This window comes from Aristolochia californica, unplaced genomic scaffold, assembly GCF_029961685.1.
Source record: "Aristolochia californica isolate CCGP_79_NKW_82.1479 unplaced genomic scaffold, dmAriCali1.0.hap1 SCAF_14, whole genome shotgun sequence".
In the NCBI taxonomy this organism is placed as follows: Eukaryota; Viridiplantae; Streptophyta; class Magnoliopsida; order Piperales; family Aristolochiaceae; genus Aristolochia; species Aristolochia californica.
This window is the reverse complement of record NW_027181815.1, coordinates 26,038,723-26,110,811: the sequence shown is the minus strand read 5'-3', so window position 1 is coordinate 26,110,811 and position 72,089 is coordinate 26,038,723. Positions and strand designations below refer to the sequence as shown.

At 36.6% G+C, this 72,089-nt stretch overlaps 4 protein-coding genes and 1 long non-coding RNA gene across 8 annotated transcripts in view; 3 read left to right on the top strand and 2 right to left on the bottom strand.

Moving 5' to 3' along the window:
• LOC137949894 (protein BLISTER-like) overlaps positions 1–4,620 on the top strand; it is a 16,286-nt gene extending 11,666 nt beyond the window's left edge. Inside the window, exons 8-14 of one of the 2 annotated variants that reach the window (XR_011111906.1) lie at positions 1–65; positions 254–367; positions 1,376–1,629; positions 1,815–1,883; positions 3,576–3,731; positions 4,095–4,440; positions 4,560–4,620. The exon at positions 1–65 is cut by the window's left edge and continues 3 nt beyond it. Coding sequence is in view for 1 of the 2 variants with exons in the window: in XM_068796137.1 (XP_068652238.1) it covers positions 1–65; positions 254–367; positions 1,376–1,629; positions 1,815–1,883; positions 3,576–3,731; positions 4,095–4,175 (739 nt within the window). In the remaining variant the exon portion in view is untranslated. Of the gene's footprint in view, positions 66–253; positions 368–1,375; positions 1,630–1,814; positions 1,884–3,575; positions 3,732–4,094; positions 4,507–4,559 lie in introns of those variants that run through there. The other variant, XM_068796137.1, reaches the window with a different exon arrangement.
• A 12,417-nt stretch (positions 4,621–17,037) lies between these two features.
• LOC137949753 (uncharacterized) lies at positions 17,038–21,717 on the top strand. Of its 3 annotated transcripts, XR_011111889.1 has the most exons (5): positions 17,038–17,298; positions 17,419–17,522; positions 18,600–18,731; positions 18,821–19,011; positions 19,730–19,819. It is a non-coding gene; the product is annotated as an uncharacterized lncRNA (long non-coding RNA). The 3 variants fall into 3 exon arrangements; XR_011111888.1 differs by lacking the exons at positions 18,600–18,731; positions 19,730–19,819 and adding an exon at positions 21,450–21,717; XR_011111887.1 differs by lacking the exon at positions 18,600–18,731.
• LOC137949752 (PHD finger protein At1g33420-like) lies at positions 19,512–23,526 on the bottom strand. The gene is made up of 5 exons (XM_068795929.1): positions 22,762–23,526; positions 21,957–22,083; positions 21,617–21,832; positions 20,613–21,218; positions 19,512–20,516 (listed from the first exon to the last, which is right to left on the bottom strand). Exons 1-5 carry the CDS (start codon positions 23,117–23,119, stop codon positions 19,676–19,678), a joined length of 2,148 nt encoding a protein of 715 aa, XP_068652030.1. The 5' UTR covers positions 23,120–23,526; the 3' UTR covers positions 19,512–19,675.
• A 21,458-nt stretch (positions 23,527–44,984) lies between these two features.
• LOC137949466 (probable beta-1,3-galactosyltransferase 8) lies at positions 44,985–47,306 on the bottom strand. The gene is made up of 8 exons (XM_068795513.1): positions 47,013–47,306; positions 46,853–46,914; positions 46,574–46,776; positions 46,237–46,494; positions 45,772–45,859; positions 45,414–45,539; positions 45,220–45,329; positions 44,985–45,133 (listed from the first exon to the last, which is right to left on the bottom strand). Exons 1-8 carry the CDS (start codon positions 47,304–47,306, stop codon positions 44,985–44,987), a joined length of 1,290 nt encoding a protein of 429 aa, XP_068651614.1.
• A 22,780-nt stretch (positions 47,307–70,086) lies between these two features.
• Positions 70,087–70,647, top strand: LOC137949465 (ethylene-responsive transcription factor ERF036-like). The gene has a single exon (XM_068795512.1). The coding sequence runs from the start codon at positions 70,087–70,089 to the stop codon at positions 70,645–70,647; it is 561 nt and encodes a 186-aa protein (XP_068651613.1).
• The last annotated feature ends 1,442 nt before the right edge of the window (positions 70,648–72,089 follow it).

The following is a 72,089-nucleotide window of genomic DNA, read 5'->3' as shown; positions in this document are numbered from 1 at the left end:
GAAAGTGTCCAGTCTAGAGAAAGATCGTCATGATTTGCAGTCCACAATTGAGGCTTTGAAAGAAGGTAAAATATTTCCAATTAAGCTTTTCTTTTCCAGATTCCAGCGTGGAACATCATGTAAGATTTGAGTTTGTTATTTTCTTCTTCTTTTTAGTATATTACCACTTTTATAAAAAAAAAAATCATGTAAGATTTTATGGATTTCGACTGCTGTAAACCTTGATGGTTGATATTTTTCTGACTTTCCACAGAGAAAAAGCTGTTGCAGTCTAAGCTACGTAAAGCATCTGCTAATGGAATAGTTATCGAAACTGGCAGGGCTCCTGCCATTACCAAAAACGTATCAACCTCTACCGAGGGCTTAGGTATGAAAGATTTATCTTAGCAGCTAAGTAGTGAGCACCATAAGCTCTTTCTAGATCCAATAAACCATCAAACATTGAATTTGACTGATTGCTATACCATTGCATTCAGGGTGCAACAATGAAAAGGCTTACCTCATACCAATTCTATCAGACCTATTATGTAGTAGTTTATTAGCTCTAAGGCTCTTTCTAGTCTGATCAATGTATATCCATTATGCACATTGTAAAAAAAAAAAAGAGAAATTGAGAGAATAGAGAAGAAAGTGAGGAGAAGAGAGAAAAGGAATTCCTGAAGTGCTGCAGAGTGTGGCACATTTCATGAGGTCAGAAAATTGACATTTCTCTTATTAAATAGTGTACTTAAGTGAAAGCTTGTACAATGTCATAAATTCCCCTCTAGCCTAAAAACAATTGTATCTCCTAGAATACATAGCATATGAACCTGAAATCTTAACCAATTGTTCACCACAACTAGATAGCATTCTAAGCCTAGAGGGGAAATACACATGTAAAATGGCTCAAATACCTTTGATACATATATTTCAACACACGTTTTATTTACATCTTTGTTAAGAGCCATGGACATATGCTATTAAAAAAAAAAAGGACACATTCCATCACAAAAAGAACAAGCATATAGTTCCAGCTCTTGGGTCCTGCTTATATCTAATATTCTTTTCACCTGCTGATGCTCACTGGGTCTGTGCGCTACTGTGCACTGTTTACAGACAAAATATTTGTAGAAGACTGTACAAAATTATAAAATAACTAGCAGAAGACCCTTTGTTTTTAGCATTTCTTTATGAAATTTAAAATAGATCGCTATTCGGATGGATGAGCTAGCAATCCTTTACTATTCTAATTAATGTTGTATGTATACACCATATCTAGCACATCTTTGCCTCGATGGATTGAATATGTGCAGCAGCCAGGTTTCTATCTATCAAAATCAGTATTATCGTTCTGTTGAAATCCTGATATGTTCCTCTGTTTCTGCTATGTCTGAAGCATCTCTGGCTACTGAAGAAATTTCAAATCGGTATGATGTTGGGACTGATAAAGCAAACACATCGTTCAGCAACGCCAATGAAACTTCATTCAGCAATGCAAATGAAACTGGATCTGCTGTGGCTCTCTCAAGTGGCACAACCGGTATAAATTTGCCATCAGGAACCAGGGACGATCATCTTCTGGAGACATCCACAGTGATTCCATCTGATCAGCAGAGAACTATTAACAACATTAACTCTTTGATTTCAGAGGTAATGGTCATATGCTGTATGTGTTGCTTCTTAATTAGACATAACTTGCCTACTTTATTAAGAAAACAGAAAAGATTATGTATCTTATCCTCCAGCATCATTGCTTACTAGTTAGCAATTCTGCTATGTTAAGTTTGTGTTAGTTGAGTACCAAATCACTATCAGTAAATGAAACATGCTTGCAGTTAGCATTGGAGAAGGAACAGCTGTTACAGGCCTTAGCAGCAGAGTCGTCAGACAACTCTAAGCTCAAGGTAACTATCTAAAATATACTTTCTTTCTTCGTTTTCTTTTTATCTTATTTTGAGAACCTTAAAAGAGTATCTCAACTCATTGGGTGATGTAAGTACTTCTATCTTTAAGCATGCAACTCATTTGGTTATCCTTTTTAGCTTTGTGAAGTAGCATGACTATAAGATGGGAGGGAGAGTATCACAGAGAGAACAAAGGAGAAGAGAGTAGGAGAGATGAGTGCTGTGGCAGAAGATCAAAATCTTTGATTAGGGGACAGTGCAATCCCTATACTCTCTTTTATGCTACTTAAGAGATAATTATTGTCTAGGTCACACGAAAAGTTGTTGTATATACACATGGATAAATTAGATACATAATGATTAGAAATACCAGAAATGACTGTAGGTAAAATAACTGTAATGCCATTCAAGCCACATTTCCAACACCTTCCCCTCAACTCCATCTTGGTACAAAAAGATATCAATTTCATTTTCCCAAAAGCCATGGTGAAGAAGTCTCTAAGCTGATCTATAGATCTATATGTATGTGTCAGTCTGTTGCAACTAATTGCTGCATCTTGAATAAGTGACAGTCTACTTCTATGAGCTTGCTTTTTTCATGGAAGACAGGGTTGTTGGAAATAAAGATGACTGCTTGGTTGCACAGCCATAAGCATCGGGTTGTTTACATCAAATCTGAACTCCACCATGATAGACTTCATTCATGTTAACTCACTTGCAGGGTGGGCAATAACCCTTTAATCAACCTGTATAGTTGATTTAGCAATGACTATCTGCTTTTTACTCTTCCAAGTAACTAGATTTTCCCCAACAGATGTGCTATACCCACTAGTAGATCTTCTATCCAGCTTAGTACCCACAATAGTCAGTGTCAGAAAAGACCCAAATCCCAAGATGCCTATGAGCTTTGTTGTACAATCTCTCACCAGGTGCTCCCTTCAAATGCTTTAAATTTTGATAAACTACTAATACGTGTATCTTCTTGGGAGTCTCACTGCGTTCACATCATATGAACTATCCAATCTAGTGATTCTGACATATATCACCTTCCAACCACCTAGGACTTTTGATCATCATGAAGGCAAGAGTTAGTTTCTATTTAGTCTATTGAGTCTTGTTATTTAAAACTGGGGCTTTGATTATCATGAAGGCAAGTGTCAGTTTCTATTGAATCTATTGAGTCTTTTTATTTAGAAACTGGGGCTTTGATCATCGTGAAGGCAAGAGCTAGTTTCTATTGGTGACTTGAAGTTTACTGGTTTTATATGACACTTATTCTGTTGTGTGTTAATCATATTGTTAGAGAAAGTTTCTCAATATTGCACTATGATGTAATGTCACTATTACGCTAGAGAGCTAAACTACCTTTCTTCATTTGGTTCTTCTAAACATCAGAAATTCTGGTGTAGATTTTGCATTTAGTAGATGTTGATCGTTAGAATTGTTAGGACTCATGTAGCCTGCCCAAACTTAATTGATCCAAGGCTCTGACGGAGTTTAGTCATTATGCCTTGGAGATGTTGCAATCATCTATATAACGGTCATTATTGGAGTTTATAGAATAGGAAATTACTAAGTAATGATCTGTTTGTGCAGAGTCCGTATCATGATTAAGTGTATTTGTCATGGCATGTGTATCATCGTTGCCTCTTGGTTCTCAGATTTTTATTTTGGTTGCTTTTGATTGTTAAGGACTTGAATAAGGAGCTGTCTCATAAACTGGAAGGCCAGACTCAGAGATTAGAACTTTTGACTGCACAGCGCATGTCTAATGAAAACATCCAAATAAAAGCAGCAGATTCTCAAAGTGTGCAAGACAATACTATCTACACAGATGAAGGGGATGAGGTGCTATTCTGATCTTGGGTAGTCAAAATGTTAACTGAATTGCATCTAATAACTTGATTTTTTTGCTTGGTCTATGCGTTAAATTCTTTTTCCTATATTAAGTCTAATTCTGTTCTTGTACTATGATGTGGAAAAGAGTTGACTGCAAGGCAAGGTGCAGTTACCTTGGTTCCAATGATTCCATTGTCTACTATAACAGTTAAAAAACTGCTATTAATTTGTATTGTTTGACTTGCTCTTTCGTTTACTTTTAGGCATTAATTTTAAATCAATGTTAGATCCATGGGTAAGATTAAACCTTAGTTACCTATTTTTCTTCCCTACTCATCTTTCCATTTGTCTTTTGGGTTTTTCTCCAAACAGGTGGTGGAGAGGGTGCTGGGATGGATTATGAAACTCTTCCCTGGTGGATCATCAAAACGCCGCACTAGCAAGCTTCTGTGATTAAGCATCAGGACATTGCTTTGGCGAAAAGTTTAAGCCATTTGATGATGCCTTTTTTTTGGAGTGAAGGCTATACCACCTGTATATTATCAGCCATTAAGTACACAATTCTTTCCCCTAGATGAGTAGAAGAAAGTGAGGCATTTCAGATATGTTATTCTTTAACGCTAACAGACAACAGCCAGTTGGAAACAGAGTATTTTGTCTTTTGTTGTCTGAAGCTGTTCGAGTATTTTGCGAGGATGCAAAGGAAAAAGCCAATGAGGTAAGAGTAATATTGAGACATTTTTTTATTTATTAATACAACCATTGAATCTGTTTTGACACCACAATCCCCATATTGTCTCTGCTGACGGTTCTTATCACCCCATCGTGTTCATTCAGTGTATTTGAAGTTCTTGAACACAATTGAGGAGGTCGAATGACAGAATCTCCAACATAGAAGGTCTGTTTGGATCCCCTTAATGATCACATTCTCTTTTTCACTAACTATCTTTAAGAATAATAATGGTCAAATTTTTATTTTATTTTAATTTTTTTATTTCCATGGGGTTCCAAATAGACCCAGAAAAATAAAATAAAATAAAATATTTTATTATTTTAATTATTAAATAATAATGTTATTAGTATTATATATTTAAGAACATCTATATATTAAATATTTTAAGGAATTGTTTATTTTGTGCAAAATTTTTTTTTTTATAATATTATGATATACAAAATATAATTCTTTTATCATTTTCTTGAAGGACAATAATAAGATTTTAAATTAAACTTCTTGGATATGGATATATACACTGATAGGAACACTAATGGGGCCTTAGTGTATGTCACCAAGTTCATTAAATTGATACTAAAAAAATGTTACAACTTTCTTATACGTCTCGAATTTGGGGTTCTATGTTACCTTACACCTCGAAACTAAATCCAATACTGAATCCAGCGTTTCACTATAAGCCTAATGTTTAATTTATTGGAGTGGTCTTGGGTACAAATGTCACCACAAAAATGTTATAATTTTCAAGCTCAAGTAGCATGAAAGAAAAAATCAACATCTCCTCGATGTAGCCCGTGACCTACATCACTCCATGAATGCGTCCTATTTTTACTAGCCTAATCCGATTTTTATAACCTATTTCTTTATTAATAGGCTACCATCTTCTTTACTTGGTCATAAGTCCCCATTTTTGTTGTTATTTCTAGATGATGACCTTTTCATAAGTAGCCCCCCCCCCCCCCCCCCCCCCCCCCCCCCTCCAAAAAATAAAAAAGTAAGTTGGACCCGATGAAGTGTATTTTTTTTAAGTTACTTTCGTACCCAAAAAGGATATGTTTGTTATAAACATTCTCTTCGGAAGTTAACCGTTTCCAAGGATGTTACATTTTTTGAAGATACATCCATTTATTCTTCAAAGGATGCTCCTTCGGGTCTTTCATCTAGTTCGACTGTTTTGAAGCCTGTTGTGCTCCTTGATGCGGATCTCTCTACTTAGCCTCCCTAAAGCATCGATCGTTACCGCATTTGTGGAGTTGAGTTTATGGATCCTTCCGAGGTAAGTCCATCTTTCTCTCTTGTATTTGGTCCACCATTTGATACTAGGCCCATAACTCTTTGAAAGAAACCGAAGACTTGTACTAGGCTTTCTACTTCTCATCCTATATCTAATTTTGTTTTTACCATTGTTTGTTTCCTTCTTGTTATCAATTTCTTGCATCTATCTCTTTTATATTTATCTCGTATCAGGAGGCTCTAAGGCATTCAGGATGGAAGGTGGCAATGGAAGAGGAAATAAATGCATTATATGAGAATCTGACTTGGGCCTTGGTTCCACTTCCTCCTGGCAAGAAACTTGTGGCTGTAAATGGGTTTTTACTATTAAGCACAATCCATATGGTTCTATAGCTTGCCTCAAGGCCCGTCTAGTTGCAAAGGAGTATATTCAATGCTATGGTGTAGATTATGAGGAAACTTTCTCCCTGGTGGCCATGTTAAATTCGGTAAAAATCTTATTACACTCACTGATAATTCCTCTTGGCCGGTATATCAATTGGATGAGAATAATGTATTTTGAATGGTGATATTAAGGAGAAGATCTATATGCATCAACCACCTGGTTTTGTGGTTGAGGGGGAGTTGGTATGCATATTGAACAAATCTTTATATGGCTTAAAAGGGAAGTGTATTACTAGCCGTTTATGTGTATGATATTGTTTTAACTGCCAATGATGTATATAGTATAAAAGAAGTCAAAGAGCACACTTGTAAAGAATTTGAAACATAAAATTTTGGACTTCTAAAACATTTCTTGGGTATTAAGGTCTTCTAGTCAAAGTATGTGATCGTCTTATCTCTGCAAAAGTATGTTATTGATCTACTTGAGGATACGTGGATGATGGGATATCGAACAGTGGATACTCCTATGGATGCTAACCCAAAGCTATGTGTAAGCTTTAGTGAAGATGTTGATATAGGTAAATATCAGAGACTTGTGGGAAAACTTATTTACCTTATAGTGACCAGATTGAATATATCATATGCAGTAAGTGTGGTTAGTCAGTATATACATAAACCACAACTTACCCATCGATAAGTTCTAGAGAGGATCCTGAGGTATTTAAAAGGAGCTTTGGGGAAGAGACTTCTCTATAAAAATTATGGTCACTTCAACATTGAAGGTTTTGTGGATGTAAATTGGGTTGAATCACCTAATGACAGGAAGTCCACTTTTGGGTATTGTACTTTAGTTAGAGGTAACTTGATTACATGGAGAAGTAAAAAGCAAAATATTATTCCGAGATCCAATGCAGAAGCACAATACAGAGCTATGGCCCATGCAATCAATGAATTTCTATGGATCATATATCTTCTTACTGAATTAGGGTTCCACAAAGAAACCCCTATGGAACTATATTGTGACAACCAAACAACCATTCATATTGCTTCAAATTCGGTCTTCCACGAGAGAACAAAACATATTGAGGTAGATTGTCACTTTATACGGGATAAATTTCAAACCGGTATTTTATCTCTTAGATATGTTTCATCTCAGAGATACAAGATCCAGACAACTATATACGGCAAGTTGGGTATCTACGATATTTTCTCTCCCCCAACTTGAGGGAAAGTGTTGGAAGATAAACTCGAAGTATAGTGGTATGATATAAATTATCTTTAAATTTCTATCCTTTTTCCTCTTTTCTTAGTGTTTAATCATGTGATAGATTATTCTACTGAGATGCTTCATGAGTGATAAGAGTGAACATTAATCTGATATATTATCTCCAAGTATATAACATAATCCATAATCCTCCATTAGAGTTCGTGCTCCCACAAGAGCAGTCCCCATGAACTGAACCATTTAGTATCCTGAGAGGATACCCAACAAGGCTACTCTAACCGAAATCAAGCTCTTATACAACTCTGTAACTCTTCCTTCCAACCTCTTAATTCCTTGTTCTAACTCATCGCAGCTTCTACCGAGACTCCCCACCGTAGCTCTCAGTTCACTTCGGCTGTCATCATTTTCCGGTTGCAGGAGGAGCAGTTTTCGAAGGGTTTGGGCCGCAGAAGCAACCGGCCTCCACTCGTTCAGAAGTGGTCCGCCACCAGTCCTCCGCTTCTCGACCTCGGCCTTTACTTCCTTCTGCAACTCGTCCACGGAACTGGACCAGGACCCTGTTTGTCTCCCATGGGTTCCGACCACTCGGCGGTTGGATTTAAACGAGAGGCTGACGGAGAGGCTCCTGCAAGCGAGCAGGGCTATCGATTTAGACGCGTGGAGAGGCTCTTCCAACTCGCCTATGCATGCTCCAGATCTCCCCATCCTCTCTTCGATTTTTCTGAACCCCGAGTTGCATCGATCCAACTCGGCGCACCCTCGCTCGGCTCTTTCTAACGAAGCTAGCATTGTCCGGGCACGTTCCCGCGCCGCGTGGGTAGGATCACGCACAGCTCCCAAACACCGGGAGATTGAACCGACCAACTCCACATATCTCCGAGCCGATTCGGTTTTTTCCCGCAGGCCGTTGCATGCGTCGAGCAGCTCGATCACGTCGTCGAGATACCCGCTAATCACTTCCCCGTCCTCTTCCCGACAGCAAGTTCCGTTAATGGCTTCCACCACTCTTGTCTGGGTTCCGAATGCCACCTTTATTGCCCTCGAGATCCACTCGCAGCTCATGTAAGACGAGGAGGAAGTGAACGAAGACTCAGTTTCCGGACCTGGGATAATCCTCACTGATCAAGCTCGGACGCCAGCCACTTATCGAACTCAGTCCGCTCCGGCAAAGGCGCCACCGGAGGGGGGGAGAATCTCGATGACATCCGAAGCGAAAGACTGTGAAAAAGCTTGGAGGGCCTCATCTTTGCTGGTCTACCTCTGCCCCTGCGACCCTTCCTCCTTAAGTAGCTAACCTCCAACAAAATTCCTCCCTGTCACAAACATGGGAAGAGCGAATAACCAATCTTGCCTCCCTCTCCAGCCACCAAAAGGCATCGGAGGGCCCCAGCGTTGTCGTCAGTGCAATTTTCGAAGGGAGTGAGCTGGCCTGGAAGATGTGTAACCCTAGATGGGCGCCATGTGAGGGATGAGGACGAGAACGAATCCAGGGAAGATATCCGAGTGATGCAGGTGGTGATTATTGGAAGTGAAATTGAATAAAATAGATTTCTAGGAGCCTTCAATTATGAAGGCTTTTCAAGTTTTAGTTTTTATTTGATGTCTCCGGGCAGGTGGGTAAGAGTGGATGTCACCATTCTTCATACAAAGTATCAAATCTCTCACTACATTAAAAAATAGCCATGGTGCCTCTTGTTTACGTAACGTATGATGGTGAAAATTATTAAAAATCAATTTTTTGTTTACGAAAAAACCCCGAACGGATAAACCTGACTCCAACTCATCACCATTTTTGTTTACGTTTATACTCGAATCCGAAAAAACCATGAATCGCTAAACTTGACTTCAACTTGATCACCATTTTTGTTTACGTTTGAACCCAAATCTGAAAAAAACCCGAATCGCTAAACTTGACTCCAACTCAATCACCATTTTTGTTTAAATTTGTACCCGAATCGCTAAACCTGACTCCAATTCGATCACGATTGTCGTTTACGTTTGTACCCGAATTCGAAAAAAAACTCAAATCGCTAAACCTGACTCCAACTGGATCACCATTTTCGTTTACGTTGGTACCTAAACAGCTATACTTGACTCCAACTCGATCACCATTTTTGTTTACACGTGTACCCGATTCGCTAAAGGTCACTCCAACTCATCACCATCTTTGTTTACATTTATACCTGAATTCGAAAAAAACCTGAATCGCTAAACCTGACTCCAACTCGATCACCATTTTTGTTTATGTTTGAACCCAAATCTGAAAAAATACCCAAATCACTAAACTTGACTCCAACTCGATCACCATTTTTGTTTACATTTGTACCCAAATTCGAAAAAACCCGAATCGCTAAACCTGACTCCAATTCGACCACCATTGTTCTTTACGTTTGTACCCGAATCCCAAAAAACTCAAACCGCTAAACCTGACTCCAACTCGATCACCATTTTCATTTATGTTTGTACCCGAACCGCTATACCTGACTCCATCTCGATCACCATTTTTGTTTACACTTGTACCCGAATCACTAAACCTCACTCCAACTCATCACCATTTTTGTTTATGTTTATACCCAAATACCAAAAAAACCTGAATCGCTAAACCTAACTCCAACTCAATAACCATTTTTTGTTTACATTTGAACCCAAATCTGAAAAAAATCCGAATCGCTAAACTTGACTCCAACTCGATCACCACTTTTGTTTACATTTGTACCCAAATTCGAAATAACCCGAATAGCTAAACCTAACTCCAATTCGATCACTATTGTTGTTTACGTTTGTACCCGAATCCCAAAAAAACTCAAATCGCTAAACCTGACTCCAACTCGATCACCAATTTCATTTATGTTTATACCCGAGCCGCTAAACCTGACTCCAACTCCGATCACCATTTTTGTTTACATTTGTACCCAGATCTAAAAAAAAAACCCGAATCGCTAAACTTGACTCCAATTCGATCACCATTTTTTTTTACCGCTAAATCTAACTCCAACTCAATCACCATTTTTATTTACATTTGTACCCAAATCGCTAAACTTGACTCCAATTCAATCACCATTTTTGTTTACGTTTGTACCCGAATCATCAAATCTGACACCAACTCGATCACTATTTTTGTTTACGTTCGTACCCGAATCTGAAAAAAAAAAAAAAAAAACTCCAACCCGATCACCATTTTTATTTAGGGCCAAGTTTAGAAAAAAACCTGTTTCTAACCCAAAGCTAATGGATTTTTTTCTGTACCATGTCCCCGACATGGGTGGTAAAGTCAGAAACTCAAACTTAGATTTTTCAGTTTGGATGAGATCGAGTTCCTATAAAATCCGACCGGATGCCCACTCCTAAGTGTCAGTGCAACCGACAATTCGGCCCGCCACATGGAGTAAACTGCAGTTTCCATGTCTCTTTGCCTTCCACGTTGGAACTTGAGTTCACATAAACAAAATAGAGAGACTGCTACGTGTCGGCGAACGTAGTGATAAAACGGTATGGGCCGTGTAACGGATTTGAATCGAATCGGGTCAACTTTCTTCTGCCGAGAGACGCCAAAATGGGTTTAGTAATTTTGTTCATGAATGTCTTCTGAGGTCTGAACCGGCTAACTGAACCATGTTAAAGCTGGTCCAATTTTATGGCTGAACCAAGAGAATGGGTCTTATTGTTGGATGCGTTAGTTTGTTCCTCCTCCATTGACCACTGATATTTTTTTTAAAAAAAAACATTTTTAACTTAGAAAGACATAAAATGACATCAACCAATATCTTGGTTTTATGTTGTTGGGTCACTTGACCCGGATCGGGTTAGACAGTCTACTAATATTCTTTTTTTTTTTTTTTTTACCAAAGTCGAAGAAAAATAGGTTCTTTGGGATTTATGAATTAGGACATATGACATGTAGATAATGATAATCGATAGAGCAAAGCATATACTACATGTGAGAAAATATCATTGGCAACAAACAGTCATGTCTCTTGGGACAATCCGTTGTCGTTGTAGTGATTTTGAGTCTCTTTTTTTTCTTTTCTTTTCTTTTTTTCCCAAGCAACCATGCATAATCGAATATAAAAACGACTGTTCAAATCGACTCAATAGCATAATCATCCATCCTTCCAAAGCTCAATTGTATAGAAAGAAAGAGAATACAAAGAAAAAAAAATAGGGTATAAAGATTTATCTAAGTTGGAAGAATTGTTAGTTTTTTTTCTTCTTTTTATTGGATTTTCAAGATTCAAGACTTGAAAGGCATTATTTATCCCCGTTCCATCTATTCTTAATTAAAACTGCAACTTACTTGCAATTGATAATGAATATGGAGCAGAAAAATATTCTACATGATTTACAATTTAGTAGTCTGATACCTTATCTGATCCAATACATGGATGTCAATAATGATAGGTTAAAAAATAAGAAAAAAAAAAAAGGAAAACACTTTTTTATTATGGTCTCTAATTGTAAGGACTCCCTTAGTAATATTGCTTGTAATGTGCTTGTTTACCGACATCGAAAGAACTAGAGTGTGCAATTGCAGAAGGAGGCGAGTAACCATTCATTACCTAAGAAACAATAATTTTGGTTCTTCTTCAATATAGTTATATCCCCATAAATAAAATTACTCACTTGTGTGGTTAGTCAAAATTTTGAAACAAAACTTTTGTTGTAGATTTTCTTGTTCTCTAAGGGTCTATTTTGAAAAAAGAAGAAGAATTTGACCTTTATTATTCCTAAAAATAGTTAGTCAAAAGGAGAATTTGATCATTATCTCATTTTTCCTAACTGTGTTTTGAAATAATAATGGTCAAATTCTTATTCTTTTTTTCTTTTTTAGGGGTTCCAAACATACCCTAAGAGTTCAAAAAATAATTCAAGAAACAAAGCCAATTCGAAGTTCAAGAGAAGAAATGAACCGTGATGGGGATGTTTCCTTGCCTTGGTAGAATTTTGTTGCAAGCTTCTCTCTCCTTCAAAATGGCTTGTGCTTGACGGAATCAGTGTAATATCATAGCATAGAAGAAGGAAACAATTGAAAAAATAGCCAAATTTGAGACTAATTTGTTTACTAAATGATTTACATTTGGGCAACTTTTAAGGTAAAATCAAAAGTGAAAGACTATGTTTCAAAGAAAGGCTGGGTAGCAAAAGATAGAATGCAAAAGACTTAAGAAGAGTTTCTACAAAAAGAAAGTAAAAAGTAAGAAGAAAGGTTGAAGAGAGAGAATGAGAAGGAGAGAGGTTGGAGAAGAGAAGTTGAGAAAAGAAAACTGGAAATTTGTGGCTGGATTTCCTCCGGCTTCTATTTATAGATTAGGGTTTAGTAGGTAGGATCGATTTACAACATTATCCCTACTTAAAGTGAAAACTCTAATTCTCTATATCTCCTATTCTACATGTCCCCTTTACATTAAATTTGGTCGATTGACATAGTTTGACATGTAAAATAAGATAACATAAAAAAATAATAATAATAAAAAAAAACCAAAATACTCTTATTGCAACAATATGTAAAGATTTCACAAGTTACTTGTATTATGCTAGTGTTATAGGAAGATTGAAGAAGACATTGCTTATTGCAATAATCAGTCTTTTTTTACAAGCTATTGGTCGAACCTAATATAATTATCAAACATCATCTTATCTATAGATTAGATTTTACTTTCTGTAGGTTGCGTAAAAAGACTTCACAATATTCAACTTCACTGGGTTATGTTTGATTTGTTAATAGTTGAACCACATTTGCGAATAGAACAACATTAACATAAAATAGAAATTTGAATAAAAACTAAAACACAGTCACTTACAGTGAAACGATTGAAGTCATGGATCGAAAATAATTGAGACATTTGAATAAAATTTATTTTGGGGTCATTTGTTCTAACATTTTGTTATACTTAAAACATGATCTCATAAAATTTGTCATCTTTTTTGAATTCTACAGTTCATCTCATTTAACATGCCAAAAATTAACTAGCAAAATAGTCGACTAATTTATCAATGTCACTTTGTTTTTATTTCAAATTCATTGAAGCGAATTGTGTCGCCACAGAGATTGCTTCTTCCATATGTGATGCATTCGACTCTTGAAAGACAACCCAACAAAACATACTGTTACCCATGCATGTTATATATCTCAAACACAACAAACATTTTCAGCTTCATTCCATTGCCATAATACAAGTGTTAAAATACAAGTCCAAGCGTATTTTGATCATTTTTATATTTTCTACATTACATTTTTCTCTTATAGTATAGTTATTAGATAGAGAATGTCTTATTTTATCTCTAGTTAAATTTTCATTCAATTTAGACATGTATTTTGGGAGATACGTACTTTTGAGTATTGAGTGACATTTTTGTTTTTTATATAAATTTTCACTTAAACTTTGATTATAATGAAGTTGGAGGGCCTTATTGACTCGGATTCCAAGGTAGCAAAGCTGCTCCTCTTGCAGAACTCTTTTTTCTCTTTTATTTTCTCTCCAAATCACATATTTTTCTACAAGATACTGACTTTGATTCTAAGGCAGCAAAACTGCTCCTCTTGCGGAACTCTTTTTTCTCTTTTATTTTCTCCCCAAGTCACATATTTTTCAACAAGAAACATGAGGTACCAAAAAAACACTTAGTTTGTTTCTAGTGTTCTCTGCACCTGGTGAATGTCGATCCCCACTTCCCTTTGGTTACCTGGCCTTGTGCAAATGTTGGCTTTCCTCCACCCTTGCCTTTGATAGGGGCGAGGGCTGCCTTCAACCAGGCAGAGAAACCACTAACCCAGTCAAAAACCAGGCAGAGAAACCCACTAACCCTGTCCCTCTACAAAGTCTGAGCAACCACTAACCTTGTCAAAGCCTAGTCGACCAAGTTTCGACAGTTACTTGGTTGACCCAGCAGCTCACATAGGGGAGAGCTTCTCCTCCACAACCAGCATCACCCACACTGGGCTTCCTGCCCTTACTTTCTCTCCAGTTGGGGGATCCCCTCCCCTTCTCCCTCCATGCGGAAGCCCCTTTCCTTCTTTCGAAAAGAAAGGGGTAAGGGAGGGGAGGTCTCTTCGATGACAATATTTTTATTATTTTTACGTTATTACTAAAAAATATGGCATTTGATGACATCAAAAATTGGTTGAACCAACAACCAAGACTGGCTGACCAGGGTTAACCCGGTCACCTTTCCGGGTCAGATTTTATAATAGTGATTTTAGGTTGTTCTCATAAGAGAAACCACACAAGCTTGGGACCTAGTTTCATGGTGTTTATTGTAATAAATCAAAAGAAAGCAAGATTACAAGTCTAGCAATGAACACTTACAGGTTTTACCACTGCTAGTGTTATTTTAACCAACAACTAAAGTTTCTAGTAATTTATCCACTCAACATTCCAAATGACATCTACAATGCCTCAAGACAACAGAAAGGCAACTATGAAACATAATTGTTGGAATATGGGCAAAAGCCCTCACCACTAAGGAAGTCCTATACGTCCAAGTGTGTGGAAGATGGACTCAAGCGACAGACCAAGGAGAAGCACCTATGAGAAGAATGAAGATTTTAGGACCCAAAGTTTAGGCAAATTAGAAAAATCTCAAGAACTTTAATATCGTTAAGATGTTAGCATCTAATTTCCAAATCTTAGGCATGAATTTGCTTTTGGAGCTTAGGACATACAAACTATTTCCTAAATCATGTACTTCAAGTTCATACAAATGTTTTGGGACCCATTAATCAACTTTATTTTAGCCTTAATCATGTTTTGCATTCAATTTTATAAAAATTACAAAACAGCATGATCGTTCACTTGTACAAGGCTTGATTGATCATACATTGCAAGTCTTCAATGTACACGCTTGATTGAACAACGTCTATAGGTTGATCGATCAACCAGAATGTTGATAGGCCAAATTATAAAGCTTGATCGAGTATCCACTTTCTGCATAATCAATCAACTAGAAAGCTACATGCCGAAGCTAGAAAACTTGATCGATCAACCCACTTAGCATGATTGATCATTTAAAAAAATCTAGCTATTGGAGGTCAATTCTTTTAATAATTAATGAGCATTTATTGACATATCTACTCACTCAAAGAACATTTATTAGTGCAATCTTCCAATTTTACCCTTTTTCAAGAGAAAATTCATTTTTCACTTAAATGTCTTAAAATCTCTTTCGAGATTCAAAATCATTAGTTCTTTCGAGATTCAAAATCATTTCTCACTTGTGCGTAACATGTTGGAGGCTTGGAGACACTCTGGAAGTGGCTATCTCTCCATTGAACCTTTATGTCTATAAGATAATTTATCTACTAGAGCTAGAATCCAGTTGTATTCGATCTCTTTGGGAGAGATTTTGAATAGTGTAATTGGTTATTATACTTGGCTTAAAGAGAGAGAGAGAGAGAGAGAGAGAGAGAGAGAGAGAACATATCTTTTCTTATAAATTCAATTAATAGAGCTTATTAGTTTACTTTTTCCTGAGCAAGGGTTTTTGGGCGGTGATTACCACTAAAAACCTTGTCTTCATTGTGATGTGTGCATATGTGCTTGAGTTTTCACTTTTATTAGCACATTTCCACTTAAATATTTAATTTTCATTCTCAATTATAGTAATACCCTTCAATAATTGATATACAGGTAAACGGGTATAAAATAGGTATTATCCAATTTTGTTCCATTCAATAAACAACAAACAAAACAAACAATAAACGGGTTAAATTATTTGATTAACTATACATGTAAGTTTTTTATTTTATTTTTATTCCGTTTGTTGGCCTAGGTGGTTTCTCTCAAAAGGCAAGGAGACAATGCGTTTTTGTTCTCAATGTTTCCCTAATGCTAGTCACTATCCAAAAACCCTTGCTTTGGAAAATTCTACTATTAAGCTAGTCAATTTTTTAAACAACAAAGAATGTAATCGAGCTTGATTCAGCTAGGAATGCCAAGGGATTTGAGAGAAGATTTGAAAAAAATTGGTTTTTTCTCTCAAAAGGGTATATTTGAAATTTCAAATATAAAAGCCTTTTGTAAATTTTTTGGATTGCAATAAATGCTTAGTTATTTTTCTCCGACGAATTTGGTAGTATATGATCCCATCAAAATAGTCATGTTTTAATCGTTTTAAAAAACGTACAAAAAATGTTGATCAATCTATGAAAAGGTAGGATTTGTCAACTATGTATAAGGGGTATATTCTTTGAGTTCCCTGAGCATGTTGATTGATCGAGCATCACTCAATAAGTTTTTCAACCTTTTACAAAAGATTGATTAATTACGCCTCATTGATTGATCGATCATGCTTTATAAAACTAGTCAAAGAGTGTTTTGTATGATTGATCATGCCATAGTCGATGATCGATTATTTTTATAATTCTTTGCAGCATTCAATATGATCGATCATGCCAGTACTGAAGATCATTCATGTTTTATAAGTTTTGCGTGACTGTATTCTGGATGATCGATGATACCTATACAAATTGATTGATCATACTTTATGCTAGTGTACCAATTTTATATCTAAGCATAATATAAGCTATGTTAAGGGATTGAAACTTTTCAAATCATTTGTATGCATCGATAAAACATGGTTTTGAAGAAATTTCATGGCCTAAAGCTTCAATGCTCTTAAGAACCTTAGGATGGAAGGAAATTACAACTATTAACTCCTTTTTGTAAAGTTTTGTTATCAAAATATAGATGAAGTAAATATTATTTAGTATACAATCTGGTAATATTGATAAAATGGAGACAGCTACCCGCCACCGTTCATCCCCCTCTTTGCCTTCGTAGCATCGCCTACCTCACCGAGTAACCTATTTAAATTCAAGAGACGGAAGACAGAAAATCAGAAAATACGTTTTTTTGCATCAAACCTAGGAGAGAATTTGGGGCATTCTCTTGGTTGAATTTATTTTCTCACCGAAGGGCTGTTTGTCGTCTCTATTCACTTCTCGCGACTTTCTCTATCGAATGCATCATCTGCTGAGCGCTTATCCGGTGCAAGCAATCAATCAGCGTGTAATTCTCTCTGTCTTCGTCTTTTGATTTTAGAGTACCTTTTTTTTTCTATTTTCTTTCTTCTGTTACTAATTTTTTTCTTTTTGCCGACTCTTACCTCGCTTCAAATCGATTTGATAGGACCAAAGATGCTACTTCAAACGGCCGTCATCTCGATGTAGTGTCCAATGTAGCAGAGTTGCATGGATTCGCAATTTAATTCTGAGGCTTTGAGAATTTCTCAGGTTTAAGTGGGTTTATGTGAAGTTTTTGCGTTTTGATATCAAGATGTTCATGCTCTACAGATTTCTGTTTTAAATTTTTGGTCTTTATTCAATTTTTAGGTTTCAGGTTCATATTCACATATTCTGATTGAGGTTGACCGTCTGATCGTTAATTTTCTGATCATGTATTTTATGCTGCTGCATATTACAGGTTGTCTATTGTATTTGATTTTGTCTATTATCATAATGAGAATGGAGAGGCTTTTCGTGATAATGGAGAAATAGTATCATGGATTCTTTTTGTTCTGTGAAGTTATATTCACAGAGAATTTCCCAATCAATTGATGCATTTTTTTTTAATGTTATGGTTTAATTGGAGACAAAATTCTAGTTTCTTATCAGTTCTGGAATTTATGTGAACCACATCTGCTGTTCAGTTTCAAGCTTCTTATGTGATCTATGTCTATATTTCCTAATTTTTTTGGTATTTATTGAGTTTGGTATTCTTTTTTTCCTTCTGATGATAGGAACTGCCATTAGGGCTTATTTGTGATTGTCTATTATACTGGTGAAGAAATTGACAATGCTGTTGACTGTTTTTTATGCTTTTGCCTCTCAATGGTCTCATGCTAGTTTTAGTGGGTAGCGAGGGATCGATTATTCTGCCGCTCATATTGGCTAACAATGAACATGTAACAGTTATAACTAATTGGATAATAAATCTTAGTTCCATCTTAATTTTAAAGATTAGAAAAAAACTCAAATTCCTGACTACAAAGTCTTTTGGAGAAAGATAAAGGTTGTTTGATTATGTACTTTCCTTTCTACTTTTGACCACTCTATATAAGAAGATGGAGTATGAGAGTACTCGTTCACAGCTGCCCAGAATATTCTTTTGAAAATTTGAAATTGTCAAAACATATTTTTAAGATTACTCTTACTGTGTGAAAGATCCTTTTTGGTTTTTTTCATTTGAGATGAAACAAAACCTCGACAATTGAGAAATTTAGATTCTTTTGAATTAGACAAGTAAATAAGAATGTACTGCAGACCATACTACAAGCTCATCGGCTAAATTTGTTGTTAAATCATTTTCAGAAAAAAATTCAAAGTGGTGGAACTTTATTAAACCAAAATAAAGCACAACAAAGGAAGAGAGAGAACAAACCTCAAGACTTGAAAGGGAAAGAGAGCTGTCCTTTATTGTTGGTGGGAAATTTTCTCTATTAGGTAAAATAGTTTGAAAACATTAGGTTGTTGTATATAATGCAGGGAATAGATAATTATTTGGTGACTAAATTGTTACTTTTTGCCTCCAGTCCTGAAGATTTTCTGGTTGATCAAGAAGTCTATGAAGGGACTTGTTTGCTGCTGCACTTTGTCAAACCTACATAATTTGGCATTCAGGCTGTTTCCCAGGATGGACATTTTTGTTTTAATTAATGGGCTCCCCCCATGAGAAGCTTCTCTAGAAATTGAGTTGTTGCACATGAAACACCATCTGTGGCTGGTGAGTTTCTTTCAGTTCCTATATTTTTTACTTTCGAGGCAAACCCTTCTTGATAAATTACTTATTTTGTTAATACCATATTTTCTTGTTTCTGCATGACTTCTTCCATGGCATTTCCTGCCACTTCTTTATTGTGGTTGAGAAGATTTGATTTGGAATGGAATTTCACGACATGCTCTTATCTATTCTCTAAATGCATCAACATGCTTAACTAGTCTATCTTCTCCGTATCTCCTTGTTGTTATTACTTATTGCCTGGATACATTAATGCTACAACTGGTCATAATGGTTTTGCTTCATTTTTTTTCCTTCCTACACCCAACACCCTTGTCACTTGAACTAACATGTTATTGCAAGTTTGCATCTTAAATTTTAGTTTATTTGAACCTTTAAGAACTTCGTTCACACATACTTAACTAGTGTGGTGAGCTCTTTTGGCACCGGCACCAGAAAATGAGAGGGAAGAATGGCTCTCTCTCTCCCCCCCTCTCTCTCTACACAGGTTAGGAAGCTTCTTCTCCAAAGAAAAGGTGGGTTTACATTTAAAAGCCTCAAAAACGTTTTACAAAAGCGGCTTTCTGCTTTCCATAAGAACTTTACAGAACCTTCTCACCACAAAGAGAAGACCAAAAACTACAACTGTACATGGATTGACATTCTCATTTCACCCCATATTGGGTGAAGCTGAGAACCGATTCCTAACTGAGACTGCCTCCAGGTCATCGCTACATCGGCTCCCCATCATTGACACTGCAGGTGAAGGACCCCCACACTTAACACAACTGAACCTCGCCGAAACCACTTCCGTATCAGGTACTCCTGCACATCTTGTATGCTGCCAAACCCCACAACTATCACAGGCCAACATTCTTTCACCATCGTCATCTTTGGCTCCACATGTGCAATCAACAATCCAGTTGTCGGTTCCACGCTCCATTCTAAATCGGTAGAGGCTATGGATTGAGTGACATCTCCCACGAACCCTCACCGAACCTTTTAGCCCAACAAGTAGCTTCACTTGAGTTGAATCATCGAGATGGCCATAATCAAGTAATTGTTCAGCCTGGAACCTCCTGAATAGAATATAAGCATCTTGGAAAGCTATCGTTGCCTCTCGTTTGAGATCTCCCACTGTAGCAGTAATTGGTAAAACAATATGCTCGGGCGGTGGGACTGTATAATCTTTTGGTTGATCAATCAGATCTACTTGACAAAGCAATTGTATTGCAAATGGATTTGGGATTGTGTGATATTGGGAATCATAATGTTTCAAGAACTGCTTACAGTCAAGGAGCTTAACAGCAGAACTAAAGGCAAGATCCCTGGTAGAACGAGGTCCATAGTTGGACATGGTTTGAGGATAGAGAAGGGCATCGTGTAAGAACTTGAGGTCTCGGAGTAATTGAACTTCAGACGGGCAATTTGGAATTTCTTCACAAATCATCAAACAACTTTGAGCATCAGATTGAGGTATGCTGACCGAAAGTAGAGTTCCAACACTCAGCCTGGAGGAGATTTAGAAACAGCAACAGAGACATTAGATGACAATCACAAAGAGTCAGCAATCCAGTGTTTAAGTAACAATTTGAGAAGAACAATACCTGTACTCGACCACATCTGTCTTGGGATTTCGCTGAACTTCAACATGCATTCCATCAAATGACCGACCACCTAACAACTTCAAGCAATAATCGAGCAGCTCCGGTGGCCCTGCCCTGCATACTGCTCCCCTCAGTGCCCGCCATGACACCCAGTGACACCTCCCAACTGCACGAAGAACTTTAATCATCGCAGCTTCCACCCTACTCACATCTACCTCCGACCACAGGCACAGGGGCAAAGAAAATTGGCCGGGTCCGGGTCTCTTCCCATTAACACCAGCTTGCTTGTGTATGCTGCTCATTAGACTCATAATGAATCTGAAAAGATCCCTTACTGTTTCAAGTCTATGTTCCGATAGAGACCAGTAGAAAGCCACTATATCTTGGAGACGGCTTCTTGGGCCTCGTCCATGTGTAAAGAAAGGACTTAATGGCATGTCCATGAGGACTTTCACCGCTGTTTGGTAAGCATCCAAGGTCAAGCCAAAACTACCAGCTCCAAACTCGTAACCCCAGTTGCCATACCACGGTTGGCCCTTGGTCACTGCATGCAACAACCGAAATTCCATTCCATATTTCTTGGACACGTCCATAACACTGACCTTCCTGCATATACAGATTATCATTAGAATTCTTGAATGATTTCTTATTTTGTGCCCTTTCTATTTGCAATCTAAGAAATCCTAGTGATGACACAGGAATGATAAATGTTGTAAAAATCAGCAGTTGGTGTGCCTTGGGTTTTGAATACAAGACCACCACCATTCTCTAGAGTTTTTTCTGCTCCACAATGGTATTTTGAAATACTTCATCTGATTAACACGTTCCAGTTTTTAGATCCACTCATTCTGGTGCATGACAAACGGTGGTGAATCGATCTTTTTAGTTTGTTCAATTGCTCAAATACTTCAATTTCCTTGGAAAGGGAGAGCTCGGCACTTCAAGTTCCAATTACAGGAGTTGGTTAATGAAGCCAAAGAGGAAGGAGCTGAACAACAGCTCACCTGACACGGAGCATTTTACACAGCCGATCCCAGAAGTCCATGATATCAGACCCGGATAGAAACTTAGATCCACCTTCCCTTCCATTTACTCTGAGAAGGTGGCCATACCCATTAGCATGCACCACGCCATGCAACAGATGGGTTGAATCCTCCAGCTGGAGGTAGGCCCAGTCTTCGTGGTCGTCAGGAGTAAACTCATAGTTACATGTCTTACACCTGCAACATTAACTGTCAGTTCATAGAAGGATTGAAATAAATTCAAATTTTGAATGGTAACAAATCGATTACACAGAAGCAGACGAAAATCAGAGAGGAACGACATTGAAAAAGAGCTAGTCACCTGGAGTCCAAGGAGAGGAGCAAAGCTCCACATCTCGTGCACGCCTGCTGATGCCCATCGACAGACCTGTTATCTGACCGAATAATGAAGTGGTAACGCTTTCCACACACCGGATGACCACTCCAACCTGAATAGAAAGCGACAAAATAAATCCTAAATTAAAGATTTTCAAACCAGTAATCTTGGGTCACTCCTAAAGAGATTACGCTCTCGTTTTCCTTCCGTTGACCACTATTAGGAAAAAAGGAGTTGCTACAGGAAGTCTATCTCAGCCAACAAGGCATAGTGGGACCCACAAGCAAGTTTTGTCGCCCGCGTCACCTATCGTCGTGATTGGAACGCTGGAGGAGACTCGTCCGACATGGTTAACCGCTAATAAGGGAAGACATTGCCCCTCTACCCCACACCAAATGAATAAATACCGAACGTCCATAGGGATTTTAAAAAGTCGCTTGTGGCTATTCAATGGCCAGGATTACTCGGCAAGAATCGAAGGTCAGATTTGCTTTAGGCCTCCGATCAGTATTCAGTAATCGGCAACGCGAGCTCAGTGGATCGGGAAGTCTCTCATGCGCATCTCATGGTAAACCTCTCCTCCCATCAGAATGCTTTACTAAAAAAAAGTACGAAAGGAAAAAGCCAGCCGGCGGTCGGTTTCAACGTATCCAGAAAGCTCGAAGTTCGGTGGACTCGGGAGAAGGAGAGTTGGCCGGCGGTCGGTTTCACCGTATACAGGAAGCTTGAGGTTCGGCCGGGTAACGAGTCGACTCGGTAAAACGATCCAGAAAAGGTGGGTCATACTCACCAACAACTCGGCACTGGTCGCAATAGACAGATCTGGACCTCGTGACGTCCTCCTCGACGACGTCGAGAGAGACGATCGGCGCCGGCGACGACGAATCCGCACCTCCGCTCGTCTCCACATCTCCGATCCGGAAAGCGATCTGCCACGTTAGCAGGTGAGGCACCGCCGACGGAGAGAAGAGGGACAAGGGCGGCGGGAGCCTGGCGTGCTTCGAAAGAAAGGCTTTCACGTTCGTCCTGAACGGACCCTCGTAGACGCCGGCAAACTCGTCATCGGTTACTGGAAAAGTTAAAAAGTCACAAAGATCCGCGGTCACGCGCCTCTTCAACCGCTTCACGGGGCGACCATTAACAACCATGGCTAGATCCAGAGACGTTTCTTCTTAAAAAGGAAAGGAAAGGAAAGGAAAGGAAAGAACAACGTAGGAACTCCAGAAAATTTTCAAAATCCTCCGGCAAGGGACGGAAAACGACCGGTATATTTCTTCTCCGACTGCAAAGAAACAAAAACACAAAAAAAAAAAAACAAAGCAAGAAAAGGATAAATCAAGGCTGTTTTCGTTCGATTTGATTGTTTACAGAGAGAGAAAGAGAGAGACCAGGGCCAATGTTTCGATCGTAAAATCTGGATAAAATCAGGGGCGTTTTATTTTTTCCCCGATATTTCTCTTTCTTCGTTGGTGTTAGAGAGAGAGAGGGTAAGACTCTTCTAGGGTTAGGGTTTCTGAAACAAGAAGAGACGTGTACTAATTAGGGATCCCTCGCCTTTCTGGCTCTTCTCTCACTTTCTTTATCAGGGAATTGCGAAGTCGAGTCGGTTCTGTCGGAAGCCGGGGCAATATTGTCACTTTATTTGTATTGTTTGACCGTCTGACCATTTTAATATTCATTATTTCGAAAAATGAACCGCCATTCCTTTCGAATTTGAAAGGGACAGCTTATCCGTAGTTCCCCTTACTGTGCATGTCCACCTTAAACTGAACTCCTCATCCATCTATTTTGGATATTTTAATTTTTTAGAATTAGGCTATAAATGACTGGGCTAGTTTTGACCCGGGCAACCCCTTAATTATTCTAGTTTGATTGGGTAAGAGACTAAAAATAGTTGGTCAGTAATTCTTTACACCTAATTCCACTGGAGAGGGAGTTGAAGCAAGACACCAACCACCGGAAGGCCGTCAATTACAATGGCCCTCGTTCTACACGGAAAGAGTTTTCTGGATTATCTTAAAGAATCTCCTTTAGGACATGAAAGTACGGATGCACAATGACGAAAACACCCTTCCGGGATGCGAAGGCCTTTGGGAAAGGAAGAAGGCGACACAGCTTAAATTTAAGGTCGAAAATGCCCTTGTGACTTGCCAAATGAGTCTCGATATTTTCAAGTTTGAATGGGTAAAACCGTAAATAAAATCGTTGACGCCTTTCCACGTGGCGTGGTTGATGCATTAAACGGAAAAAACATGGACTTTTGGAATATTTCTTAAGAGGGAAGTAAACTTGGATCTTCATCTGATGGTCTGCAAAGCTGGAGCCAGCTCATCATCCGCCTTGGACTTACGCGTGGCGACCGCTCGATGTGGAAAACGAGTGGTTGAGATTGTATCAGCCACGGACTTGGCTGGGGTTGGGACATTATTCCAATTGCTCAATAAACGTAAACTATTAGACCTTAGAGTAACCATTGAGAGAAATGAGGCAAGTTAGCTACACCAAAGTTTCTCATTTTAAATAAAAAATTATTATTTTTTATTTGAAAAACTGCTAACTCTAATCAATGTACACGAAGATTACAATTTGGCACCCAAATTTATAGGATCGAGTTTGAGTTAGAACCTAACTAAAACTTTAGGGTTATCTTTTGAGTGAAGCTCGAACATAGAAGGGTCAACTTGAATAAGGAGATGAACTTCACCCGCATTATTTAGTTCATCTGATGTCCAACACCTAGTTTATGTTGATGAACTAGATGATTCGAAGATGACACCCAAGGTTTAATTTCCAGAATCAGGATTCCTTAGTTTTTTTGGAATCATCCGGATGAAGCATCATGATGCGTTGTCGCAGGAAGCCGAAAATTTTCTTTTCCTTTCTCTCCCACTCTCTTCTCACTCAATCTCCGTCTTCCTTTCACATTTTATTCCCCCTCTCGGCCCCTCTCTCTCTCTCTCTCTCTCTCTCTCTCTCTCTCTTCTCCCTCTCGGTCTATCCCAGCATCTTCGTCGCAGCACGCTGCTCAGTCGCATCGCCTCTATTGCAGTGACTCTGGCGTAGCGTTGTCCCCGTCGCAGCCCTCGCAATGCCCCCTTTCCCAATCAGAGTGCCTATGTTGCAACACCTTCAACGTGGCGACGTCTCCGTCGTAGCGCCGTGAGGAAGAAGACGCATTGCTACCGATTTAATTTTTCTTAAGTTAGGAAAGATTAAACCAACATGGGTTCTGCCCTAGCACTAATAGGAAATTTTAATATTAGTGATTTAATAGTGGTAATTAAAATATTATTAAATAAAGTATTTGATCAATTATTTTGGTTTAATTAACCCATGTTTATAATTAATAAATCAATGGTTTTAAATTTAACAGAAAAATATTATTAATTAATAATACGTAAAAATATATAGTGTGTTAAAGTTAGCATTTGATCAATTATTTTTGTTTAAACATTCATTTTTATGTTAAAGTATATCTTATGTTATTAATAAATTAATAACTTAATTTATTATATTCATTTATGTTATTTTTAACTTTATTTATTTTTTTATAATTAATCATGTACACAGTTAATTGGCTCACGTAATTACTATATTAATGTATAATAAACTGTAATCATTAAATAATATAATATCTAATTTAATTAGTTAGTATATTAATATATTTTAATTATACATTAAATTACTTATTAGTGTAGTAATCATGTTTGCTTTACCTAATTTGAGGTTTAATATATTATTACAAGTTACTCATTTTTTTGTTTTTGATATTTTCCTCATTTTGGGGCACTAACACTGGAAACAATTTTACTGTAAAGAAACACATTTTCTATCATTCAGAGAACCTGCCCAATCTACTTCTATAAAGCTTTCAACACTAACATGGCCATGACATTTATGACATTTGTATAGAACTCTAACAACACACTTAGTGCAAAGGAAATGCTAGGCCTAGTTATATTGAGATATATCAATTTCCCTGCCTAGTGTTTGGTAATTCCTCGCATCAACATTCTTTCAGTCCCAACACATAATTTCACATTAGGACGACACCGGAAATGGGAAGGGCCATCTCCAAAAGCAACAGAAACAACCGTGTAGGTTCTCTGCTCTGGCAATTTGAACTCCGGTGACCTCCTTCTCGCCGTTGATATGTACTGACTGCTGCTCCCTGGATGTCATTCCCCAAACTTCAAGGCAAAGAGAAAAAAAAATCTGATCCAAAGCAGAGCAGCAGCAAAACCATGTCGCCCCACTACATTGTTCTCGTGTGAAATCACCAATAATGATAGGAATATCCAATTAGAATTCTCGGGCAATCCATCGCGACGTTCATCTGGAAGGCGAGGATTCTCTAGCCAGCTTCACCCCTGCTTCTGTTATGACTTAGGAATCAGGAGAAAACCAAGTTTTCTTGTGTCGTCTATCCCCCCTTCCAATGATTTTTAAGCTCCTATCGTTGGACAGAGTCGGACATGGCATTGGTCCCTCCGGTCGGTACACTGGATCTTCAGATACGCAACTGGAGTGCGTTAATGTCAAGCTTCTCGTCGCACGGTTCTCATGGATTTGGAGTCTGGAGCCATGCAAAGTGTCTAGACCGGACCAGATGGACGGATTTTTTGGCCCGGTAACTTCATCTCTGGGCAATCGGGTGAAGAAGACAACTGGGCAAACGAGCACTACACGAGGGGGCAGAGTTGATTGACTAGGTTGTAGATGTTGTCCGCAAGGAGGCTGAGAACTGTGACTGACCTCGCCGGGAAATCAACTCCTCCGACTTGAACTCTACCATCCTGATGAAGGAATCCTTCTTAGATTCTTAGATTCTTAGATTCTTAGATTCTTAGATTCAATTTTTAAGAGTCATCATCATTGTTGGTCTTTTTGTGTTTGCAACAGAGAATTTGAAGTTTGATTGTGATTATGGTCTTATTGTCTTGCTCATATTATCTTATGCAGGTTAGAAGTCCTAATATTTGTTTTTGTTTTTGTTTTTGTGATTTGATTTGGAGTCTCCTCTCTAGCGTTGTGTCTTGCTTTTCTACTTTAATTGCTTATTTTCTACTTTGTACTTATGCATATCATGTGTAGATTTCAGTATTCCATGGTAGAACATTTTGATTAAGGTAGTGGGAAAAGGAAGAAGGGAGAAGAAGAGTGCAAAGGGAGACGATTAGTGAGAGAGAGAGAGAGAGAGAGAGAGGAGTGATTGATGGTGAAAGAGGGGAGGATTAGAGACGTGAGCTTAGATGTCTTAATCCTCTCTCTTAAGCTTTATTTATAGGCGTCAATAATATTGTAATTATAAGTATACCCTTCACCCTAATAGGTGTAAATAAAAGACAAAAGATCATAGGTTCATTACATCAATGACACTCAAGCTTTATCATATTTTCTAATGCTCCCCCTCAAGTTGGTGGTGAGAAGACATTGTATATCCCCAACTTGGTGTATGTGGTGGAAAGAACTTTTGAACTAACTGATTTTGTGAGTATATCAGCAAGTTGTCTGTGTGATGAGATATGTTTGAGACATATAATACCTGCTTGCAGCTTCTCTCTAACAAAATGACAACCAACTTCGTTATGTTTGATTCTCTCATGAAAATCGGGTTAAAAGCAACGTGGATTGCAACTTGATTATCATAGTAGAGTTCCATTGGGCCACTTTTGTTGAATCCCAACTCTCCTAGGAGGGTTTTAATCCATAGAACCTCGCTATCGCATGTGCCATGGCTCTATATTTGGCTTCGACACTGGATCTCGCAACTATATTTTATTTTCTACTCTTCCATGTAACAAGGTTACCTCCAACTAGAGTAAAATAACCCGAGGCGGATTTTCTATCATCTGGAGATCCAACCCAATCTACATCGACAAAACTTTCAATGTTGAGATGACCATGACACTTATATAGAAACCATTGTCTTGGAGGATTTTTCAAGTATTTGACGATTCTCTCCAATGCCTACCAATACGAAATCTAAGGTTTATGCATGTATTGACTAACAATACTAATTAAAAAGGAGATATTGGGTCTAGTCACAGTAAGATAAATTAACTACCCAACCAGTCTTTGGTACTTGCCCACATCAACATCTTCGCCAAAACATGTACATAATTTTGCATTTATATTCATAGGTATCAGCAGAGCGACAACTCATCATTTCTATACTTCGAGCAAGTCAAGTACAAATTTCTTCTATGATAGAATAATGTCATGCATGAACTGATGGAGTTCAATACCAAGGAAGTACTTGAGGAGTCCCAAATCATTTGTCTTAAAATTCACTACATATCTTATATTTGACTTGACTGATGTTGTCGGTATCACTACCTGTCAAAATAATATCATCCACATACACAAGAAGTAGCACCACACTTTATTAGTGAGTTTAAAAAAATACAAAATGGTCCACAAAACACCTTGTGAACCCAAATCGAAGAAAACATAACTTGACTAAACAAATCACCAAGTTTGATTCTCATATAGAACTGTAATCTCTTCATTCATAGCCGCTTTCCATCCTGGATACTGAAGGACCTCCTGATAAGATTGAGGAATAGAAATAGAAGAAATAGAGGCAAGGAAGTGATAGTAAGATGAAGATAACAGATGAGTCGATAAAAAATTGGAGAAGGGGTGAGAGGTAGATGGTCGTGTGCAAGACCTAGGCTCTTTCTGAAGAGCAATCGGTCGAGTATCAAATGGAGGACCAAAAACATGAGGAGGAGAACTAGAAGGAGAATTTACCTCAAAAGGATGTGGAGATTCCACAAGTGTGGTATCAACCAATGCTTTTGGGGGCTGAAAAGATAAGTCATCTTGACGATAAGCAAAATAGACTTAGGAAACTCATTAGCAGGAGAGAAACTAGGTGGTGCACCAATGGACAAATAAAAAGGTTGCTTTTAAAAAAATGTAACTTCTTTGGATACAACCATCTTCTTGAGTGAAAGATTATAACATTTGTATCATTTTTTAGTACAAGAATAGCCCAAAAAGATACATTTAATAGCCCTTGGGTTTGATTTAGTGGTATGCAAGATGTGACATGAACAAAGTAAGTATACCCAAATACTCTTATAGGAATGGAAAGCATATCTGCAACGGGAAAGAGGAAGGAGAATGTTGAATTATTATTAAGAATCGAAGAAGGTAACCTGTTGACAAGAAAACAAGTTGTAAGAATAGCATCAAGCCAATAGAAATGGGACACATGCATATGTTGAAGAAGGGTTTGGGCAACCTCAAGCTGTCTATTCTCTCACCCACACCATCCACACCATTTTGTTTTAGTGTGTAGACAAGTAAAGTTTGATGAATTATTCCATTATCCCTACAAAAGGATTGGAATTCTCCCAACATATATTCTTTTGCATTATCTAACCGAAGAACCTTTAAGGTGGTAATGAACTAAGTAGAGATCATAGCACAAAAAGATTTGAAAGTAGGTAATGTTGAAACTTAGGATTCCATGATGCATAATCATAGTAGAAGAGAATTAATGATATGAACCCCGTCAACCTGTGACGAAACCCGATACCAAATTTGGTAATCGTCCCCAAGACCTTTCAAGTTTGGATGGAAACCGCGACCCGTTGCTTAGCAAAGCAAGAACCTTGGTATAGTGAAGACGTCACAAACGGGGATGGAAATCCATTTGATAAGTCGAATGAACGCCACAGGAAAACCCTGATAAGTTCGAAAAGTTCCTCAAGAACTCAAGAAGAATAACTCTCCATTTCAATAATGATCAAAAGGTTCTTAATCCCGTGTAAAAGTCCTCTATTTATAATGGAGGACATGTTAGAATCTAGGTAAATAAATGCCTTCCCCTAATTACATTCAATTAAGTAAAACTACTTATGGTAACTTGATGAAAGTAGAATCCTAATATAATGCAAACGAGATATTTTCAAATATGTTGCCAACTAGTGGATATCTTGGTGGATTCCACGAGATCTTCTAAGATAAGCTGCCCACTCGTGGATATCCTTGTGCCACGATATCTCATGGTGGGTCCCACCAACTTGTGTTACCATGGTTGGTCCCACATTGTAGTAAAGTAAATCTGGCCCATGTCCTCATGGTGGGTCCCACTAGCTTGTACCTCCATGGTGGGTCCCACAATATAACCGAGTAAAACTAACCCTTGTGGGTGGGTCCTACTAGCTTGTGACTCCATGGTGGGTTCCACAATATAACAGTGTAAAACCAACCTTGGTTTGCATCATTCCCCCCCTCTTGAGAAGGATTTGTCCTCAAATCCGCACCAGGGTCGACCTTTCTCAATTGTGGCAACCTCACTTGATCCTCATGTAATTGTTTGGGAGTCATCAGAAATGGAGTGAGTGTCTATTGATTGTGCAGGAAGAAGTACTTGTCAGTGAATCCGTCATGTTGCACACGTCTGTCTAATTGCCACGGTCTTCATAAGAAGAGATGTCTAACTTGCTTTGGTACCACATCACAGAATACCTCATCCTCATATTTATCAATTCGTAATGGTACAACAACCTGTGTCATAACCCTTACTTCACCACTATCATTCAACCATTGCAGCATGTATGGACGACGGTGCTTAAGAGTTGTGAACCCTAACTTTTCAATAATGGAAGTACTAGCAACATTAGTGCAACTACCGCCATCGATAATTGCACTACATACCTCTTCTTTCACGTGGCAGTGAGTGTGAAAGATAGTCTCCTGTTGTACTTCTGCTTCCTCTTCTTTAGCTAGTAAGCTTAAGGCACTTCGTGCGACTAGTCCAAGCATCTCGCCATTATCTGCTCGTAACTCCTCAACTTTGATGGGGGCGTCCTCCAATGGTGGCATATTATCTAGATCAGCTTCGTCTTCCGAACCAATTTCACCATTTTCTTGGATCATCATAACTTGCTTGTTTGGACATTGGCTAGCTATGTGTCCTCTCCCATGACATTTGCAACATGCAATCTCACTATAATGAGTCGAAATAGGGGATAATTTACCTTGAGAATCCATGGTAGTGGTGATTGTTTTGGCTCTCGTTTAGCCTTGAAGGTGGATGAAGTTTTTTCTTTCTTTGGGTAGTTTGACCTCCAAGGTGTTGTACTTGAATTATGTGGTCTTGGCCGTGTACCACCTCTCTTGAGTCACCTCTCAATTGTGATTGCCATATGCACCAAATCTTCCAAATCCACATAATCTTTTATGTATATCTCGATTGCGTTAGCAATCTCTCGGTTTAAACCATTCAAAAATCTTGCCATTCTCGCCTCTCGATCCTCCTTCACATTGGCTCTAATCATAACCATCTCTTGGGGTGGCTTCGAACCGAGCCGGCTCGTGAGCGGCTCGAGTTCGGCTCGGTACCGGCTCAGTTCGATTCATTATCTATCGAGCTCGAGCACTGAAATCAGCTCGTTTACCTTAACGACCTGAGCTCGATCGAAGCCAGGTTCGGTTCGTCAGCTCGCGAGCCAGCTCGAAGTGAGTAGGATCAGTATCGGGATCGCGAGCGAGCGGGGGAGCGGGAGCGGGATCGAGAGCGAGCTTGTCACCGCCGACCCCTCCCATCAGCTGTTGTTGCCGCCTCTACCGTCGTCGCAGCTGTTCGCAGCTGCTCGTCGGCCACCTCTGTGGCCGTCCGTTCGATTTCTTCCTCTCCTCACCGTCGCCTCTATTTCCGTCGCCGCCGTCTTCGTCGAGCCGTCATCCCCGATGATAGGTCCTCCCCGGCACTGTAACCCCCTTCCCTCCTTGTCGCCTCGGTAGAAAACCAGAACCTAAGTTCAAGGGAGAAATAATCTCCCCCCTCCCTCGCGCGAAGATGATCTCGCACGTGCGAGATCATAAGTAAAAAAAAAAAAAAAAAAAAACTTTTTCCTCTGGAAAAAAATTAAAAATAAATTTTATAGAAATAAGTTTCTATAAACTATTAATGTCTCATGTTTTTTTAAACATTTTTATAATTGAATTTTTTTATTAAAAATCATATAATTTTCTAAGTTAGATTTTCGTACCAAAATGGGGTAGAAAATTGTATAGAAAATTTTTAAATAAGTATTTAACAGTTGATGCTGTAATACTTTTGGCATGAAGCAATTTTCATCGTAAATTTGTGTTTAATATTTTATTTAATTAAAAATTTATCGATAAGTATAATAATATATTAGATTGATTATTAATTTTTATTTATTTCCCTAGAAGAGACAATAAAAGGTCCATTTAACTTTCCTAAGAAAATTTTAAAATATTTCTTGTAATTTTCTAATAAGTCACTAATAGTAAAAGGTTTTTTTGGGAATATGTATCATAGGAAAAATATTTTTAGTTTTTCCTAGAATATAAATTTTCGTCTAGGGGCACTAAGGTGGCCAGATTCAAAAATTACAAAACAAGCTAGACAACAATTGGAGTAAAAAATATTAATATTGGTGCATTTTAATCCATTATTGAAATTCAATCCTGAACCTCCCCTATCATTATATTTTTTAAAAATGTATGCATAATTTTATATATAATTTATTCAAAGCCACCCCTACGTGTGAGATCATAAACAAGGAAAAAAAAACTCTTTGTCCCTTCCTCATAGCTCTTAAAGAAATTGAAAAGATATTTTAGTAGAAATACGTTTCTAGAGACTATTAGTGGTTTTTTCAATAAATGTTGAAAAAATATTTTTAATAGAAATATAGGGACCATTAGTGCCTCATGTTTTTTTAAAATATTTTTCTAATTATAAATTCTTTTTAAAAAATCATATAATTTTCTAAGTAAGATTTTCTTGCCAAGATGGGTTAGAAAATCATATAGAAAAATTTTGAATAAGTATTTGACAGTTGATGATATAATACTTTGAGCATGAGGCAATTTTCATAGCAATTTTGTGTTTGACATTTTATGTGATTAAAAATTTATCGATAAGTATAATAATATATTAGATTAATTATTAATTTTAATTTATGTCCTTAGAAAAGGCAATAAGAGGTCAATTTAACTTACCTAAGAAAAATTTGAAACATTTATTGTAATTTTCTAGTAAGTCTGTAATAGTAATAGGATTTTATTTAAAGGATTTATAGTTTTTATTTGGTGATTGTAAATTGATAGTGATATTTCATTTAATTTTGTTGTGTTTGATTATTGCATGGAGTTTATTTATAATGTTATGCAGTGTATGGAGTGTTTACACTATTTTATGGAGTGTATAAACAATTTTATGGAGTCTTTATGGAATGTATAGACAATTTTATGGAGTGTTTATGCAGGTATTATGTATATTGATTATGCCCAATTTTAAGTAGAGGTCATGCCGAATTTTATACAAATATTATATATATTGATTATGCTCAATTTTAAGTAGAGGTTATGCCGAATCTTATACACGTATTATATATATAAGTTATGCCCAATTTTATGTAAAATGTATGCATAATTTTATATACATTTTATTCGATATATATTTTTTGAAAAATTTTAAATGTATGTTGAGGCTCGAGCTCGGCTCGAACTCGTTGGGCTCGAGCTCGATAACAATTTTAGGCTTGAGACGAGGCTCGGCTCGAAGCTTTGCTCGAAATATTTAAATCAAGCTCGACTCAAACATAAGCAGGTTCAGGCTCGACTCGGCTCAATGCCAGCCCTAACCATCTCCATCTCTTTATAATAATCATAAACGCTTCGGTTATTGATTGAGACCTTGCAACTTGAGGTATGGATCCCAGTAATAATGACTTAGGCACATATCTTCGTCTCATCACTTTCTTCATCTTATCCTAATTTTCATTAGGACGTTCTCCATTCCCCCTCCTGCTGATGCACAATTGGTCCCACCACACAATAGTATAATCAGTAAATTGAATTGTAGAGAGTTTTACCTTCTTGAATTCGGAGTAGTCGTGACAATCGAAAACTAACTCCATCTTCTTTTTCCACTCGAGGTATGCTTCAGGATCACTTCTGCCTTGAAACGCGGGAATTTTTTTTCTTGATACTTCCCAAGTTGTGATCTACCCGGTTCCTAGCTTCTCGATTCCGGTCATATCTCCTATGACTGGCCATTGACATCCTATCATACTCCTCGAAATCGTCAAATTCTCCCATAACCTCAACTTCCCTTCGGTACAACTTGTTCCTCCTATGGATATTCTAAACAAATGATGATTGCACCTGTTGTGCTCTCTTTTCTGCCCTATCCGACCTCCCATGTATATCTTTTAACTCCTGCCGCATCATCTGTATCATCGCCCCCACGAATGCTTCCATTTGCAGATTTGGACCATCGGATGAAGAAATCTCTTGATCATGTGGCATGATTGAAAATCTGCAAACATGGTCAAAATAACTTGCAAAGAGAATGGTCTAGTACTTTTTCCTTTTTTTTTGTCCTGAGTTGAGCCGGTCCGAGTTGTTCTGCGTTGACTCGGTTCAGTCAGCCCAGTCCGGCACGAGACTCAGCTAACTGAGTTGAAGAGGCCCGACCCGGAGCTGATTAAATTTTTCCTAACTTAGGAAAAAAATTAATCGGGCAACAGTGTCGTCTTCAACCTTCCTCCTTCAGCCGAATCTCGAACAGTGCGGCGTCGGTAAGTTCGGTAAATCTGTCGCCAGCTGATCTTCCCTCACGACACCGAATTTGGCGGGCGACGTCGTCTTTTTCTCTCACGACACCGAACAGAGAGTTATTCTCCCTCAAGGTACCGAACAGAGGCGAAAGAGAGTCTTCGTCTTCCTCACGGCACAATCCAGTGGTTTTACGACGATAAAGGAACGTCCGATTTACCTTCCGAAAGCTCGGTGATAATCCGACGGGCTTAGAGGGTCATCGTCGGCGTCGGCGCAATTTTTTTTTTTTCGTCGTCTTCTTCGGCAATGGCGCCGAACAGACTTCTCTTTCTCCGGCGACGGTGTCCAGAAGGCTTCTTCGGCGACGGCGCCGAGCTTCCTCTTCGGCTACAGCACGAACAGAGGCGCGAAACTCTTCTTCTCTTTCGTAAGCCTCCACAGCAGTGTCTTCTCCGTTTTGTTTTTTTTTTTTTCCGGCGAGGCGCAACTTCTTCTTCTTTGGCGACTGCACGAACAGAGATGCAGTTTAGTTTTTCTTTTTCTTCTTATCGGCAACGACTAAAACAGTCTCTAACTCGTTTTTTTTTTTTTTGGATTTTTTTTATGAAAAAAATAAAACAAAAAGGATAGACAACCTTATAAACCAAAACTTTGATACCAACTGATACGAACCCGTCAACCTCTGACGAAACCCGATACCAAATCTGGTAATAGTCCCCAAGACCTTTCAAGTTTGGATGGAAACCGCGACCTATTGTTTAGCAAAGCAAGAACCTTGGTATAGTGAAGACGCCACAAACGGGGATGGAAATCCGTTTGATAAGTTGAATAAAAGCCACAGGACAACACTGATAAGTTTGAAAAGTTCTTCAAGAACTCAAGAAGAATAACTGTTCATTTCAATAATGATCAAAAGGTTCTTAATCCTATGTACAAGTCCTTTATTTATAATGGAGGACGTTGTAGAATCTAGGTAAATAAATTCATTCCCCTAATTACATTCAATTAAGTAAAACTACTTACGGTAACTTGATGAAAATAGAATCCTAATATAATGCAAATGAGATCTTCTAAGATATGTTGCCAAGTCGTGGATATGCTGGTGGATTCCACGAGATCTTCTAAGATAAGTTGCCCACTCGTGGATATCCTTGTGGGTCCCACGAGATCTCCTGGTGGGTCCCACCAACTTGTGTCACCTTGGTCGGTCCCACATTGTAGTAAAGTAAATCTGGCCCCATGTCCTCATGGTGGGTCCCACAATATAACCGAGTAAAACCAACCCTTGAGGGTGGGTCCACTAGTTTTTGACTCCATGGGGGTCCCACAATATAACAGTGTAAAACCAACCTTGGTTCACATCAATTAAGGGGTGAGAAGAAGAAGAAGAAGAAGAGTAGTGGAGAGAAATTTTTTGGAGGAGAAGAGGAAGAGTGACGAAATTGGAGAAAAGAGGAGGAATAATAGGGTAATAGACTTATCCAAACCCTCCCCCTTAAGTTGTATTTAAAGATATCAAAAGTACTAATATTATAAGAATACCCTTCACCCTAGTAATAGTGAATAAAAGACACAAATCATAAAGCAATTACATTAGTGTCATCTTTAAGAGATAAATCTTTATTTACCATCATGCTACCATTGTGTGGGCCTAAGGGCGTTCTCCTTGGTCTAAGAGCTTGAACCCATCTTCCACACACTTGGACGTGTGGGCCTTCGTTAGTCGTGTGGGTTTGGGCCCATCTTCCAACAGGTAATACCTCTGATCGGTCTTTAAGTAAAAACAATCATGTAACTTGAGAAAAAAATGATCAATAAAAGTAACAAAGTATTTGGAATGAGAAATATAAGAAATGTTTAAAGGTCCCTACACAACCGTGTAAACTAATAAAAGGGAGTAACACCTTTAATTTCACCTCGAGAGGAGTAAGTACTTCGCCGGTATTTACTCAATTGACAAGCTTCACAATTCAAACTAGAAATGGAATGTAAAGAAGGAAACATATGTTTAAGAGACTATAAAGATGGATGGTCCAATCGATCATGCCGTTGAAGAGCCTTGTGTCGAGAATTGGATGAGGTTGTGACTACTGGCATGTTGTGATAGTAAAACCTCTCTTGTTCACGGCCTCCACCAATCACCTATTTTGTCTACGGGTTCTAAAAACCACAAGAAGTAGGAGAAAAGGTAATGGAACAATTAAATCTTTTTATTAAATAACTTACTGATAGAATATCTAAAGGAAACTCAAGAACAAAAATAACATCTTGTAAGTGTAGTGTAGGTGTAGACAATATGGACCCCACCCCATGTACCTTGGTTTGGGATTCATCTGCTATAGAAACAAACTTATCAGTTAAATAAGGATAGATAGAACTCAAAATATTATCGTTACCTGTTATGTGTTCAAAGGCCCCAGAATCAATAATCCAGAATGAGGACGGTGAAGTAGCTAAGACTATACTTGTGATAGTAGTTGATGCGGTAGTGGGAGAGGTCTTGTTGGAGGTAGGTACCATCATATTTTTCAACCTTTGAAGTAAGTCAAAGTCTCCTTCGGATACAATCTTATTGCCTTTAGAAGCGTCATGTTTGTCTTTGTTAAGAGACATCCATGTGTGTAGGAGTGGTATGACTAGTAAATAAGGAGAACTTTCATAAAGATAGCATAAAATAGTAATTACGCTAGTTGGTGCATGGCCTCTTGTCTTTTTCCTTTTGAAGTATGTAGCCCTAAGGGCATTGTAGTATTTATAAAATACCTTCACACAACTATAAATACAACCTTAAGGCACGAGGTAGATCATTCAAGCCTCTTCCTCTTGACTTAAATTTACCCATATACCTCTCTTTGTTTTCCTTTTCCTTCTCTCCCTTGGTTTCTTTTGTCCTCTCTCTCAAGAGCTAGTATTCCTTTCTTCTCTCCTTCCCTTAAGATCTCTTGTGCTTATGTGTTGTCCCTAGAAATCAATGTGGTATTAGAGCAGGCAAAGATCTAAGATGGAAAAAGAGGAGAAGATGGAGAAGAATGGGAAGAAAGAAGAAGAAGAAAAATAAAATGAAAAAAATGGAGTTTCTCCTTTTTCCTTTAGCCTTTCTTTCCCAATTCATATTTTTTATTAGATGTTTTACTCTATTTATATATTTTTCTTATATAAAATTATGTATATTTGGAAAGATATTTTGAGTCTAGTTTCCAACTCAAAAATAATAGTTGAAATCAGATTTTTCTTGAAAGAGAAATTGACATATTAAGTAGCAAAGGTCAAGTAGCAGAAAGCCTCAACTTCTTGAATGGTTTGTACCAAAATTATTGATAATTTATATTGAGAATTATATCTCAAAAGAAAGATATATGAGTTTACTTTCAATCCCAATAAACTGTTTCTCAATCTGATCTTTTTAGAAAGAGATATCCACATTGAAATAATCAAAGGTCATGTTGGTATCCTGTTGCATGCGAAGATCCGAATTTAAGCCGAATTTTTTGTTTCACTTTTTGAGTTGCTAATGTTGGATGAGTTTCCTATTAGTTTAAAATCTAGTCAAAATTTTACCAACTTGAGTATCTTTCTTTCCTTAAAGTTTTATTTTGTTTGATTTCCGTAATTGAAGTCTTTCCCATTATGAGTTTAGTTTTCTTTTAGACAAAGTTTGGAAATTTTGATTTAGAAAGTTTTGTTTCCTAATTTTAGATTCCAAATAAGTGTCCTAAATCTCCTTTATTCCTGAATTATTTCTTGAATATTTTCTTTACAAATTGGTTAAGTTGTGCTAAAAAGTAATTGACTTATTTGAGAAGTCTATTTTTAGAAAGTTTCCATTACTATGTTCCATCTTAAAACATTCTCATTGAAGATATTTTTTAAGTTTATTCAATATTCAAGTTCATAGAGGAATTATTTTTTTACCTCCCTTTTGAGTAAAACCTGGTCATTTTTTAGCCATCTATTAGTCTAAATGCACCTCCTTCTTACTTGGAAGTATGAAGAGCTGCATTGTGCACCTCCATCCTTTTTAAAAATGAGATCTACTATCTTTTTATTTACTCGCTTAATTCCTCAATGTACTTCTTCAATTTGTTTTTTTTTAAAGCTCACTTTAGAGACCTACTACCTAAAAAATATAGGAGTGTACCCAACATCTAGCTTGAGTCAAGTCTTTTTATTCTTCACCCAAGAGGTATTTTTTGTTTGAGTTACCCTTTGTTGTGCCCTAATGTTTGGCTATTTTTCCGCATTTGAAATTGAGCATAGTGCTTTTCAAATTATGACCGTTTTAACTAGTGTATGGAGCTTTGTCATACAGTTAAGAGTGATTTTCTTCTTTCACCATTATGTTGTACAAGTTGAGCCTCTTGGTAAAGAACAAAGATATCCCTAGCTTGAGGAAGAGATGTAGAAGAAAAAGTACAAGATTGAAGTAACCAACAATGAAGAATTCCACATGTTGTGGTAATCAAGTTTTGTGTGGCTAGAATTTCCATGTAAGGGGGAGACAAGATGAGAACAAGATGAATACTAGAAGCAAGATGTGAACAACAATAAGATGAGTCAAAGCAAGACAATCAAACTTTCTTTTTCAAGCACACAAATTTCTTGACCAAGATTATTTGCAAGTGAAGTTACAAATACCAACTTGAGGGGGAGTGTTAAGACATACCCATGTGTGCAGGGGTGGCACGACTAGTTAATGAGGAGAACATTCATAAAGATGGTATAGAATTGTAATTATGCAAGCTGGTGCATATCCTCTTATGTTTTTTTTTCCTTTTGAAGCACAAGGGGTAGAACATTCAAGCCTCTTCCTCTTGGCTCAATTTCATCCATACACCTCTGTCTCTTTTCCTCTTCCTTCTCTCCTTTGGTTTCTTCTCTCCTTTCTCCCAAGAGCTAGAATTCCTCTATTCTCTCATTCCCTTGAGATCTCTTGTGCTTTGTTGGAAGATATGGTGGACTGTCATTTTATACAGAAAGATCCTATACACTATTTGCAGCAAGTTGGACGTTCATGATGTTCTCTAATCCCCAGTTTGAGGGGGAGTGTTGGAAGTTGGACCCAAACCCACACGACCAAGGAAGACCCACACATCCAAGTGGGTTAGAAGATGGGCTTAAGCCCATAAGACCATGGAAGACCCACACATCCAAGAGAGGCAAAAGATGGGCTCAATGCCCACAGACCCAGGAGAAAGCCCATAGGACCACATAGTGATGGTAGAATGATAAATATAGAGTCATCTTATAGAGATGGGATTGATGGAATTAGTTGAAGTTCTAGAGGCATAATTATAATATTATAGTTTAATTAATCTATAAATTAAGCTTCAAGGGGAGGGCTAAGGCACAAGTCCCTAACATTTTCTTCCTCCTATATTCTCCCAATGGGTCCCTCTCTCTTTTTCTCCATAAGCTAAATCCATGAAGTCTTGAAAATCAACATCCTTATGTGTTGCCCTAGAAATCAACATTCTTCAACCTTGTCTCAATTGTTTGTAACCTGATTTACTGTAACCCAATTTGGGTTGCCTTGGATTTTTTTACCAAGTATCTACTAAGTGATTTGTGCTTCCACAATAATTACATGTCTGGCTTTCAGGTCTAGAAGAGCTTTGTCCAACCCTACCACCTTTGCCACTGCCAGCTCTAGTATTTTTTCCTCGTCCCAGATTACTTGAATTTTCACCCTTATTATTTGAGTACATAGCTGATGATACATCAATTAGTGAGGTGGTAGATGGATCAGGGATACGTATCAGTGTAGCACTTATATCATCAAAGAGGGAAAGATTAGCTAAGTTAAGAATTTGGGTTTTGGCTATCTCAAGGTAAGATTTAATATTAACTAGACAAAGAGTGGTTGCTAATATTTTCTATTGTTTTTTTTGAACTGAAATATCAGTGGAATAAAGTTGAGCCAAGTTTTCACTCTTGAATGAGACCTCTAAATCGAGCAAGGTAATCATGTACATTCTCCCCCTGTTTGGTATTATACATTTTTTGAAAAACATCGTATAATTTTTGTAAACTTTTAGCACTTGAGTATAGTTTTGCAGAGGTATACCACACTTGTTTAGTTGTCTCAAGATGAACAACATTATTTGCAATAGTTTCCTCCATGCTATTAACCAACCAACTACGAACAAGTGTATCCTCCTTAAGCCACATTGTGAATACACTATCTTTCTCATCCACAAGAGGAGTTGGCTTTTTCAAATGGCTAAAAAAATCACGAGTGATGAGAAATCGCTTAACTGATTGATTAGTTCAATAATCCTTTAAGAGGGATTGTAATGATTTTGAGTAGATCACTCTTACCACCCATATTAAAACCAATGTCTTTAGCCATGAAGTATTAATCAAAGAATCAAATAACCAACACCCTTGTTTAGATTAAAGAGTATGTGTTGAAATTGTAACAAAAAACAATCTCACTTATGCATGCAAGGAAGACAAAAAGAAGCACTCAATCATAGCATGGGCATGTATCTCAACTTATATCTCAGCATTTCTCCAATCTAAAGGAATGGTAAGTCTCAAAATAGCAAGTAATTCAAAGAGAATCCAGATTTTGGACTTGCCTTTCAAGTCATAAACAAAATCAGCAACTTTCCTATATAAGAATGCACCAGATTTCTTGCCTTTCCAAACAAAAAGAGGCAAGTTCCAAATATATTTCTGGACTTAAATTGGATGAAGGCAAGTTCCTCATTTTGGTCTTCCTTCCTTAAGCCTTTCCAAGCACCAAATCAAGGTTGGACGGTCTGCTTATCTTTAATTTTCCAGCACTCTTTCTTTCACTTTGACGTAGGCACCTGTCTTCTAACCACACGTCTGAGTAAGTTTTTAATTTTCAGAACCCAAAGTGAAGCAAAAATCCAAGGGAGAACCAAGAGAGGTCTTTGATAAGATGCTACAATTCAGAAGTGAGCCAAGAGAAGACTAGTAAAAGCAAATCAACAAACCGAATCAAGGAGAGCACAAACCGAGAGCTGTTTTCTTGTTCTCACACCAAATCAAGTCAATTTTTTAATATAAAACTCCAACATTCTCTACTCAAGAGTCTCTAGGTACCAAAAACCACTTCATAATGATTCAATTTTAAAGGAAAAAAAATTCAGAAGAATGGATATAATCTGCCATGATTCGAGTATGTAGTAAACACATGTTATGAAACTTAATTTTTCCCAACCAAGATTATGTTGTTTCATAGGACATAACATCCTAACAAAAAAACATATAAACGAACAAGTCTGAAGCAAGAACTTCCAGCCTTCAATCATGGAAGAAAATGTAGTAATTAATTCAAGAAGAAAGTACCTATCTTGAATGGATAATCACCAATTTCAATCGAGCAAATCAAGCCATATCTTAAATTCTTGAACTTTTGGAATGCTAAAGTCTGATACCATGTAGATTTCAGGATTCCATGGTAGAAAACTTTGACTAAGGTAGTAGAGAAAGGAAGAAGGGAGAAGAAGAGGAGAGAAGAAGAAGAGACAAGAAGAGTGCAAAGGTAGACGACTAGTGAGAGAGAGAATGAGAGCTCGTTGGTGAAAGAGAGGGGAGACTTTAGGATGTGAGCTTAGATGTCCTAATCTTCCCTCTTAAGTTTATTTATAGGTGTCAACAATACAACAATTATGAGCATACCCTCCACTCTAATAGGTGTAAATAAAAGGAAAAAGATCATAGGCTTATGACTAGGGGTGGCTTCAAATTGAGCCGGCTCGCGAGTGGCTCTAGCTCGGTTCAATTCAGTATCCCTGGATCTTGAGTCATGTTCGAGATCCGAGATAGGCTCGTTTAAATTAACGAGTCAAGCTCGACCGAATCCAGGTTCAGCTCGACGGGTCACGAGTCGGCTCGTTAATGAGCCGAGTCGGGACCGGGAGAGGGGGGGTGGAAATTTTCCTCCCCTCCTCACCGCCGAGCCCCTCCGTCCGTTGTGTTCGTCGCCTCTGTCACCGGCGACAACTGCTCGCTGGCCGTCCGTTCGATTTCTTCCTCTCCTCGCCTTCACCTCTATTTCCGTCATCGCCGCTTCGACGACAAGCCCTCGTCGGCGTCGTAACCCCCTTCCTCTGGGTCGTCTCAGCGGAAAACTAGAACCAAATACCTAGTTCTGGGGAGAAATAATTTCTCCCCCTCCCGCGCATGAAGATGATTTCGATGTGCGACTTTCGCTCGTGCGAGATCATAAAGTGAAAAAAAAACGTTTTCCTTAAACTCACCTTCATCATGGCTCTTGAAAAAATAAGTTTCTAGGGACTATTAGTGTCTCATGTTTGTTGTCAATATTTTTCTAATTGAAAATTCTTATTAAAAAATTATATAATTTTCTAAATAAGATTTTCCGGCCAAGACTGGCTAGAAAACCGTATAGAAAAATTTTGAATAAGTATTTGACAGCTGATGTTGTAATACTTTTAGCATGAGGCAATTTTCATTGCAATTTTGTGTTTGACATTTTATTTGATTAAAAATTTATCGACAAGTATAGTAATATATTATATTGATTATTAATTTTTATTTATTTCCCTAGAAGAGGCAATAAGAGGTCCATTTAACTTTCCTAAGAAAATTTTAAAATATTTCTTGTAATTTTCTAATAAGTCACTAATAGTCGTAGGATTTTATTTAAAGATTTTTTTGGAAATATGTATCAAAGGAAAAATATTTCTAGTTTTTCCTAGAATATAAATTTTCAACCAGGGGCACTAAGAAGACCATAGTAAATTTATGGTCAGATTCAAAAATTACAAAACAAGCTAGACAATATTTAAAGTAAAAAAGATTAATATTGGTGCATTTTAATCCATTATTGAAATTCAATTTTGAACCTCCCCTATCATTCTTTTTTTAAAATGTATGCATAATTTTATATATAATTTATTTGACATATATTTTATATAGAGTATTAAATGTAGGTTAAGCTCAAACTCGGGTAGAGATTGAACTCGAACTCAGTTAAAATTATTAGGCTCAAGTTCGAAATATTTAAAACAAACTCGGCTTGAACAAGGTTCGGACTCAGCTGGATTCGATGACACCCTTATGCCCAATTTTAAGTAGAGGTCATTCCCGATTTTATGTAAAATGTATGCATAGTTTTATATACAATTTATTTTACATGTATTTTTTGAAATGTTTTAAATGTATGTTGAAGCACGAACTCGAGACAAGTATTTTTTAAAAAGTTTTAAATGAATGTTGAAGCTCAAGCTCGGCTCAAACTCAGTTAAAATTATTAGGCTCGAGCTCGATAACAATTATAGGCTCAAGCCTAGGCTCGGCTCGAGTTTGAGTTCGAAATATTTAAATCAAGCTCGACTCGAACATAGGCAGGTTTGGGCTCGGCTCGGCTCGATGGGACCCCTGCTTATAACATCAATGACACTCAAGCTTGATCATATATTCTAATAGAATAAAATACTTGATTCAAGCTGGAAGTTGGGTATATTCTTATAATTTTTAGGTAGTAGGTCTATGCATTACTCTGAAGTGATAAAAATATAAGAAAATAAACTGAAGGAATACTAGAGGAAAACAACTTTAACTGAAAGGAGGCGACTACACAACACTCATACTTCCAAACGAATCTAGAATATAACTTTTATTTTTTTTGAAAAACTAGGGGAGACTATAATGGTAAAACTTAATAAATTTGACCAATTATAACTTATTTTTTGGGGGTGACCATAATTTTTGGAGTTGATGATGCATAAGACACAACCAAGTATAAAAAACTTAAAACTTGATAACAACATCAAATCAAGAAATTTTTGCATTCCTTGAATGAGCACATCATAGAGTGATTAATTCTTGTTAAGAGACGCCCATGTGTTTATGGGTGGCATGACTACTAAATAAGGAGAATTTTCGTAGAGATGGCATAGAATTGTAATTATGGAAGCTAGTGTATGTCCTATTATGTTTTTTTCCTTTTGATTAAATAGACAAATATGTAAATAGGTAAATAAATAGATTAAAATAAAAAAATATGATAATTTTTTATAGAAATCAAAATATTCTTAAAAAAATAACATTAATTAAAAATATAATCAATATATATATATATATATATATATATAAGTGGTGGAAACTTTTTCATTTAATAAGCGATAAATTGGTAAACAGATAAAATTGCCTGAATTTTAATCGGGTAAGGATTTTTATTTCTTATCCATTTGTAAGCAGATCGAAACAAGCGGGTAATCGGATAAAATAACCACCCTTATATACAAGGCTTCAACTTAAAGGAAAGATAATTCTCCAAATTTCCAAATCACTATTTTGGTATCCGCCATTAACAATCCAAAAGAGAGGTCTTCGTACTATTATTACTCCCTTGGTATCAAGTATGGCCTTGAAAACCAGCTAGTCACGACAGCTCTCTTCTCACATATGCGAATTCGGCATTTATGTTTAATGAAATGCTTCTCACTCTCAATGCATCTAGAGGAGAACGTTCCAAAGAGCTTCATCTTCTTCACCGCAACTGTTATGCACATCCATCATCCTCTCCACCGACTTGCAGATCCCACTGCAAGACCAATCGAACGACGCTACGCATACATTGCCTGACTGCTTCTTCCACTCGCAATCTATTTGCCAGATACACACAAGAAGCTCAGTGAAGAGACTTGAATTTTTATTGTCTAATTAGGGGACATTTTGCAACGAATAATACCTGGAGGAGTGCCGCAGCACATGTTCCGATCGTCGACATGTTCGACCTCAAGGCCGATCAGCCACGACCCGAGAGAAACATCTTCGTTTGCGAATCGATGGAGTATCGGCCTGAAAAAAAGAATCACAGAGATGTGAGTTGAGTGAGTTGGTGTTTGACAATCATCGGAAGAATTAGTATGGAATGTTGCTTACGCGTTTGTTGAGATATAGGCAGCAAGATCTTTAGAAATGGCGTAAATTTGGCCAGTAGCATGCCTGAAATACTTGTTACCGTCTTCCCCGAATTTCCAGTATTCAGGTTCGCGGTATTTCACTCCCCTGATGAACAGAAACCAGGAATCATGGACTAGAATATATTCCGCACAGCTTGAGATCAATTCACAAACATGGAAGATTTGCAAAAGCATATCGCCATCTTTGCACACTTGGGTTTTTTCTTGGGTCGCGTTTCAGCATGAGAAGTAGTAGTCATGGCGGTTCATTCATGTGAAACGCAACTCAGAAAAATTCCAAAGGGAAATGCCTGGATTGTGAGGTAGAAGTGACTCACTTTTGAGAGAGAACGGGTCCCGACTTCATGCAGCCTATGTACACTCTCGGTTTGGAACGGTAACGAGCCAGCGTTGACACTAACATACCTGCTTGAACATTCCTTAAGAGAGAGCGAAAGAGATATATCTATCTATATATATATACGTGGCTGATCCAATACGAAAAACCATTTGGTGTAAAATATACGGAACGACTAATCGAACGACTGATATAGTTGTTGATCATAATAGAACGGTTGAGAGATAACTATTTGGTGTGAAACATACGAAACACGACTATCTCAGCCATCCGATCATGGAGAAAGCCGTTGATCATAATAGAACGGCTGAGATAACCATATAGAGATAAATGTATATATATATATATGTATATATATATATATATATATAGAGAGAGAGAGAGAGAGAGAGAGAGAGAGAGAGAGAGAGAGAGAGAGAGAGAGAGAGAGAGAGAGAGAGAGTACCAAGATTAACATGAACGTCATCGTCAACCTTTAGATAAAAATCAGCATCCCATATGGAGGTTGCAGTGGAAAAGTAAATTCTAGTCTTTGAGGAGAGCTCATGGTATCCTTCAACATGTCGAAGCCTCAAGAAATCTTTGTGCTGTTCTTCTTCTGCGTCGATGGCGCGATCGAGCACGCCACCGGGAGTCGCACTATGACCGATGACAAACCGGATGACTATCCCCTTCTCTTTCTCCAGCTTCCGGAGCTTCTCTCCTGGAAAACATGGGCATCTCACAAAGTTACAGTTTATATCGAGCTTTGGTTCATTTATCACATAAAAACGCCCTCCTACCTCTTGGCAGCCATGATTCTCGAACTGAATCTCGCCGTTTCTTGCTACTGAATGCAGTATTAATTCCGATAACAACGAATGCCTTCTGTAGAGTATGGTTGAATTCTTGAGGAAGCCGATTGAGATGGAGCTCACCGTTACGCCGGTTCTTTCTGGCCGCTGCAAGCTCCGTCTCTGAAGTGGAAATTGTTTTGTCTAGTGACCTGTGTTACAACGACGAAGATTAGAGATTATAAACAAAGAAAAAACTAAACAAAGGCAATTAGAGGTGATCCTTACAGGACTTGATGAGTTTTCGCCACTTCTGCCATTATATCTCCTGAATTTCCTTCAATCAGCTTCTGCAAAAGCAGTCACGTTCATTCATATATAATACATAGATGAAGGAGTTTGAATGTTTGATTTGAAAATTTGTAAGCAAAGGGTTGCATCAGCGTACACGCTTGGGTTCACAGGCATTTGCCACTGCCACGATCTTTTCCCGGCCATGAAGAAAGACTGACCCATCTTCATCATCATTCTTAACCGGCGATCTCCGTGTTCGTCCGGTGAGGAGCGACCCTGACAGAAAACACGTCATGCAAAGTGCCACAATGACCTTAAATGGCAAAGGTCTAAGACGCATTTTTCTGGGCTCCTCTTCGAGCCGCCAGAGGCCTGAACTTGCTAACGACCGCCGGAGTCCTGGCCCAGTCTTCGTCTCCGGTTGTCCGGCCTGCTTGAATGCGTGCATTTCAGGAAAAAAAAAAAAACGGTATTCAGAGAAGGGCGTACTGATCGGTGGCTCATAGGAGGAGCTCAATTGCTCCAGTTGAAGATGGAAAGAGGGTATTGATTAAGGGTTTGTATTTATAACACCTTAGAGCTTCAAACCGTTTTTAATTTGCTGACATTTTTGGGAAAGTGGTTTGTTAGGGTTTGCTATCAACTTTCTAGCATCTAAGTAACTCCCATTCAATTAGACTGAGCTTCTGCATATTAACTCGAACATGGCATGTGATCTTCCTATGGAAGTCCTTAACAGGACCTGGGCAGGTATAAACAACTAATATCCATGGATCATTTAACCTTTTTCTCTGCAATTAAAATGGGAAATCTATTTGGAGACTTCATCCCACATGCACTGTCCAATCTTAACTGTCCTATGCTCTTTCATCTTCAGAGAAGAAAAGTTGGAATGAAAGCGACCTTAAAAAACATTAAGCAGTAAGCTCATATTTCTTCACAAGTACACATTTCCTCTACTGCATTTATTCCAGGAAAGAAACATACAGTTCTTGCGATTATTGCCATTCAAAACTGGAACAACAGACAGCTGCGAGTCATTTTCTAACTGGAAAGAAAAGAAGGTAAGCAAAGAAGATAGAAAATTTAGAGAATACCTTATTCGGAATCGCGATCGCTACTGATAGACGGAAAGATAGAAGATTGAGATAGAAAACGAGGAAAATAGAGTCGAAGGCCTGCGTATGTTTCTCTCTGCTACATATTTTAAGAGATTGGCAGTTAACTCATGCAAATGTGATGTGTGAGCAGAGAGTTGAGGATGGAAATCAAATTCTTATTCCTATTTTTGCGAGAAAAGAGTAGTTTGAATCCTAAACTTGCTCGAGTATGTTACAGTAATGCCCCCAAGAGCTTAACCACAGCTGATTACCAGTGCAGCTTGGGAGCTTCCTCACCCTTCTGTCTACTGGTAAGGGAAGGTGGATCTCCACATAATGGAGGGGGACGAACGCTTCCCTTGCCTCCTTCACCATGGAGAAAAACAGAGAGAGAGAGAGAGGTTAGCTTGAGTCATTGGGTGACCATCAAAACCTGGTTGCTCAGCCAGGTTAGGATTGGGTTTTTTACCAAATTTTGATTAGGATTGAGAAAACCCCAATCTACCTCAAACCTGCCTGGATTTTTTTACCGACCTTTGTCCTTCCCAGCGGGGTGAGGGGGAAAGAACCTTGAGTTTTTTCTGTAAGGGTCTATTTGGAACACCATGGGAAAAAAAAGAAAATGAGAATTTGATCATCATTATTCCCAAAAATAGTTAATGAAAAAGAAAATTTGATAATTATCTCATTTTTACTAACTATTTTTGGAAATAATAATGATCAAATTTTCATTTTCTTTTCTTTTATAGGGGTTCCAAATAGACCCTAAACCTTTCTCATCCACTTTCCTACATCTGGAAGTACATGGAAATAGGGGTTGCTTCGAACCGAGCCTGCTCGGTTCGATTCGGTATACCCGAATCTCGAGCTGAGTCCGAGATCCGGGATCAACTCGTTTAGATTAACGAGCCGAGTTCGACCAAATCAAGGTTCGGCTCGAAAACTCGCGAGCCGGCTCTTTAATTTAACAAGCGGCACGGGATTCGGGGGATTTGGGGGAGTCGGGACCGGGGAGCGAGGGGGGAAAAATTATTCCTCCTCTCATCACCATTGTGCCCCTTCGGCCGCCTTCAGCCTTTCTGTCGTCGTCGGTTCTATGGCCGCCGCTCGATTTCTTCCCCCTCGTCTGCCTTCACTTTTGTTTCCGTCGTCGTCAAAGTCTTAGGCAAGAGTACTTCCCAGAATTACTCTCGCCCAGGCTCGCTTAACTACGAAGTTCTGAGTCAGATACCTAGCCAATACAACCCGAAAAGACTAGCCGTTTAAGCTGTGGAAAGCCAAGTACCTAACTCAAACCACAAACTCTAACAAGAGTGGACGGAACCACTCTGACAGTCGCCACCTCCGTCGCAACCGTTATCCCCGATGATCGCCGGCGTCGCTGGAAGATTTTCCCTCGGCAAAAAACCAGAACCAGCAGGGGAGAAATAATTTTCCCTCCCTTGCGCGAAGATGATTTCGCACCTGCGACTTTCACTCATGCGATTTCGCTAGTGCGAGATCATAAAGAGAAAAAAAAAAAACTTTTTCTTAAACTCTCCTTCCTCATGGCTTTTGAAGAAATTGAAAATACATTTTAGTAGAAATAAGTTTCTAGGGACTATTAGTGTCTCAAGTTTTTTGTAAACATTTTGGTAATTGAAAATTCTTATTAAAAAAATCATATAATTTTCTAAGTAAGATTTTCCTGCCAAGATGGGCTAGAAAACCGTATTGGAAAATTTTTGAATAAGTATTTGACAGTTGATGATTTAATACTTTTTAGCATGAGACAATTTTTATAACAATTTTTTATTTGACATTTTATTTGATTAAAAACTTATCGATAAGTATAGTAATATATTAGATTAATTATTAATTTTTATTTATTTCCCTAAAACAGGCAATAAAAGGTCCATTTAACTTTCCTAAGAAAATTTTAAAATATTTCTTGTAATTTTCTAATAAGTCACTAATAGTAATAGGATTTTATTTAAAGGTTTTTTTTTTGGAAATATGTATCATAGGAAAAACATTTCTAGTTTTTCCTAGAATATAAATTTTCAACTAGGGGCACTAAGGAGGCCATAGTAAATTTATGGCCAGATTCAAAAATTACAAAATAAATTAGACAACATTTGGAGTAAAAAAGATTAATATTGATGCATTCTAATCCATTATTAAAATTCAATTTTGAACCTCCCCTATCCTTCTTTTTCTAAAATGTATGCATAATTTTATATATAATTTATTTTATATATAATTTATTTGATATATATTTTATTTGATATATATTTTATATAGAGTATTAAATGTAGGTTAAGCTCGAACTCGGTTAAGATTATTAGGCTCGAGTTCGATTACAATATTTTGAACTCGATGCCACCCTTATGCCCAATGTTAAGTAGAGGTCATTCCCAATTTTATGTAAAATGTATGCATAATTTATATATACAATTTATTTGACATGTATTTTTTAAAAAGTTTTAAATGAATGTTGAAGCTCGAGCTCGGACCGAACTCGATTAAAATTATTAGGCTCGAGCTCGGCTCGAACTTGGTTAAAATTATTAGGTTTGAGCTCGACTCGAACTCGGCTCAAACTCGGTTAAAATTATTAGGCTCGAACTTGGTTAAAATTATTAGGTTTGTGCTCGACTCGAACTCGGCTCAAACTCGGTTAAAATTATTAGGCTCGAGCTCGATAACAATTTTAGGCTTGAGCTCGATAATACTTTTAGGCTCGACTCGAGCTCGAGTTCGAAATATTTAAATCAAACTCGGCATGATGCCACCCCTACTTGGAAACAAACTTGAACTCTCCCCACATTCGAGAGGTTGGACCTTAAAAAAATTGATTTTGGCTTGAGGGGACAAATTTTAGATACACTAGGTAGGAGTGTTAAATTTTACCTATTTATCTGATTTTTTATTCATCTTTAATAATTGTGTAGACATTTTTAAGAAGAAAATAATTTATCGACTTGTTTAAATATAGTACATTGGGTTTCTATTTATTTAGAGAAAATAAAAATAATTAGAGTTAAATTAAACTAAACTATCCATGTCCTAATTATACCAAAAGTCAACCCTTAAACATAAACAATTAAACAACACTTAATAAAGTTTAAATACAAAAATACTAAACTTCCTCCACTACAAGAAAGTTGGTTTTTTTTTTCTGTGATTTTCTATACAAAAATAATTTTGCTGACAAAAACCACATCTCTTGGCAAAAAACATAACACTTTTCTCAATGAAGTTAATTCACCGAGAAAAGTATATATTTTATGGCAAGAATAAAAAACCATCGAGAAATATATACTATTGTCAACAAAATAATTTTTTGAGAATAAGTTAATAAAAAATAAATAAAGAACTAAAAAATCTTCACTTATACACAAAAAAACTCAAAATCGTCGAGAAATATTTACTATTTTACACCAAATAATTTTGCCAAGAATAAGTAGGAAACATTTACCAAAAATATTCTCATATTTGTGGTGAAATTCAAAAATCCAAAAAATGTATAGGATTTTTAGTGAAATAATTTTGCCTAGAATAAGCAAGAAGCAAAAAAATCACCAAAAAAAATTCACTTATTCTAGGCAAAATTCAAAAATAGTCGAGAAATATGTACAATTCTAATTGAAATTAATTTGCTAAGAATAAGTAGGAAAATATTAAAAACCAAATATAACTAGTTATTCTTGAAGAAATTTTTTTTTTCAAGAAATATATACTATTCTCAACAAAATCATTTCAAAAAAAATAAGTAAGAAAAAAATTCATTTATTCTAGGCAAAATTCAAAAATCCCGAGCAATATGTAGTATTCTCAATAAAATTATTTCTTGAAGAATAAATAGGGACAAACACAAAAAAAATTATATATATATATCTTCTTATTGTCCATGAAATTCAAAAATCTCTAAGAAATATATAATATCTTGGAAAAATATTATTTTAGCAAAAATTATTTACTTATTCTCGCCAAAATTGAAAAATGGCCGAGAAATTCTTCTTAAAATTTTTTTGTTAGAATAGGTAGGAAAAATAAAAAAAATCCAAAAAGTTTCACCGATAAATATATGATATTCTCAAAAAAATAATTTTCTGAAAAATGTAGAAAAAAGAAAAATAATCACCAATAAATCATCACTTATTCTTACATATAATATAATGCATTTCCCACTTACTATCAATATAGTGCTATATAAGTTTTTCACCTTCATTATGTGAAATAAGCTAAGATTGTTATCGGTTAAATAATTAAAACAATTAAATTTCAAATCTTAAAATTTTAATAAATATTATAATAATTTAGTACTTATATTCGTGAAGCAAAAATTTTAATTAATGTAATTAAATTATAATTCCAAATATTGTTAATTTAAATTATTTATTTGAAAAAATTAAAATAATTATCTTATATTTATATACTAAATTAACTATAATTATAAATGAAAAAATTAATCACTATGATACACATATATTCATTTTACATCAACCAAATACTTAAAAAAATTGTAAAATTGAACTACAAAATAAACAATATTAATCAATTTCATGATTTAAGTTATTATTAATGAAAGTATAATAATTTGTATGGTCATATTGATGGACCTTTATTGTGTTATTGTTCAAGTAGTTAGTTAATACCATGGTGAAATTTTTTGTTTTGATTGTTGTCAATAGCATAATTAGACTATTGTCTCATAGATGATTCATTCTTACCTACTTAATAATTAGTAGGTAACAAATATTTAATCTAATTAAGCAATAAAATATTTAATTGAGTAAAAAGTAATTAAATAAGTAAACATTTTAATTAAACAAAAAAATTGAATAACTAATTAATTGTGTAAAAATTAATAATATAGATTATACTTTTTAAATAATTAATTAATTACTTATTTAATTAAATTTAAATAAAATTACATTAAATGATTAAATATTAGTTACTCAACTTATTTGGTCATTATTAAGTAATATTAGTTAGTTTCATATTCATCATTTGATCATTTAATTTGTTAGTTTTAGTTATTTGGTCAATTAGCTCTTAATCATATTGTTCAACCAATTTGTTAATTTTAATTAATTGGTCAATTAGCTCTTAATCACAACATTCAACCAATGACTTAACTAGCAATTATGTAATAAATAATAAATGTATCATCTAATCATTTAATTACTTAGCATGCTAATATTAATATAAATATATTAAATAAAATTCGAAATAATTCTTTGATTTATAATTTAGTATTCTAAAATATTTAATAAAACTTAGGACAAAACTTGAAGGTAATAACATAAAATAAAATTAGAAAAAGAGCGTTGATGAGAGGAAACTTCGATGCACATGGGAAAAGTTCAAATTAATAAAATAAAAAGAGAAAGAGATAACCATTGACCTTGTAAATTTGGATCAATTTTATTAATGATGCATTCAATATTAATTAATATTATCATGATCGGTATTATGTGATGGGGTCAGGGTTATGTGTTTCTCAATATTTGTCATTTTCAATATTCCTGGCCAACTATCTGAAAATTTTTTAATAGTTAATATATTACTTTATATTCCCTAATTACTTGATCAATATAATACATAAAAATGAATAGGATACAAATTAAAAAGTATTAAAACTCATAAGAATGTATGATATATTAAGTAAACATAATTAAAACTTAAAATTTAATTATCAGTGGAATTATTAAAATAATTTAATAAAAACATTTACAAAATTTAATTAAATAATATAATCATTCATGTGTTAATAATTAGTTAATTTAATAGTATAATTTAATAATTTATGTCCCATATTTTAATTAATAGTATATTATTAAAGGTTAAAATTAAAATATTATATATAAAAATTTAATAATATATCACAAAAATATAATAATTTAATTAATAATGATCAATAGAAGAATGTAATTCATTAGTTATACCTTATTGATAACATGGGATAATGTAAATAATCAGGTATATCTGAAGGATTAATATTGTAATTAATTGTATATAGCTTAGTGACAAATTAGATTAATTTAATTAATTACATATAAATTAATAATTAACTCAGTTAATATTATTGATTGCATATAACTTAGTGACTAACTTGCATAAGGTAATAAACTAGGTTATTATTTGCCAATTATTATAATTTATATCATTATTAAACATTAAAAAACTAACCATAGCAAGCAAATAATTATAATTTAATAAATTATATTAATAATTAATTTAATTATATTAAAATTAAAATTTTAGTAGTAAAAATATTTAAATAATAAATTTTAATAGGTGAAATTTAACTAGAATAATTTAATATAATACTTAAAATTTATTTAATATAATTTAATACTCAATATATAATTTAAATTACATTTTAATTAAATATTAACTAAAAATATTTTATTTAATATCATTGCTGATTTTGAAAATCGCTGACCATTATTTAAAAAAATAAAAATTTAGGGAAAGTGACTCACCCTCTAGCACCTTTTTTTTTCTTCCTTCCTGCACCAACCGCCCTCCACTCGCGCCCTACCTTCCCGCCCTTGCCCTGCCTTCCTCCGCACTGCGCCCCGCCTTCCTCCGCCCTGTGCCCCGCCCTCGAGGCGTTTTTTTTTCCTTGTTTCTTCTTTTTAGGCCCTTATTTTTTCTTCCTTCTCTTTTTTTCCTTCTTTCTCTTTCTCTCTGTATTTTTTTCTTTTCCTCCTTTTTCCTTCCTCTTCTCTTCCTCCCGCCCTGCGCCGCTTGCGCTGGCTGCTCTTCTCGAACTTACTCTATTTACCCTCTTAAAATGGATCGGCCACTTCATCGAGTATTTCCCTCACTTGCTGCCAATATCCTGGTACTGTCGCTGCCATGGCCTGTGTTTCCTCTTTTATTCCTATATTCTCGTGTTTCTGTTGGGTGCTGGTTGGAGTAGGATAATGGATTCTTTTGTTTCTTGTGTTTCATAAATTATTTTATTCCTCTTTACATTTAGGATAATAGATACATATAGAGCTTTTTACCAAAATAACCATTTCAAAAAACATATTTTGAAAAATAACAACGCCATGAACTTATTTTCAAAAATACCCAACTTTGACCGGTCCACATGTGTACAATTAAAGACAATACGTAAGCTTTGACTGCGTACGTGTCGCCACATCATTAGTATAGTGTGAGTGGATAAAAACATCGGCTGCCACGTCATTATTCCGACTCATCATCTGTCTAGTAAGCTACCACGTCATTAAGTAATAAAAACTTAAATAAATTTTTAAAAAATCAAATACACTTTTATTTCTTTATTTCTAAAATAATAAATTATTTAAAAAATCTAATAAACAATTAAAAAATTAACTCTTACTTATTTAAGACCATTTAATATCAATTAAAATATTTATTAATTAAAAAAAATTATCGTTACACTTTTTATTACTTTATATTTTAAAAATAAAAAATAAAATAAGTATACTAATTCTATTTAAAATATTTAGGAGTTTTAAATATTTATAAATAGAAAAAATCTTACTCTTACCCATTTATTATGGATTTAAAATATTTATAAATTGATAAAATCTTACTCTTAAGTCTTACCCATATATTATCGATTTAAAATATTTATAAATTTAAAAATATACAACATATTATACAAAAAATCCATAAACTAAAATTAAACTTTAAAATAATTTTAATTTATCTGCAATTGACAGAAATTTCATTAACATAAAATTAGAAATTAAACAGTAAATCACAAAAAATCAATACAGTAATTAAAAACCTAAATTCAAATCAATATTATAATTAAACACAGTAATTAAATTCAATTAAAAAACGCCCTAAAAAATCACCCTGCTAAATCGGCTTCTGAAATTAAAATTCGGGTTTGGAGGGTGAGTAGGGCTTCAGTTTTGAGAGAAGGGGCGGCGAGAGAGTGAAATAATAGGGTATTAAGAGAGGGGGCGTTGAGAGGAAATTATAGGGTTCGGTTTTGAGAGAGGGGGCGACGAAAAGATGAAATGATAGTTTTCGGTTTTTAGAAAGGGGCGGGGAACAGAGAAGAAGAATGAGAGATGTGGCTGAGACGAAGAGAGAGCGATTGAGAGGGGGGCGTCGAGGGCGAGGCCGAGCGGTGGCAGTAGGGGAGCGGGCGACAGCAGGGGAGCGACCGAGGTCAAGCGGCAGTAGGGGAGTGACTGAGGACGAGCGGCGACAGCAGGGGAGTGGCGAGCGGCAGCAGAGGGGTCAAGACGAGAGGCAAGGAGAAAGATCGAGGAAGAGATATTAGAACAAAAAACATATAAGTGAGGGCTTACATGGCGCTAGATGACAGGGCAAAAAATGGTAATAGATAATGACATGGCAGCTTACGTGGCAGATGATGTGTCGAGATAATGACGTGGTAGACAATGTTTTCATCTACTCACATTACACTGATGATGTGGTGACACGTAAGCAGTCAAAGCTTACGTGTCATCTTTAACTGTACACATGTATAGTTGACCAATCAAAGTTGAGTATTTTTGAAAATAAGTTCATGGCGTCGTTGGTTTTCAAAATATATTTTTTGAAATGGTTATTTTGGTAAAAAGCTCATACATATATGTTGTCTTTCACTCGTTTCTATCTCATTTACAAGGTGATAATTTCATAATTTCGTTTTTGAAAAACTCTTCACTAGTCCCCTTTTGTTTGTTTGTTGTTTTGTTTTGGGTGATACCTAAAATACCAATTTCTAGAAGTGAAGAGGAAAAGTTTTTAACAAATGATCTTGTTCTAACGGTGCACTATTTCTAACTCCTAAAGCTAAGAAGGTTCATTCCTTTTTAGTCTAGCTTGGGCATTAATTTCTTCACTTTGCTTGTACTATTTCTTAATTAATGTAATGCAAATATTTTCTTAATAAAACCATTGTATTTAAAGAACCATTACTCTTTTTATCTATGTTTTTCATATAATTTTATTATATGCAATAATGAATTGGTAATTATTTTAGCCCCTCTTTTCTCTTCATTTTGAAAAACCCAATTGTATGTCTGAACAAAACTATCTCTTCATATGTTATGGAGAAGAAACAATGGTTTCTTGTCAAACATCATTAGGGGCTAGAAGATTGCAATTTTTTAATTTCATGAATGAAGTAAAACCTTTAGTTTGGGGGCTAAAATAAAATTAAGTTTTTATACATAACTGCTTTGAATTTTTTTTGTAATTAGTTAAAATTATTAAAAAATGGTCAAACCCAAAGTAGATTATTGGACATGTACTGTAGGTTATACAGCAAGGCACTGCCTCTCTGCCGATAGTTTTTTTTTATTGTTGCACACCTATTCAACCATGCTCATTCTTCTATCACTTTTTCCCCTTTAATGAAAACTATTCTTTATCATTTTTTTTTCACTTGGAAATTGGCTTTTGTTGTCTCACTTTTGACTGTATTTTGGCCTATGATGCTTGTTGGCCCAAGTGGTTTCTCAAGAAAGGGGTGAATTAAGTTTTTGCACTTAAAATTTAAGTGTGAACATAATTAAAATTAAAGCAAGTAAATGAAAAATATTCACACACCGCAAATAACACTAAACATTTTGCTATTGATGTTTCCCATTTAGTATTCACCGCCCAAGAACCTAAGCTTGGAAAATTCCACAAATTTGAGATCTATTATCTGGAATTACATAAAAGAGATTTCGAGTATCTTTTAAGCTTTGCGTATGCTCAAATACGTGATTACAATAAATCTCCCCACAGATTTGGCTTAATTCTGTCTCTAGCAAGTCTTTCTATCTAGATTGTAAGATTCTAGATAAACCAATCAAAGTATAGAGAAAAATTACAAGAAAAGAAAAGCTTACACCCTTTTGATCATGGAGACACAACCTTCTCTTTTGAGTTTTCCAAGCTTCATTGATGGACAAATTGAAGAAGATGTAGAGCTTGTTAGATTTGAGAGGAATTGGAAGAATTTGCAAAAATGAGGATCCTTTTCTCTCAAAAGTAGGCTTATGAAGGATTTTCAAGATGGAATGTTTTGAATTGAGTATGTCAATAAAGGCTCATTAACTGCTCTAAGGCATGTTTAGTAGGGTATTTATAAGTTTCAAACGCCAAACTAGCCGTTATTTGGCCATTTGTAAAAAGCTGACATGATATTGATCGGTCAATGTAAAGTAATGATTGATCAATTGAGTATAACAACTATATTTTTTTCAGGATATTGGCCTAGTGATCGATGAATTGATTGATCAATATTTTCCTATTGGGTTTGACAAGTTAAGTTGATCGATCAATGTGCTTGAATTGCTTGATCAATCAGATTCCCTACTGGCAGTGCAATACATATATGATCGACCAATGACGAGCCTATGATCAATCATGCTTTATGTCGCTTGTTGGCAAACTTTTGTATGATCGATCATTCTGAAGATTGATTGCTCGTGCTTCATAGTTTTTTATTGCCTGGACATGATTGATGAATCAACCCATAGGGAATGATCGATCATGCTTTATAGCACATTGTGCCCAAGTTCTGATTGATTAATCAATCACTCCTGATTGATAGATCATGCTTTATATTTTTGGCTTGTGTTCTTTTTGGTTGATCGATCATTGGCAGACAATGATTGGTCATTTGAGTTTGCTAACTGTGATTTCAAAACGTGATTAATTTTGATTGAAGTGATTCTAACATGTTTAAAACTTAGATATGCATCGGTAAAACATCTTATGAATGGAAGTTGTTCTAAAGCTCCAAAAACTTCAATCATATCTGAAGTTTGAAGAGTTGGAGTTGCTCTCATACATAGACTGAGTTTTTGAGATTTTCTAGACTTCTAAAACTCTAGTCTTCAATTTTTCCCTTCTTCTTTTATGGGTGCTTATTTAAGATAACTTTAACACACTTGTGAAGCTCGAGGTCTTGTGATGTTTTTGTGAGTACTAGCATAAACCTTGATTTTTGTGTCTCTTGAAGGAAATGCATCTCAAATACTAAATTTACTATTGTTAGATCAATTAAGTTGTGGTCACTGAAATTTTAATGAGAGACAACAGTCGATCAAAATTTCCCCCCTTTTTTACGATGACAAAACCTAATATAGAAAAAACTAAAATAATAAACATCCCTATAAGTAGGAGCATAGAAAATTTATCAATTTTGAGAATTAGCTCCCCCTTAATCTATACATGCTAGATTTTCAATTTTTATTTTAGTTTTGTTCTTGCTCAGGTCTTTTCTCCCCCTTTTTGTCATAAGCAAAAAAATAAGTGTGTGGAGACAAAAGATTGGCTTGATGACCTTTCATTGCATAAAATTTATATTGTATTACAAAAGATAAATTACAAAAAAGTGGAGTGATTACAACATATACAATGTATGCACAAAATGAGTCGACTCAATCAACTAGGCTAATCCTAGTTCTTAGATGGTGGCTATGGAGCGATGTTGCTAAGGATGGTCTAGAGAATGGAGTGTATTTGAAGCTGGCCCTCTCGTAGCTCACGCTGACCGGCCTTCAATCTTTCTTGAGTAGCCCTCAACTCATGCACGCCTTCCTCTTGTTGTTGGAATTGGTCGAATGAGGAAGAAGTTCCCTTGGTATGCTTCCTCTTAATGAACTTGTATTGTTGGGCTTGTGACTGATCCAGACTGAGCTAGTCACAAGATCCCACTTCTTGAGTAGGTGCCTTCCCAATTATCTCCTAGGGCACCCATAGACCTCTCCACTTGTCGAAGCCTAATTTTCCGACCTTGATCTCACTAATTGACATCTTCTTCATCAAATTGATACACTCATCCTCAAAGACGTCCACTTTGAATTAATGAAGGATGGTGGTGATTTGTGGTGCAAAAGGTAGACCGTTTGCTCTAGTGCTTGATGTGATATCCATCATCTAGAGAAGCATGAAATATCCAAAGTCAAGTTGTACTCTATAGGTGATTACCCACATCCAAAATATTATGGTGGTGGTCAACATAGAAAATGAGCCCTTCCTCGGATTAAGGACCTAGGTCACGATTTCCATGAACACTAGGTGTTCCATGCAGAGGTCTTTTATATTTACTTCATTGGAGCTTCAGTTGTTGTCCAAATACCACAAGAATTGCGTATTGTATGTTTTGCAGCCATTCTTCTGATAAATTTTGTGGCCAATTTTCCTTGATATATCTTTTGAAGCCCATGAAAGAGGTGCCTAAAATGTCATTGAATGTGCTCGAGTGGAGTGAGATGGGAGTCTTCTTCACATATGAAGATATCTTTAAATTCCCGGGTGACTCTTCTTCCACCTCTAAATTTGTGTAGAATACCTTCACAAGTAGAGGGTATACATCTTCTTCGCATGTCAATGAATCCATGTAGGACCAGAATATCCCATCAAATCCATCAATTTCTCTTTTTCAATAGTCGATGTTGACTTTGCTTGTCTCTACGATAATTTTTTGACATAAAGCTCTTAAAGCACTTCACCTTTGAGCTTTTGTATAGAAATGCTCTCTCCAATTGGGCATTTCCTAGAAAATGTCGGTCTCCCTTGCTCCTTCCCCTTTCTTGTGGTGCACTTTGTCTAACCATGGTGAAATTTTCGGTTTTGACTGAAAAATGGAATGTGAGTACCCTTATGAGGTAGAGGACAAACCATTTTTTGATTTTAAGGGTTAGGGACAAAGGAAATTGATGAAAATCAGCGGAAAGAATTTTTTAAATGATAAAAATGAGTGAATGGTCACTTAAAACTCTTCACCTTCTCGTTTTTCACCATGAATGATTGGTTAGTCTGATTTGATTGATTGATCAATCGCTTAAGTTGATTGTTCAATCCAATGCATTGATTGATCATGCCCTTTAAGTTGATCGATCATCGCCAAGTAGTGATCGATCATGCATTATGTAGAGTGATTCAAAAGTGGTCTTCTTACTTTCATATCACTTTCATAACATGAATTTTATGGGATGTTACCTTGAAGCTCATATTTATTAGCCTATTTAGACGAAGGTGGGTTGGTGATGCCTACTTTCCTCGAACCTTAGACAATTGATCAAATCCTAATGGCTTTGTGGAAATCTCCACCAATTGATTTCCAGTAGGGAAAAATTCATTTCTAATTACCTTTGTTTGAACCAACATTCGGATGAAGCGATGTCTAATTTCAATGTTTTTGGATCAAGAGTTGTAGACTGGGTTCTTACTTAGACTTATGGCGCTCATGTTGACACAATGGATTGAAATTTTGTTTTACTCTGAACCATAATGATCTAGTTGTTGTTTCATCTATAGAAATTGTGCACAACAACTTCTAGCTACTATGTATTCAACCTCGGTGGTAGATAGAGCAATTGCATGTTAATTTTTGTAAAAGCAAGAAACAAACATATTTTCAAGTAATTGACAGCTACCACTCATACTCTTTCTGTCAATTTTACATAACCTACTAGATCTATGATGGAGGATTTTGGGTACCAAAGTCCTAAGTTCAATGTTCCAAGTAGGTGTCAAAAAATTCTTTTCATTGCCACTAAGTGAGATTTTCTAGGATTGGATTGAATTCTTGCACATAGGCAAAATCGAAAACATACTATATGATCTACTAGCCAATAGATAAAGTAAGGAGCCAATCATACTTGTATAAATTTTTTGATCTATGGCCCTACCTAAGTTGTCCGAATCATGTGTCAAGGATGAACTCATAGGTGTGCTAATTGGCTTAAGATTTTCAATGTTGAATTTGCTAAACAATCTTTTATTGTATGTTGATTTTTAGGATTCCATGGATTACGCCATGGAGAAAAGGAGAGAAGGCGCGTTGAGGGAGAGCAAAGGAGGAATAATGATGTCCTAACCCTCCCCTTGAAGCTCGATTTATAAATTGATCAAACTACTATATTACAATAATATCCCTAAACTCGAAGTTTAGGGTTTTGGGTTTTAACCTTGAAACTTTAACCTAATTACATTAATACCATCTCTATGAGATGACTCTTTATTTACCATCCTGCCATCATTGTATGTGGGCCTATGGGCCTTTTCCTTGATATGTGGGCCTTGAGCCCGTCTTCTATATCTCTTGGATGTATGGGCCTTCCTTGATCTTATGGGCTTGAGCCTATCTTCTAACACACTTGGATATGTGGGCCTTCCTTGGTCGTGTGGGCTTGGACCCTATCTTCCAACAATCCCCCTCAAGCTGGGAGTGAGAGAATAACATTAATTCCCAGCTTATTGCAAATGATGTATAAAATCTTTTTGTATAAAATGACACATCTTCCAATATGCCTTCATCTTCCAACATACCAAGTCGCGTCGAGTCAAATAGTAGACCAATATATCCGAGTCATGGAAGAAATATGTATAGAACTTGCCTATCATTCACAAGACAATGATAAAAAACCCAAGGGTACCAATAAAAAGTCTCAAAGGACTTAAAAATACCTATATATATATATATAAAAGGGACTAACCAAAGGGGTAAGTAAGAGTCAAATAAAGGACGGTAGGTGAAAGGCTGCCAAATAATAAGAGGGTAATGGGGAATCTTAAGGAAGATAAGATGAAGAAGTCGAAGTCACTATGTGCTTTATTTTCCTAAGTAATTCAAATCTCCAACTTATGAACCAATGCCGACAACAGTCAGCAAATAATGAACCCAAGGCAAGTAACTGAGGAGTCCTTCAATAATAATATCTCAATCAAAGAGATATAATAACAATAACGAAAATGGGCCAATGCCCAAATAACATGTACCAAATGTGTAGTTATATAGCAAGGGATAACTAGTAAATAATGAAAGTCCTTAAGAGTTATAAGGATGAATGAAATAATCTGCAGCGAGTCGATCATTGAATAAGGAAGTTGTGCACCAAGTAATAAGCTGGAACCAAGTAATTAGCTGCCAATAATCCAAGATAAAAATCAAGAAGAAGTCAAGGACCTAAGTCAAGAGTGAATGAACCACGCTAAGTCGGTGTTAGGCCAATATTGTTGAGTCGCGTGAGGAATCGGTAGAGTACTCAGGACCCAAACCAGTATAACAAAGGCATAGAGCAAGTGGACTGAGTCAGATTGACTCAAGTCCAAGTTGACTCGGGTTAACTCGAGCGGATTAAAACAAGCAGTTACCTCTCGCTTCTCTCCTGTTTCCACAACGAAGCAAGCTTGTTTTCATAACCAAAGATCGCCGAATTGAGCCATGTCTTCATCCTCTAGAAATGGCAACGAAGCGGCGATGGAGATGAGCCATAGGAGTTTCCAAAAAAAAAAACAGTGAGAGTCGGGTAGAAATTGCACAAGGTAGCAACAACTTGAGCACTTCCAAAAATAAATTAGCCCCAACTAGTAATATGGTAATATCTAGATATATTGAGGATAAGCAACGTTCAAAATAGATTATACGGAAGCAAAAAGATTTTCTATAAGATCACTAAGGCAGATACGATGATGGTTTTTCAGTCGTAGAAATAATCTTCCACTTGAGTAATCATGTGGAGATACCGGGAATAGATACCAGCGAAGTAGATTTTTCGGCAACGCAACGAAGAAGAGTTGTTCTAGCCTCATCAATGCTATTCAATTATGAAGATAATTGCGGAAAATCCAACAAACAAGATGACAACAACCGAGACAACAATGCAGCAATGGAGAAGAAGAGAGCCAACTCAGTCAAGGAGACGAAACCAGCAACTTCTCAAACAATCCGGACAAGTTACAGAATTTACATAATATAGAGCAGGTTTACGGAAGCAAATAATAATCAGTAGATTTCATATTTTCTCTGCTAAGATTGAAGAGATGTCAGGCGAGCTGGTTGGATCATTGACGAGCAATAATAATCAACGGATAATTAGTAGAAGATTACATAGCAGATAATCAACAATAATGCTCAGATTAGAACGTCGATAGTAGAGAGGATTGGTAATGGCAGCAAGTTAGTCGAACAGAGTAAGTCAACAAGGCAATCCAATTTCAAACAACAACAATGGCTTCGAGCAGAACCGATCCAAGCATTAGGAAAAACCCACAGTAGCTGCAAGCCATGTATAAAAAGAAGAATGTCGTTCGCAAGAAACCAAACAAGTTTGACCAAGCATAGTAGTAATATAAACAATATGTTAACTGTTGCTGCGATTAAGTTCGGAAGCAGTGATTGGTCCAACTTCCTTTCAGTTTCGGAAGTAATGGTTCAAATTTTCTCATGGAGAACGTTGAACCGTTTCGGAAATTAAGACCCACGTCCCACTCATTGGAAGTTGCAGGAAGCTGATAAATTGACATGTATAGGAAGTCGAGAAGCTTGATGGAAGCTTGGCTTATAAATACAGTGTTTGGTCCCCAATCTCATTTACTCATTCAAACCTTAAGCCTACACCATCACTAAGAGTGATCAGAGAGTGGAAGAGCCAAACAGAAGCAGAGACTACCGGTGAATTTTACGGAATCTGATCGTATGGAGGGAGGTAAGATTTTGGGATTCAGTTTTTATTTATTCAATGAATTTCATGCGGTTAATTAGAAATTCATGATTAACTTATAGTTGGAATCAGAGCAGACCTCTAATCCTGCGTGTCGGTTCCATGTTAGAGTTACAGTAGTTAGCTCTCTGTTTAAAAAAAAATTTATACACTCGCTGCATGCGACAATCGGAGAACGACACCGACTCCAACGACCATTCCGAACGGTTTGTTGGCATCGACATCGTACAGAAAGCCCGTGCCGTCGCTGTATGCTCTGTGTGCGCTCATTGCGGTGATAGTCGGTGGCTCTCGGGGGTCGGGGCTAGTGCCGGCGACCATTCCGACATGTTTGCCAGCGTCAATGACGTTTAGGAATGCCGACGAAACACCGGCGAACCAAATTTCTGCGTGTGGTTGGAGGTTGAAGACGACCTCCAGCGAGCAGAAACATTAAAATTAAAAACATAAGGTTTTTTTGTAAATAAGGACAAGTCGTTTGTAAATATGGGCTGAGTCGTATGCTACTCACCGTTCCAACTCGGAAAATGAGTCGCAAGCCGGGGCAACTCGGTATAAAAAAAAGGTTCGGGTTGACTCGGACGGGTTGAGTTAGCTCACCGTTCCAACTCACTAAAGTGAATTGCACGAGAGAGGACCGAGTCGACTCGTTCTCAAAAATTTAATTTTTTGTACTAGCGGGATCGAACCCGTGCGCTGCAATAATATTCGGTGCCAGCGACCATTCGGCCACTAACCATCATGTGCCAAATAAGTGGTAGACTATATAGTTATTTCCTATAATGTTTTTTAAGCATTTCTGGCATATTGTTAAATGCATGAAATTAAAAGTTATGCATAATATTATAGTTTTTAATTATGCATATATTATGAGAATATTTGTGCATAATGATAATTTGTTAGTGTCAGTTAATTTTATGCAATTCATGCTATTTTCATGTATATTTAACATTATGCGATTTAATGTCTAGTGATTCATATTTTTTTATTTATTAGACAGTAGCCACAACATCTTTAATTGAATACAAATTATATATTATGACTAGGATCACATAAAGAAGACATTAATTGTAACTAATTTTTCTTAATATAATAAATTTTATCCCACATGAATTTTTATTATATTGAGTTTATTAGTTTGGATAAAATATCAAGTTATTCATAATTTTCCTACAGGAATTATGAATTCATACATAATTTGATAGTTTTATCATAAAGGTTAATCATAAAGAACATACTACACATTAATTGTAACAAATTTCACTTAATATAATAAATTTTATCCCACATGAATTTTTATTATATTGAGTTTATTAGTTAGGATAAAATATCAAATTATTCATAATTTACCCACATGAATTATGAATTCATAAATAATTTGATATTTTTATCATAAAGAATAATTGAATCTGCTTGAATTAAAAAATTTAGCCCACAAACATTTTTTATGTCAATAGATTCAATTTTTAAGCATGATTTTACATTGGTAAAACATGATATTTTTTCAGGCTTTAGTTTTAACATAAGCATGTCATTTGTAATTTTATGCAGTTCTACAATGTGTCAATTTATTTGATATTCCTTGTGATATCCCTGATCTTAAGGGAGATAACTATAAGGTTTGGAGGGAGAGAATTTTTCTTCATTTAGGGTGGATGGATATAGACTATGCTATTAGGAAAGACGAACCACCAGTAATTGCTAATACCAACACTGCAGCTGAAATCACGCTTTATGAACGATGGGTACGATCTAATCGCCTCAGCATGATGTTCTTAAAGACTAGAATTTCTACTGGTATTCGTGGTTCCATTGACTAGCATGAAAAAGTCAAAGACTTGCTACAAGCCATTGATGAGCAATTTATCACTTCAGATAAGGTTCTAGCAAGCACCCTAATCATGAAGCTCTCATCCTTACGGCTCACTAGTATACGAGATGTGCGCAAGCACATCATGCAAATGAGAGATATTGCGGTTCAATTGAAGAAACTCGAGGTTGATATGTTGGACTCTTTCCTGGTGCACTACATCCTTAATACCCTTTCGCACCAATATGGACCCTTCAAAATATCCTACAATACACATAAGGATAAATGGTCAATTAATGAACTTTTGACCATGTGTGTTCAAGAGGAAGGGAGACTGGTGATGGAACAAGGAGAAAGTGCCATGCTGGCAAACCATGAAAGGGAAAATACCAAACCAAACTGAAAAGGAAGGGTGAAATACCCCCCAAGCTGGAATTAAGAAGGATTCCAAGTGTTTCTTCTGTAAAAAGAAGGGACACATGAAGAAGCAATGCGCCAAGTTTCAGAAATGGCTTGCTGACAAAGGTAATCCGACCTCATTTGTTTGTTATGAATCTAATATGGTTAATGTAAATATTAACACATGGTGGATTGATTCTGGATCAACAATCCACATCTCGAATTCCTTGCAAGGTTTGGAAAACCTAAGGAAACCAGTGGGAAGTGAGCATAACATCTTCTCAGGAGACAAGATGAGCTCACATGTGGAAGCTATAGGAACTTTCTATTTAAATTTAAGTAGTGGGTTTGTTTTAAAATTAGATAAGACCTTTTATGTTCCAAGTTTTTTCCAGAAACTTGATTTCAGTTTCAAGACTTGTGCCTTATGGTTATTCCTTTAGTTTTTCAAACTCATATTTCAATTTATTTTATAAGTTTGATTGTGTTGGGACTGGTATTTTGTCTGATGGTCTTTATCGCATCAATTTACAAAACAATGACACTTATGATTCAATGCATGTTCACACTGGTACTAAAAGAGGTGTTATTAATGAGAATTCCTCTATATTGTGGCACCGGAGATTAGGTCATATCTCTATGGAAAGAATTAAAAGATTAGTAAATGAAGGGGTACTTAATACTCTGGATTTTACTAATTTTGAGACCTTTGTAGACTGCATTAAGGGAAAGAATACTAACAAGTCAAAGAAAGGTACCAAAAGGAGTTCAACCATATTAGATATCATACATACTGATATTTGTAGTCCAGACATGGACTCACATGGTTAGAAATACTTTATCTCTTTTATAGATGATTACTCACGATACATGTATATCTACATGCTTTATAATAAGAAGGAAGCATTAGATGACTTTAAGATTTTTAAGGCCGAAGTAGAGACACAATGTGGTAAGAAAATTAAGATTGTGAGATCAGATAGAGGTGAAAAATACTATGGTAGATACATAGAGAATGGTCAAACACCTGGGCCATTTGCAAAGTTTCTTTAAGAACATGAGATTGTTGCCCAATATACCATGCCTGGTTCTCCGAACCAAAATGGTGTAGCAGAAAGAAGAAATCGAACATTATAATGCATGGTGCAGAGTATGCTTAGTAGCTCCAATTGTCCTAAATACTTGTGGGAAGAAACATTTGAGACGACAGTGTATATATTAAACTGAGTTCCAACCAAGGTTTTTCCTCAAATGCCATTTAAATTATGGAAAGGTTGGAAACTGAGTTTGCGACATATGTGCATTTGGGGATGACTGTCTGAAGTAAAAATTTATAATCCACAAGAGAAGAAGCTGGGCCCAATGACCATTAGTGGGTATTTCATTAGATATGCTAAAAGATCCAAAGGTTACAAATTTTACTATCCATCTCACAACACTAGGATTGTGAAATCAAGAAATGAAAAGTTTATTGAAAATGACTTGATTAGTGAGAGCAATCCAACTCGGAACATATTTTCTGAGAAGGATCATTCAAAATCTCAACATTTTATCTCAAGTTATAGATTGGTTATTGTTTCCAGCACCCCTCATGTACAAACTGGTGCTGAACAACCCATTATTGAAGTTCCACAAAATGCTGACGATATTCCAGTAGATAAGGTAGTTCAAGAGTTGCCAGACACTTTTGAACAACTAGTTGAACCACATACTTCTCAGGAATATGATGATACAACATTAAGAAGATCTACTAGACCAAAGAGATCAGTAATTCCTGATGATTATGTTGTGTATCTGCAATAATCTGATAGTGGAGCCAAAAATGATCCCAAATTATTTTCACAAGCCATGAGTTGTAAAGAATCAGAATTTTGGTACAATTCCATGAAGGAAGAGATGAATTCTATGAAGAGTAATAGAGTTTGGGATCTTGTTGAGTTGCTTAGTGGATTTAAAGTCATTGGATGTAAATTGGTCTTTAAGACAAAGAAAGACTCATTTGACAACATTGAGAGATATACAAGGCAAAAATTGTTGCTAATTCACCTATAAAGAAGGAATTGATTACACAAACTTTTTCTCTTGTATTTAAGAAAAAAATATTGCATATTATTTTAGCATCAGTAGCCCATTTTGACTTAGAGTTGCAACAGAATGGGCTACTAATGCCAAAATAATGCGCATTAGTAGCAGAATTGATCCAAGCATTAGGAAAAAACCCATAGTAGCTACAAGCCATGTATCAGAAGAAGAATGTCGTTTACAAGATACCAAACAAGTTTGACCAAGCGTAGTAGTAATATAAACAAGCCAGTTGATCCCCCACATAGAAACGACCTCTACCACCATTCATGGTCTTCGATAGTCAGCTCTTAGATGCTTACATGGCGTTCAATGTGATCCAAAAAAGCTCACAAGATCAATACTAGCACCGGAGAGCTTTGGATCAAGCATGACATAACACATTATCTTGATGAGATGTTAAACCCTTGTATCATGTCCGTCAAATGTAACGGAAGGAGCTGTCCTTCACGTCTATACAGTATTTGCCCACGACACTAGCTAGTCCGAGTACAAAGTACTCCCACCTACCGAGATAAACGACTCTCGTCTTCTCCAAGCGTCAGCAGAGTGAAGCTTCCATGCAATCCACAGAGTTCTTGTCTCTTTCGTCTCTGGTTTTTCTTTTTAAATCTTTTTAACTTTCAACAAGACGAAAATCGCCAGGGTACAGGTATAATTTCTAATCTCCCACCGCTGACTGAACGCCTTCATCGTTCATACGAACCCATCAAAATCATCCACTCCAAATATTACTTTTTGTGGGTTGTCAAAAGACGCAAAACCTTCTCTGCATTTCATTCTAAGATAAAAGGATAAGGATTTTTGCCAGAGAAGCGACTGCAGAGTACGGAGATCTTGTGGACATTGAAAGGGCCTGTCGACTGCGATGAATCTCTGCTGCTCACCCACACAGCTGGCTTTCCGCGTTAGATGACCGATCCTGTTTGATGGCACAGCGAAAGCTTTACGTAGAATTACTCAACTACCAGCAGATTTCTTTTTTATTTATAAATTTAGTCCAATTTTAATGTATTAAATTACACCGTTTTGATTCAGCATGACGAATAAAATATTCTTTTGTCTTAAATCGGTACGAGTTCATAGCTTGAGATAAAGGATATTTTGCTTTAATCGTTATTCCAGCATTTTCTGGTTTTACCGGCACAAATGAAAAAAAAAAAAATCACACCCAACTGAGATCTTCCGGACTACGGACAGTACACATCTGTCCTTGGAAAAAAGGGTCCATACCAGCTATCCTTTGTCCACCGATTCCAAAAGTACGCTGAGACCAGATCCCTTCTGCGTCTCTAGTCTCCACTCTTCCGCTCTACATATGCTCGGCGAGGAGCCTCCCCTTTCTTCATCCAGAGCTTCTATCTCTCACCCTCTACCTCGCATTCTCCACCGGAAACGATGAGATGCGCGTCCAACTCTTCCCCGTCGCGTATGCCCAAGGAGCGAAGCCGCCTTCCTCATTTCTCCTACCGAGGAGTGCGCCGCCGGAGTTGGGGCCGCTACGTGTCGGAGATCCGCCTACCCGGCCAGAAGACACGCATATGGCTCGGTTCCTTCGTCTCCCCCGAGATGGCCGCCCGTGCATACGACTCCGCGGCATTCTTCCTCCGTGGCCATTCTGCCAGTCTCAACTTCCCCGACTCCGCCCACCAGCTCCCCAGGCCTCTCTCAGCCTCCCGCCGTGATATCCAGATCGCTGCTGCCAAGGCCGCCGGTTCTGTGATTGCTGTCGACCTCGAGCCGGACACAGCTGGGTTTTGTCCTGAACAGAGTGAGGGGAGAGGGGGGGTCTGGGAAATTGACGAAGAGCTGCTTGGCTTCTTTCTCGACGTCAAGGATGCTCCTCTGCACAGTCCTCTCAGAATCGATGGGCTTCTGCCCGCAGTTGATGCGTCCAGTTACCAAAATTCCCTGACTCATGAGGATAATCCATTTAACATATGGAATTGTGTTTTGTGAAGCTGACCAAATTGGTATATGATAGAGATTTGCCACAAGATCCGAAACTGTAAATGGGGCAAATGCTTCTGACTGCGTATTTGCTATATTATTATATGAAGATTTTTTGTCAAATTTGAACTGAGGGTTTTCTCTTTTTCATCATCTAATCTATTGAGAAGATTAAGCAGAGCAGAGCTCACAGAGGTAGTCTTAGAAATTGATGAAAAAGGATAAAAAGCAACAAGACAACACATGATCACTTCGATAAAACAAACTGTTTCTCATGATTGCATGAATCAAAAGAGGATAACAGAGGAATAGGAGAATAGAAGAGTAAAAAACGTTGGTGAAGAGAAGTTATTCCTATAAAAAATTAATTTACATTTATGTACATGAATATAAAAAATGCGGGTGCCAATGTGTACATTTTTGCTGAACTGCTTCACCAATTATATAAAATTAAATAAATTAAATAATACGTAAAATAGGCTACAAACGTGTATTCATTGTCTTCAAAAGAGATTCACCTCCAATAGTATACTGGCGATCCCTCCCCAACATACAATGGATCTTATGTCCTCTTAGACATGTACAATACTAAGATAGACCATGAACCCAATATGACTTTTCTAATTGCTCGAACGAGATCAAACTTGGGTCTTTTCCTCCTTTTCTATCAATAACGGAAAGACACCAAAGAAGACCTCAACAACACCTTTTCTTTAGGAGCACAATGATTTCCTTCTCTTTTTTTCACTCTTGTATTGTGCATAAGTCCACAACTCTAATTCTCCTCCTCTCTTCTCTCCCAAACTTGATCTCTTCTCTCCCTTCTACTTTTTGCCATCCTCTCTCCTCTCCTCCTCTTCTCCATTTCTCTTCTCATTCTTCCTTCTCTATTTTATTACCTTAAATTTGAAGACCTTAAAAACTATGGAATGCTGAAAATCAACATGGTATTAAATTTCAGGATTCCATGATCAAGTTTCGGTCTAAGTGTAATTTCGGTTTGTGCTAGAATGACTTTGGAAAATTAACTATTTCTTCCCAAATTTTCTTTGTTCTTCCTCTATCTTAATGTTAGATGTATGCCAAACATCTTTCTTTCAAAAAATTATGTTTCTTTCTTGAAGTTTATAGGAAAAATTCAGAGTTCTCTTATTCCATGCAAGCAGAGTTATCGGTTTATGAGAAGACTGTTATTTGTGCGGTTTAAAGAATATCACTGCATTGCTTCATACAACATTTTTTTATTTTTTTATAAACATATGGCTAGTTGATGATATTATGCTTGGAAAACCGGTGGTTTAATCTATTATTGCTGGATAAAGTTTATTTTTCATATACCAGTGTTGAATCGCAGTAAATATCGCTAGCCTCCTATCTTGTTCTTCATTGAAAGCAAAGGGTTTTTTGAGATCCAGAAATCTGCACGAATTCCGATAGCTTGAGCTTCCTTT

Coding starts and splice junctions, on each gene's coding strand:
- LOC137949752 (XM_068795929.1), bottom strand. CDS start 23,119: ATGGTTGTTAATGGTCGCCCCGTGAAGCGGTTGAAGAGGCGCGTGACC. Junction 22,084..22,761: donor CGACCAGTGCCGAGTTGTTG/GTGAGTATGACC, acceptor CTTTCTATTCAG/GTTGGAGTGGTCATCCGGTG. Junction 20,517..20,612: donor ACAGATGTGGTCGAGTACAG/GTATTGTTCTTC, acceptor AATCTCCTCCAG/GCTGAGTGTTGGAACTCTAC.
- LOC137949466 (XM_068795513.1), bottom strand. CDS start 47,306: ATGCACGCATTCAAGCAGGCCGGACAACCGGAGACGAAGACTGGGCCA. Junction 46,915..47,012: donor ATGCCTGTGAACCCAAGCGT/GTACGCTGATGC, acceptor CTGCTTTTGCAG/AAGCTGATTGAAGGAAATTC. Junction 46,777..46,852: donor GCGAAAACTCATCAAGTCCT/GTAAGGATCACC, acceptor GTTGTAACACAG/GTCACTAGACAAAACAATTT.
- LOC137949465 (XM_068795512.1), top strand. CDS start 70,087: ATGAGATGCGCGTCCAACTCTTCCCCGTCGCGTATGCCCAAGGAGCGA.